Genomic DNA, 72089 nt, shown 5'->3' with positions numbered 1-72089 from the left:
TTTTATGGCGTTGTGGTTGGAGTGCTAGGCCTCAAGGAATTCTCTGGCATATCTTTGCTTAGCCTGTCCAAGGATAGTTGTGTTGTCCCAGTCGAAATGGTGTTTAAATTTCATCCGTGTGAAGGGCGATGAGGGAGAGAGGGTCATGTCTTTTTGTGGCTAGCTGGTGTTCTGTATCCTGGTGGCTAACTTTCTTCCTGTTTGTCAGACGTAGTGTTTGTGCCAGTCCTTGCATGGAAATTTGTATATGACGTTGGTTTTGTTCATAGGTTGTACTGGGTGTTTTAAATTAGTTAGTTTTGTTTAGACTGTTGGTGGGATTCCGAGGGGACTTAATAGTCTGGCTGCCACTTCTGAGACTTCATTGATGTATGGAAAGGTCGATAGGGTTTCTGGCTGTGTTAGGTCTACTTGTCGTGGTTTGTTCCTGAGGAATCTGTGGACTGTATCTTTGAAGTATCTGTTCTTCTTGAATACGTTTTATAGGTGGTTCTCCTCTGTTTTCCGAAGTTCGTCTGTGCTGAAATGTGTGGTGGTTCATTGGAAAAGTGTTCTGATACAGCTTCTTTTTTGTATGTTGGGATGGTTGCTGGTGTAGTTAAGTATTTGGTCAGTGCTTGTCGGTTTGCTGTATATGCAGAAAGACCAGAGAATTCCGAGAGGCATTGCACTCCAATCACAACGCCATAATCAAACACATAGATCGATTTACCATCTGTCAACCCCTCAGAAAAGGAATCGGAAATGATATCACCACAAACCCCAGGAACCCCATCCATAACAAACATATAAATAGAAAGCAGGAGACAACATCTTCACTTCACTTGCAGGTCACCACTGATGATATTACCTAGCCAGGTAATGAAACGTCTGGATAACGAACGTACAGCTCAGCGAGCAAACCTACACCCTAAACCTCAACCGGAGCTATAAACCTTCACAAACCTTGAGACTACTAAGCCTCTCATCGACGCTCCATCTCGGAATTATTTCAGTGAGTAGAGCTTTGGTTATGGCACTGGCATTCTGTTTTGCCGTGGGGAACGCTTGCCCCCATTTGGAAAACATATCAACTATTACCAGACAATACCTTTTTCCTTCGCAGGGTGTTAGTTCGGTAAAATCCAGTTGTAAATGTTCAAATTGTTTTTGTGGTTTTGGAAGTGCTACATTACTCATCTGTACTCCCCTCCCCACATTATTGTGGCATAGATAACACATCGTTCACAATATTTCTGGAAGTAATAAGTAAATCCCTCAGTGTACCACAGCTCGCAGGCATTTACGCAATCCTGCCGCTACGAGGTCTAGCTTAGCCGAAAAATAAGTTGCCAGCCTGAATTTTCCCCCATGATCCTGCAACAACACAGATGTCATGCAGCCATGTTTTTCATCTACCATTTGACAGAAGGCTTGTTTGGATTCGGAATCCCCAGTGTAGGTGTACTTTGAAACGTCTTTTTCAATTCAACTCGGCCGCTGTGATCCATTGCAACGGACCTTGGTTCTGCTACCCTTTTCCATGGGCCATGTCACTTCAGGGCACCTCAAGATTTGTGTAATGTGGGATAAACGTTCTTCAGTAGGAGCGTATGCCCAAAAAGGATAGCAATTGTTTCCTCATGTGAGGCCTTGGAATTTGCTGAATTACTTGCACTCTGACTTGACCTTCCCTTGGTCTTCCCTTGTTCAGATATTAAGTGACTGAATAACTTCACCTGTTGTTGCATAAATTGAAGATTTGCGAGTCTGGCTTTGTGCCCTTCCCTCGTGCAACGCAAGGGAATCCTTCTCAAAGTGTTCCTCTGTTGGTGCTACTATTAAGCAATCGTCTACAGATTGCAGAAGTCCAGACCCATGGGGTTAAAACAAAAGTCTCCAGATTCCTGCATAGAGCCTCATTATATATGGTGGGTGACTCACAGTAACATTGACAAAGTCGTGTGAACTCATAAGATTTCCCTTTGAATGAAAAAGTGAACCAGAATTGACTATCTGGATGCACCATTCCACTAAAGAATGTATTTTCTAAATCCACAGCAGGGAACCATTTACTGTCTGGTGGAAATTGAACTAATACAGCACAGGGTTTGGGAACATTTGATGCGCGCGGGACAACACTGTTATTGACTGCCTGCAGGTCTTGAACAAACCTCCATTCCTCCGGTTCACTTGGAATTTTTGCCTTTTTGATCAGAAAAATGGGAGTTCTCACCGGTGAGTTTATACAGGTGATTATCTCTCTAGCCTTTGGGAAGGATTGAAAGACTGGAGTAACTACGTCCATGGCCTCGGGTTTTAACGGCTATTGTGCTCTGGAAGGACGATACTCCGACTTCGTGGTTTCTCGTATTGGTTCACAACCTCGTATATGCCCCACATCATGTTTGCTTTTTACCCATAATTCAGTAGGGACCGTTATTAATCTTGGATCTGAGAGGTTTATCTGAGGGAAACGCCAGGCCAGCCTTCTCGGCTCTTCATGGCTAGAGGGGGTTACCTCGACTGTTCTATTGCCTGAGTTAGACAAATTAATTTCTTCCTATATGTCGACACATCTGCATTGAACCACATACCCACATCGTACCAGAACACCCAACATTTCGTTCTTTATGCCTTTAGTCCCCATGGCCCCAAATCCTGCCACCAGTCACTGGGCACCTTCGCCAGTTACACGCGAGGAGCATAGCCTTCCACATCAAAAATATAGAGCTTACTTGCCATCGCAGGTACTTTACATAAGTTCACACTGACTGCACATCTGACATCCCTTCAATAAAATTCGCACAATAACAACTGACTTGGTTTAACCAATCTCCTGAACCAATACTTCTCTTATGGTTCCTCAGGGGTATCGTGGTGTATGTGTGCTGTGCAGTGCAGCATATTCCCGCAAGAAAAATCGGTGTTAATAGGATTAACATGGTTACCTGCTTCCAGGGCGAGTGAATTGCTCACTGAACTCATTGCTCTCTGGCTTAATAGACACTCATAGACATACACCAGGGGTGGTGGGTTGTATTTTACAGTTTACACTTGTGAATCTTCCCTTTGAATTACCTGCAAGCCCGTCGGAGTACTGAGCAAATACAACCCCAGTCTCACTATGAGATTCTAAGCCATCAAATGTAAAGAACAGAATTCCGCTTACAAAATTGAGAATTAGAATGGATACACATTACTGATTTCACACAATATGGGTGCGGTAAAACTCTCTCATATCACGATGCCTGATGCCTCCATTGAGTTCAGGAACATTCCACTCATTCTTATTGGCGTCAACTCTCTGAACTGTCTTGATTTGAGGAGTGAATATGCTGGCCATGTATCTACCAAAAAGGCAACTGGTGTACCGTCCACATATAACATAGAGGGAGTTGTGGTTCTGTTCGCCGAGCTGGGAATTTGTCTTGCAAACGTTTCGTCCCCTGTCTAGGTGACATCCTCAGTGCTTGGGAGCCTCCTGTGAAGCGCTTCTGTGCTGTTTCCTCTGGTATTTATAGTGGCCTGTCTCTGCCGCTTGCGGTTGTCAGTTCGAGCTGTCCACTGTAGTGGCCGGTATATTGGGTCCAGGTCGATGTGTTTGTTGATAGAGTGTGTTGATGAGTGCCATGCCTCTGGGAATTCCCTGGCTGTTCTCTGTTTGGCTTGCCCTATAATGGTAGTGTTGTCCCAGGCGAATTCATGTTGCTTGTCGTCTGTGTGTGTTGCGACTAAGGATAGCTGGTCGTGTCGTTTCGTGGCTAGTTGGTGTTCGTGTATACGGATCGTTAACTGTCTTCCTGTTTGTCCGATGTAGTGTTTTCTGCAGTCCTTGCATCGGATTTTGTACACGACATTAGATTTGCTCAAGTTGGGTATCGGGTCCTTTGTTCTGGTGAGTTGTTGTCTGAGCGTGGCTGTTGGTTTGTGTGCTGTTATGAGTCCTAGTGGTCGCAGTAGTCTGGCTGTCAGTTCAGAAATGCTCCTGATGTATGGTAGTGTGGCTAGTCCTTTGGGTTGCGGCATGGAGAGAGATAGGTGCGCACAACAAGGAAGTTTTTACAATTGGGGGAAGGGAAATTACGATGCTGTAAGGCAGGATTTGAGGAGCATACGTTGGGAGCATAGGCTGTCAGGGAAGGATGTGGTGGAAATGTGGGACTTTTTCAAGGAGCAGATACGACGTGTCCTTGATATGTATGTACCGATCAGGCAGGAAAGAAATGGTCGTGTGAGGGAGCCTTGGTTGACGAGGGAGGTTGAATGTCTAGTAAAGAGGAAGAAGGAGGCTTACATAAGATTGAGGAAACAAGGTTCAGACAGAGCAGTGGAGGGATACAGGATAGCCAGAAGGGACCTGAAGAAAGGGATTAGGAGAGCTAAGAGAGGGCATGAAAAATCCCTGGCGGATAGGATCAAGGATAACCCCAAGGCATTCTATGCGTATGTGAGAAACCTGAGAATGACGAGAACGAGGGTAGGTCCGATCAAGGACAGTGGTGGGAGACTGTGTATTGAGTCGGAAGAGATAGGAGAGGTCTTGAACAAGTACTTCTCTTCAGTATTTACGAACGAGAGGGACCGTATTGTTGAAGAAGAGAGTGTGAAACGGACTGATAAGCTAGAAGAGATACCTGTTAGGAAGGAAGATGTGTTGGACATTTTGAACAATTTGAGGATAGACAAGTCCCCCGGGCCTGACGGGATATATCCGAGGATTATGTGGGAAGCAAGAGAGGAAATTGCAGTACCGTTGGCAATGATCTTCTCGTCTTCACTGGCAACTGGGGTGGTACCAGGGGACTGGAGAGAAGCGAATGTTGTGCCCCTGTTCAAAAAAGGGAATAGGGATAACCCCGGGAATTACAGGCCAGTTAGTCTTACTTCTGTGGTAGGCAAATAAATGGAAAGGGTACTGAGGGATAGGATTTACGAGTATCTGGAAAGACACTGCTTGATTAGGGACAGCCAGCACGGATTTGTGAAGGGTAGGTCTTGCCTTACAAGTCTTATTGAATTCTTCGAGGAAGTGACCAAGCATGTGGATGAGGGTAGAGCAGTGGATGTAGTGTACATGGATTTTAGTAAGGCATTTGATAAGGTTCCCCATGGTAGGCTTATGCGGAAAGTCAGGAGGCATGGGATAGAGGGAAATTTGGCCAATTGGATAGAAAACTGGCTAACCGGTCGAAGTCAGAGAGTGGTGGTAGATGGTAAATATTCAGCATGGAGTCCAGTTACAAGTGGAGTTCCGCAGGGATCAGTTCTGGGTCCTCTGCTGTTTGTAATTTTTATTAATGACGTAGAGGAGGGAGTCGAATGGTTGGTCAGTAAATTTGCAGATGATACAAAGATAGGTGGAGTTGTGGACAGTGAGGAGGGCTGTTGTCGGCTGCAGAGGGACTTAGATATGCTGCAGAGCTGGGCTGAGGAGTGGCAGATGGAGTTCAACCCTGCCAAGTGTGAGGTTGTCCATTTTGGAAGAACAAATAAGAATGCGGAATACAGGGTTAATGGTAGGGTTCTTAGTCAGGTGGAGGAACAGAGGGATCTTGGGGTCTATGTACATAGATCTTTGAAGGTTGCCACTCAGGTGAATAGAGTTTGTAAGAAGGCCCATGGAGTATTATCGTTCATTAGCAGAGGGATTGAATTCAAGAGTCGTGAGGTGATGTTGCAGCTGTACAGGACTTTGGTTAGGTCACATTTGGAGTACTGTGTGCAGTTCTGGTCGCCTCACTTGAGGAAAGATGTGGAAGCTTTGGAGAGGGTGCAGAGAAGATTTACCAGGATGTTGCCTGGAATGGAGAGCAGGTCGTACGAGGATAGGTTGAGAGTTCTCGGCCTTTTCTCGTTGGAACGGCGAAGGATGAGGGGTGACTTGAGAGAGGTTCATAAGATGATCAGAGGAATAGATAGAGTAGACAGTCAGAAACTTTTTCCCCGGGTACAACAGAGTGTTACAAGGGGACATAAATTTAAGGTGAAGGGTGGAAGGTATAGGGGAGATGTCAGGGGTGGGTTCTTTACCCAGAGAGTGGTGGGGGCATGGAATGCGCTGCCCGAGGGAGTGGTAGAGTCAGATTCATTGGCGACCTTTAAGCGGCATTTGGATAGGTACATGGATGGGTGCTTAATCTAGGATAGAGGTTCGGCACAACATCGTGGGCCGAAGGGCCTGTTCTGTGCTGTATTGTTCTATGTTCTATGTTCTATGTTCTATGTCCTCATTCCGTTGTCTCTCCCTTAGGCATCTGTTGATGAAATTGCGACGGTATCCGTTTTTGGCGAATACCTTGTATAGGTGTTCCACTTCCTCTTTTTGTAGCTCTGGTGTGCTGCAGTGTGTTGTGGCCCTTTTGAATAGTGTCCTGATGCAACTTCGTTTGTGTGTGTTGGGGTGGTTGCTTTCATAGTTTAGGACTTGGTCTGTGTGTGTGGCTTTCCTGTAAACCTTTGTGGTGAATTCTCCGTTCGGTGTTCTCTGTACCATCACGTCTAGGAATGGGAGTTGGTTGTCCTTTTCTTCCTCTCTCGTGAATCGGATTCCTGTGAGTGTGGCGTTGATGATCTGGTGTGTGTTCTCTATTTCTGTGTTTTTAATTATTACAAAGGAGTCATCCGCGTATCTGACCCAGAGTTTGGGTTGAAGTTGTGGTAAAATTGTTTGTTCTAACCTTTGCATTACTGCTTCTGCTGTGAGTCCAGAGATCGGTGAGCCCATGGGTGTTCCGTTGATTTGTTCGTATATTTGGGTATTGAATGTGAAGTGTGTTGTGAGGCACAAGTCCAGTAGTTTAAGTATGCCGTCTTTGTTGATATGTTCAACGTCCTGTTGTCTGTTATGTCTGTCCAGCAGGTTTGCTATTGTTTCTTTGGCTAGTGTTTTGTCGATGGAGGTGAACAGTGCCGTTACATCGAATGAGACCATAGTTTCTTCCTTGTCTATGTGTATATTTCTGAGGATGTCCAAGAATTCCTGTGTCGATTGTATAGATTGTCTGGATCCGCTGATCAGGTGTTTCAGTTTCTGCAGTAGTTCTTTGGCCAGTTTGTGAGATGGTGTCCCTGGTAGTGATACTATGGGTCTGAGTGGGATGTCTGGTTTGTGCACTTTGGGTAGTCCATAGAATGTGGGGGTGTTGTTGCTTTCAGGTTTCATTCTTTGTAGGTCAGACCTGGTTATCTGTTCGTTTTTTGTAGATTCCTCAGTGTGTTGTTTATCCTGTTGGTGAGCTGTCGGGTGGCGTCAAACTCCCACTTTTGGTAGGTGTTGGTATCTGCAAGTAGTTGTTGTGCTTTTTGCATGCACTCTGCTTTGTCCCGGTTGACCGTCATTCTGCCTTTGTCTGCTGGTAGTATAATTATGTTCTTATCGTTTCTTAGTGATTTTAGTGCTTCCCTCTCCCTGGTGTTGAGGTTATGTGTTTGTTTTTTTCTTGTTATCAGCGGTACGATACTTTGTGTCACAGTTTGTTGTGTCTCTTCTGTCAGTCCATTGTTCCTGAGTGTGCATTCTAGTGCTGCTAGGAGGTCTGCTGTCTTGGCATCCCTCTGGTTGTAGTTGAGTCCCTTGGCCAGTGTTGTTCTTTCTGTGTCTGTGAGCTGTCTGTGGGAGAGGTTTTTAACCCAGGTGTGTGTTGTGGTGGCCTCTTTTTGAGTGTTAGTTTGGCCATTTTTTCTTTTAGTACCTTTTTTTGCGATGTGTGGTCCTGTTCTGTCCTATGGTGACAGCCTGTTCTATGGTCCGGGTCCATTCCTGATTGGTGGTTTTTGAAATTAACGATGTTTGGCGCGCAATTTATTGTCTGTATATGTGTAGTCTGTTGTGAGCGTCTGTAATCATTACCTGGATCATCTTGATCATCTGTCTGGCTGTGTCCTGGACTTGTGGATTGTTGACTGGTGGTCTGTATCTGACGCATGGTGGAAGGATTCGATTCTTTTGGCATTCATGCAGGAACCGGAGTTGTTTGTCTGTGGAGATTAGGTGGTTGGCACAGGATTCCCATTTCCTGGCTTGTCTTAGCGTCCCTCGCCCGTAGGTGTTCAAAGTTTGGGAGAAGATTTGTAGCTCGGGTGCTCGTTGTTGTGGTTCTGTTTGCCGAGCTGGGAATTTGTCTTGCAAACGTTTCGTCCCCTGTCTAGGTGACATCCTCAGTGCTTGGGAGCCTCCTGCGCAGCGCTTAAGTGCTGTTTCCTCCGGCATTTATAGTGGCCTGTCTCTGCTGCTTCCGCTTCCTTCTCTCTCTCCTCCAATGGTGACCTCAGCATTTGCAACTGAATATTATTAAAACTTCCTTCCTCCGGAAAAACACATTCCTTGATTTACATTTTTAACTGCTATACAGAAACTGGGCCATAATTATTTAGCATATATTGTATTTTTTCTTGACCATTCCGAGTTGTCTGTCGACCCTCTTTTTGTTCGCTCTTGCTGGAGCCGATTTTCATGGATATTGGAAAAGTGTTCATTCTCTCTGTCTGTCTCTCTAACTGTCTATCTGTCTATCTCTCTCTCTCTCTCTCAGGATACCATAATCTTCTCTTTGCCAATATAACTTGCTTTTACCTCCCGGAGGTCCCTTCTCATTGGGCATGACCACCTCATTGCCTTGGTTTTCACAAACCAAGAACCCACATAACCGGTACAGCTTTGGCGACTCCAATGCTGCCCATGGTGACTCCAAGTCTCAAACCACCGTTCATCTTGCTTTCACTTAAACTGTCTAGAGACGGCAATCCTTTCCCTTGAGTTTTACTCGAATACCGTGCGAGAGTTCACTGGTCCCTCTTCCTGGTTCGTATATTCTCTTCGAACAAGTCTCTATGTCAGATTACTTCAGCCACAACTCTTACCCTCTGACCCGATTTGATTCAGAACGCGACTCTGGGGTGATCCACTTATCCCCAGTCCTCTCACTCAAAGAGGCCAATTCAGCGCTCGAGATGAAGTGGAAGACCTTCAAGGCAGTGGCGCGTACACCTCCTGGGCTTCTTCAAAATCTTACCCAGTCGCAGGGTCCCAGAAGAGCCCCCGAGTTTACTGCCGTGGAATTTCAATCGACTCGACGCAAATGCTACCAAGAGCAAAGAAAAAGTTTATTTTTGAAATTTGCAGAATGGACCCGACACATTTGCAAGACGCCTCATAAAATGGAGCCTGACGGTTTTCACATATTCCCTTTATACTATATATCGCCTTGCCTTGTCATACCTCAAGCCAGGAATCTGGATCAGTCGAGTTCCTTTCCACACATGGAGTTGTTTTTTTCTAATTCATTCACTGCTGATATAATAGATTATTGGCGTTGACAGTCAGCTGTAAATTAGGTTGAACTTTACATTTTTTCTGTCTTTTTGCAAAGTTAGGTCCATACTTCTTTGTTTCAACCATGCTTTCACAGATTTCACAAAAAATGATACTTTTCTATTACAGGGGATCAGGCTGACAGTGACTGATGGAGTGAGGATGATAGTAACACAATGAGGGTGAGGTGTCAGTGTGGTAGTGATGCAGACTGTGTGAGTGGATCAGGCCGATAGTTACGCAGTGAAGGGGGTCAGAGTGATAGTGATGCAGTAAGTCTGAGGGATCAGACCAATGGTGACGCAGTAAGGGTGAGTGGTCAGGTTGATAGTGTATGCAGTAATTGGAAGGAGATCAGGCTGATAGTGATGCAGTAAATGTTACTGTGTCAGGCTGATCCTGACACAAAAAGTGGGAGGGTGAAAGTGACGTAGTAAGTGTGATGGGGTCAGGCAGAGTCTGACGCTGTGAGTGTGAGACAGTCAGGGTGATAGTGAGGGAGTAAGTGTGTGCGTTCAGGCTGGTAGTGACACAGTAAGTTGAGACCGTCAGGCAGATAGTGGCCAATAAATGTGAGGTGTTAGGGGAATAGTGATGCAGTGAGTGTGAGGTGTCAGGCTGTTAGTGATGCAGTAAGTGTGAGGGGTCAGTCTGATAGTGAAGCAGTAAGTGTGAGGGGGTCAGGCTGATAGAGATGCAGCAAGTGTGGTGGGGTCAGGCTGATAGTGTCACAGTATGTGTGAGGGGTCAGGCTGATAGTGATGCAGTAAGTGTCAGTGAGTCAGAGTGATCCTAATGCAGGAAGTGAGAGGGGACAGGGTGATAGTGATGCAATGAGTGTGAGGGTGTCGGCGTGATTCTGAAAGAGTAAGTGTGAGTGTTCAGGATGATATTGATGCAGTATGTTGAGGACGTCAGGCTAATACTGGCCAGTAAGTGTTAAGTGACAAGGTGACAGAGATCCAGGAAATTTGAGGAGTCATACTGATAGACACGGTGAAATTGTGATGGGTCAGGCTGATAGTGACGCAGTAAGTGTGTTGGGAGCAGAGTGATAGGAACGCAATAAGTGTGAGCGGCTCTGGATGATAGTGACAGGTCACTATGAGGGGGAGGATGGTAGTGGTCCAGTGAGTGTGAGGTGTCAGGATGACAGTGAAGCAGACTATTATTGTGATGGTGACATGGCAATGTGATGGGGTCAGGGTGACAGTGACGCAGATGCTTTCAGGAGGTCAGGTTGTAGTGATGCAATAATTTTGAGGGGTCAGGGTGATACTGACGCAGTGAGTGTGAGATGTCAGTGTGATAGTGACGCAGAACATTTGAGGGGCCAGGCTTATAGTGACGCAGTATGGGCAAGGGGTCAGGGTGACAGTGATGTAGATGCACTCATAGGGCCAGGTTGCAGTAAATCTGTAAGTGTGAGTGTCTCAGGCTGATAGTGATGAAGTAAATGCGAGGGGGTAAGGCAGTTAGGGATGTAGTAAGTGTGCAAGGGTAGTGCTAGAAGTGACGCCATTAATGTGAGTGTGGAAGCTGATAGTAACGCATAAAGTTTGAGGGCATCAGGCTGATCTTGACGCAGTAAGTGTGACGTTGTCAGGATGATAGTTACGCTTAAGTGTATGGGGGCACAATGCTCTTGACGCAGTAAGAGTGGGGAGTCAGGGTGATAGTGACGCAGTGAGCATGAGTGGGTCAGCCTGATAGTGACGCAGTATATGTGAGGGAGTTAGCCTGGTACTGGCACAGTATGTGTGAAATGGTCAGGCTGATATTGATGCAGTTAGTGTGTTGGAGTCAAAGTGATAGTGACGCAATAGGTGTAAGTGGCTCAGGATGATAGTGACACAGTGGGTGTGAGATACCAGTGTGATAGTGACGCAGTAAGTGTAAGGGGTCAGGATGACAGTGACACTAAGTGTATGGCCCTCAGTGTGATAGTGCCACAGCAAGTGTGGGTTTGTCAGGGTGTAAATGAAGTCATAAGTGAGAGAGGGGCATTGCGATAGTGTTGCAGTAAGTGTGAGGTGGTCAGGCTGAAAGTGACACAGTCAATGTGACCGGGCAGTGTTTTAGTAACAAGATAAGTGTGAGGAGTCAGTCTGATACTGACACAATAAATATGATGGAGTCAGGCTGATAGTGACACAGTGTGAGGGGTCAGCCTGATAATGACATAATAAGTGTAAGGATTCAGGGTGATAGTAACATGTGAAGCGTGAGGGCGTGATTGAAAGTGACGCAATAAGTGTGTGGCGGTTAGGCTGATGGAGACGCAATAAAATGGTAAAGACTGTGTGAGTGGGTCAGGGTGATAGTGACGCAATAAATGTGAGGAGGTCAGAGTGAGAGTGACGAAGTAAATGAGAGAGGATCAGAATGAGTTTGACACATTAAGTCTGAGAGGTCAGACTGATATTGACACAGTAAGTATGAAGGGGTCAGGCTGAGAATGACACAGTCATTGTGAGGGGGGAGAGTTTTAGTTATATCGTAAGTGCGAGGCGTCAGACTGAAACTGATACAAAAAGTGTGAGTGGGTCAGGGTGATATTGATGCAATACGTCTGAGGGGTCAGGCTGATAGTGACGCAGTCAGTGTGATGGGGCAGAGTTTTCGTAACATGGTAAGCGTGAGGCGTCAGTCTGATACTGACACAAAAAGTCTGATGGAGTCAGGCTGATAGTGACGCAGTAGGTTTTAGAAGTGAGGGTGATATTAACATAGGAAGTGAGAGGGCGTCACTGATAGTGATGCAATATGTGTGTGGCTGTCAGGCTGATAGTGACGCAGTAAAAATGAGGATGTCAAGGTGAAACTGGTGAAGTAAGTGTGAGGATGGCAGATGGACAGTGATGCAGTAAGTGTGAGGGGTTCACGCTAATATTGAGGCATGCAAGTATGAGGGGTTAGGTTGATAGTGACGCTGTGTGCCGGCGGGCCCGGCTGATAATGACGCAGAAAATGTGAGTGTCTCAGTGTGACAGTGACGCATTACATGTGAGAGGGTCAGGGTGATAATGACAGAAAAAGTGTTAGGGGTTCAGGTTGATAGTGATGCTGTAATTGTGAGCTTGATCAGCATGATAGTGAGGGGCTTAGGCTAATAGCGACACAGCAATTGTGAGGCGGGCCAGGGTAGTGGTGACGCAAAACGTGTGAGCGGGTCAGGCTAATAGTGATGCAGTAATGGTAAAAGTGTTGGTGTGCTAGTGACGCAGTAAGTGTGAGCCGCTCAGGATGATAGTGATGCAATAAGCGTGAGGTTTCAGGTAGACACCCATGCAGTAAGTGTGACGTGTTCGGGGTGACAGTGACGCAGACACTTTGAGCGTGTCAGTTTGAGAGTGACACAGGAAATGTGAGGGGACAGGTTGAGAGTGACACAGTAAGTGTAAGAGGTCAGGCTGATAATGATATACTAATTGTGATGGAGTCAGGATAATAGTGGTGCAGTGAGCATGAGTTGTCAGGGTGATAGTGACACACACGGCGTGAGTGGGATAGAGTTATAGTGATGCAGCAAGAATGAGGAGGTCAGAGTGATAGTGTGCAAGGTCTGGCTGAATGTGACGCAAGGAGAGTGAAAGGTTTAGTGTGATCTGGACGCACTAAGTTTGCGGGGTCAAAGTGATTATGATGCTGTAAGTATGAGTGGGTCAGTCTGATAGTGACACAGTACATTTGAAGGGATCAGGCTGGTAGTGATGCAGTAAGCGTGAGGGGGTCAGGCTGATATTGATGCACTAAGTGAGAGAATGTCAAGGCGATGGTGATGCATTAAGTGTGAGCAGGTTAGAGAGAGAGTGACGCTGTTAGTGAGTGGGGTTTGGCTGATAGGGATGCAGCAGGTGCGCATGTGTCAGGGTGTGAGTGATGCACAAAGCATTAGGGTGCCAGAGGGATAGTGACACATTAAGTATGAGGGGATCAGAATGATTGTGATGCAGTAATTCTGAGGGGATCAGAGAGATACCAACGCAGTAAGCATGAGGGGGTCAGGCTGTTAGTGACGCTGTCAGTGTGAGTGTTGAAGCTCATAGTGAAGCAGTAGGTGTGAGGTGGTCAGTGTGATTGTGGCGCAGTAAATGTGAGAGGGTCAAGATGATAGTGACAAAGTAAGTTTGAGGAAGCAGTGTTGTAGTGACACGGTAAGTGTGAGACGTCAGTCTGGTACTTACATCATAATTGTGATGGAGTCAGGCTGATAGTGACACAGTAAGTGTCAGGAGTCAGGGTAATCGTAACATAGGAAGTTTAAGGGCGTGACTGATAGTGACAAAGTAAGTGTTTGGCAGTCAGGCTGACAGTGACGCAGTCAAAATGTGGGTCTCGAAGTGAAAGTGGCGCAGTAAATGTGAGGACGTCAGATGGACAGTGATGCAGTAAGTTTGAGGGGTTCACACTGATATTAAGGCGGTAAGTGTGAGGGGTCAGGTCTATAGTGATGCAGGAAGTGTCGGTGGGTCAGGCTGATAGTGATGCATTCAAAGACCAAATATCCAAGGCTCACTGTAGTGCTGAATAGCGAGACTTCTCAAGGCTAAGACAAAAATCAATAGTTCTCATCCTGGTCATAATTCACAATGCTTCATTTTAAAATTGTCCTCTCCTGCTTCTCGATTCACCAATGAGGGAACAACATTTAATTGCACCACCCGGTTTATCTCTTCAAATATTTTGCAACTCTAAATGAGATTACCTCTCTTGTTTTGAAACTGTTAAAAAAAGACCGGATTTGCCCAATTTCAATTCACAGGACTAATGTTCATCCATGATATCAAGGCTAATCACCATTCGTGGTATTCCTCATATGGCATTAGTATCTTTCCTAAATTGAGGATTATAATTCCTCATACTGTATTCCAAGTGCGGTCGAACTGAGCCACAATACATTGGAAATAATGCTTTGTTCTCGTGCTCTGAAATCCTTCTGCAGCTTTCACAACAGACTTCTACAACTGCTACTAGACTTCATTGACTTATTAAACACTTCTCCAAGATGCAATTCCAAAAATCTGTACATCAGACTTTCTACTTCAAACCTTCGATAATAATCTCCACACATTTCCCTCCTCACAAGTGTGATAAAGTCAAATCGTTGCTATTTATTAAATCATGGGGGACATGGAGAGGTTGACTCATCAAGGTGTTTTCCTGCTGGTGAGGAAGTCAAAATTTAGAAAACATTGTTTTAAAATTAGTTGGTAAGGATTTAAAAGGGACGTCAGGGGCAACTTTTTCAGTCGTGTCCAGAATGAGCTGCCAGAGAAATTGTTGGAGACTGGTACAACTGTAACATTTAATGGCATCTGGATGGATATATGAGTAACAAGGCTTAGAGGGTTGTGGGCCAAATGTTGGCAAATGGGACCTATTAATTTAGGATAACTCTGCACCATGGTCAAGTTGGAAAGAAGGGCCACTTTCCATGTTTTATTATTCAAGGACTTGATGACTCCAGAACAATCGCAAAAACTTTGCAAATAATTCCGTCAAGACGATTTCAAGTTCCAAATCTTCGGTCAATCTTCCTCTCTTGTGCTCACAAGTTCATTACCTGATGTCAGAACTAACGGATTCGTTGCTGGATCCATTTCTTTAAATTGGTTCTGCATTCTTTGTAATAACGATTTTTTTTTTACAAATGTAGCTAGTGTTTATGGACTTAGCATCAATATTTCTAATACCATATTTCGATGAATATTAAAACACAACAGCATATATACTTTGGCACCAGATGACGAGCAATTGAGTCAAAATCGATCGGACGCAGTGAGACAATGATCCTCACTTCGTGTGGTGTACATCCGTGACACTATAATTCAATGAAGAATCATTCCCACAACTTCAGCTGTGTCAGCATCTAGTTTGCGGTGAAAGCCTGTCAATCTGCTAAGGTAACGTTCGTCTAGGTCTCTGCAAAGGATTTGGCGAAATCTTTGGGTCTTGACAATTTGTTCTTCAAACAAATTACGCATTTCATGAATTCAGTTCTTTTACTATGAAAATGGGCAATGTGGATGCAGCTGTGATGGCCGAGAGGTTAAGGCGTTGGATTTGAAATCCAGTGGGGTCTCTCTGCGCAGGTTCGAATCCTGCTCACAGCGTTGACTCTTTTAAAAGTCATTAATTCCTTTGCAGAATTTGGATTTCGTGGAGCTTGAGCTTTGCATTCAATCGAAAGTAAATTTTCAACTGTGAAGAATCCGAAGTAACTTCAAGAAGTCAAATTGAATAAATTATATGTCGAGACACAAAAATCCATCAACTTCCAACACGAATCAGTTTCCAAACATTTGTCGAACTATCGTGAAATTTGGATATTCGGGAGGCGGGGGTGGGGGGCGGGGGGATGAAATTAAGCAAAACAAGAAGCAATGCAATACATTTACCTGCAGGTGATGAGTTTTTTTTTAGGATCAGTTGAAAGTCAAGCTGAGAAAGTTCAACCTAATTTACAGCTGACTCTCAAGGGCAATTATCTATTATATCAGCAGTCAATGAATTAGAAAAAACAACTCCATGTGTGGAAAGGAACTCGACTGGTCCAGGTTCCTGGCTTGAGGTGTGATAAGGCAAGGCGATATCAGCGGAATTTTCTGGAAATATGAGAAATGGAATGTTAACAGTCATCTGCTGTCAACATTCGTAAGAAACTGTGCATTAAGAACTGAAATTAGAAATTAACGATGAAAATCAGACTTAGCCCTCTGTTTGTGGTGTAACATTGTTCAGAACAATAGGTTGTTGCTGAGACTAAAATTGACCAAAATAATCGATGGGGATCTTATCCACGACCTCCGTTGGAGCAGTTGGTGTGGAGAGCTCAGCTTGAAGAACCAAGTGCCAATTATTCACCTTGGCTGTCTGAATTGCTCAGTTAAACAGACTCCCAATTTAATGAAAAAACCTTTGCTATCAGTGCTAGATGTTTTCATGTCAGCATGTTCCGATATGACAGGACACTCCATGGAGTAGATGTGACTTAAATTTTGACTCTAACGTCAGAGATGTTGACACATTTCTGCCCCAACACAGCACTACCATTGGTATCAAATCAAACTGAACAAAGGACTAGTTCCCTTAGACATTTCCTTTCTGCACACTCTGCCAATGGACCGTTCAGGCCCGATGTAGGAATCGGGCGTGGTGACATCTGTTCGCAAGTGGATCACTTCATTCTTGCTCACGATCCATAAACCGTAATTCATTTTGAACTTCTTAGCCATCAGCATGATAAATGTTACAGAATGCATAGGATTGCTTCTCGAAAGAAAGAGCGAAATCTTATTCAATGCAGACGCAAATTGAAGTTGTCTCTGGTCGACCAGAAGACAGATATCGCGAAACAAAGTGAATACAGAAAACAATCAATGTTTTCTGGGAGTCAAAAAGATGTACTGGAAGAACGGAAACATATATTTGGAATTAAAGTCACATATTACTTCCAGACTAAATGTTCTTGAACCGTTATCTTAATTTGACCTTCATGTCCACCATTGCTGCAAAAATTATCTTAACAAATCAGAACTTTGTGTTCTTTGATATTGTCTCCTTCATGTTTCTCTTGATTTTGAAACTAAAACCGAGCAATAGCAATGCACCCTATTTCACTTGCAAAGATCAGAAGAAGATCAATTTATAAGAGAACAGAAATAAAGCTACTTCTGTCTTTCAAGAGAAAACACAGTTAACATTTCGACTCCAAAAAGTCTTCTTCAGAAGTCTGCGCAATGAACTTGTAATAGTAGACCGAAAACGAAAAGAAAAGCCATAATGCCGCGAATACACCACCCGCAAGCGCATCAAGTCCTACTCGAATATGCTGAATGACTACTGCAAACATCAGTGGGGAACGGAACAAAGCTCATTCTGCAGTTGTCAACCTGTTATGACGTAGTTTGTAAAGTCAGAAACATGATTCGGTAAAAACCGGGATGAATGCGGAATATCAGAAGTCTGAAAAAAGCAAGTGCGTGCTCTGCTTTGAAGAAGGTTGGCCGTGATGAAAATGAAAATTAACTACAGAAAGGGGGGTTTAATTAATACTCAGAATCGTTGCAACACACAGGGACGCAATTCTTTTTGCTGGGTTTCTGTTCTGCCATTTTATAATCATGACTGCTGTCGGGTTTGGTTTCCATTCCAGGCTTAGGTGACTGCCTGATTGAAGTTTGCACATTCGCCCAATTTCTGTGTGGTAGCTCCGATTTGCTGCCACATTCTGAACATTTGCAGGTTATTTGGATTCGCCATTGAACACTCACGGTTACAGAGACAGTGATGTGGAGAGTGTCTGGATAGGACGTACTTCAGAGGATTTTTGTGAACTTAAATAGACAGAGTGGGGATAGTCTGCTGTTTCCTGGGTGAGCTACATGGACAGAGAGGGGTCAGGGTATTCTTCCCTGACGGAGAGACATTGACAGATTTGGATTAGTTGCTCTTACCTGTGTCAGTCACGCAGATACAGTAGGGTCAGTCTGCCCTTCTCTGGGCGAATGTCTTTCACAGAGTGGTGACAGTCTGCTCTTCTCTGCCTGAGTGAAACAGAAAGAGCGGGGTCAGTATTCTCTTCCCTCGATAATTTATGTTGACAGTCTGGCTTCCGTCTGCTCTTCTCTGGCGAGTTACATTGGTAGAGTGGGGTTCGTGTTCATTCATTGAGTGAGTGCCATAGACAGAATGGGATCAGTCTGCTCTTCCCTGAGTGAATTACATTTGTAGAGTGGGGTCAGACTGCTCTTCAGTGAATGACTTATATTGACCGTGTGGGATCAGTCTGCTGAGTTACACTGAGAGTGTGGGGTCAGTCTGCCCTTCCCTCGATGAGTAACACTGACTGAGTGGCATGCGTTTGCTCTTCCCTCAGTGAGTTACATTGACAGAGTGACATCAGTCTACTCTTTCCTGTTCGAGTTACATGGACAGAGTGGCGTCAGTCTGCTTTTCACGGAGTGAGTTATTTGGACAGTGTGGGATCAGTCTGCTCTTCCCTGGGTGAGTTGCATTGACAGAGTGGCGTCAGTCTGCAATTTCCTAGTTGTGTTAAAGTGATCGCGTGAGGTCAGATTGCTCTTCCCTGGTTGAGTCACATAGACAGATTGGCCTTCATCTGCTCTTCCCTGGGAGAGTCATATTAACAGAATGGGGTCAGCCTGCTCTTTCCTGGATGAGTGACAGAGACAGAATGGGTACAGCCTGTTCTTCTCTGAGTGGTGTCAGTCTGCCATTTGCTGGGTGAGTTACATATAAAGTGTTGGGTCCGTCTGCTCTTCCCTGGAAGACTAACATTGACAGAGTGGCGTCAGTCTACTCTTCCCTGGGTGAGTTACATTAACAGAGTGCGGTCAGGCCATAATTTCCTCATTGAGTCACATTGATCGTGTGATGTCAGACTTCTGTCCCCTGGTTGGGTTACATTGACAGAGTGGGGTCCATCTTCTCTTCCCTGGGTGAGTTACGTTAGCAGTTTGGGGTCTGCCTGCTCTCCGCAATCCAGGAACTCCATCTCTAGTGGTTTCTTGTCAGTACCTCCATACTAATTGCATGTTGTAATTCGACATTGCAAGCGGTCGGGAATAAATTGAGGAGAGGTGCAGGGTAGAATAATTAAAGTCAAATGCACTGATGCCTAGGAGACATGACACAAGATGTGAGTGTGGAGCTGACGGTGCAAGGCTCAGTGTCAGTGCTATTGGTTCAGCATTTATTGCTCACTGTTCGCAATGACTCACACACCACTGCTGTCAATTCACAACAATGAGCCTGTTCATCTTGGTTTGAAAATCCCTGCGTGTGTATTAACGTGGTTAATGAGACGCGAGAGGAGATGAGAACATCCTCTTTATTCTGTCAGTTTAAACAGACGAAAACATCTGTTGGATGCCAATGCAAGAGGATACTGTCTTTTTCTGTGCCTTTATAGTGGGGCATGCTCAGCATTGAAATGTCTGTTTTTGCACAAGCAGAGTTTGATTGCCATTCATACTGAGCAACATTAATACAGAAAACGCGTTTTCGAATTCCTGTGATCAAGTGGTTCAGGCATTGCACATATGGACGAGAAATCTGGCTCTTAACATGGCGCCATGGCTTAGCTGGTGAAAGCAGCTCCCATCACACTGGTGCCTGCTCATTCTATTGAAAGCTCGTTATTACTCGCAAGTATTGTGTTGCTGATCTAGAAACTCAGTGTCCTGTTTGAATTGCTGTACATTCTGATTTCGTGTTCCGGCTTCATTTTCCTGGTTTACATCCAGGAGTGTAGGTTGCTCTTTTTAACTAGTATTTTAACCTGGAGATTCTTCCCGCCGTTCCACAAGCACTTCTGCTTCTCATCCTCTTATTCTCATTCCTTCATTCCCAGTTTTGTGGAAATTAAGTGGTGGGGCAGGAGACACTTCAGCATTCCCGGGAAATGTTGTGGTAATGGCACTGACACCACGACATGATCACCCTCATTCTCTGCTGTCACCATTCATTCGTTGTGCACCAACAGTAAATGCATCGTTGTTCTTCTTCAGCTATCATGTAATTACTTTCTTTAACTGATGGATAAGGAATACAACTATAACTTCGAAAGGGTCTTGAGATTTTGAGGAAGAAATGTCTCCTGGCCTCAGGTCGAAGTGACAGACGCATTATCCAGAGAATGTGAGACCACTTCGACCGACTCCAGCCAGGCGTCAGAAAGCCTCTCAGCAATTCGAATCTCAAACTGTCTCTGAATGTCAGGCTTTTCAAGAGCAGAAATGGGAAATGAGGGATATGGACAGCCAGAGAGTCGGAGAATGTGAAAAAGGCCCAGGAGGATACAGAGACAAATATAGAAAAAGCAAAGACCCATATTGAGGCAGACACTGAAAGAAACAATTCTCCATTCGGCCTGACTGCTAAATAACGGAAACTAAAAGGAAATAAGACCATAAGACATAGGAGTGGAAGTAAGGCCATTCGGCCCATCGAGTCCACTCCGCCATTCAATCATGGCTGATGCGCATTTCAGCTCCACTTACCAGCGTTCTCCCCGTCGCCCTTAATTCCTCTAGACAACAAGAATCTATCAATCTCCGCCTTGAAGGCATTTAGCGTCCCGGCTTCTACTGCACTCCATGGCAATGAATTCCACAGGCCCACTACTCTCTGGCTGAAGAAATGTCTCCGCATTTCTGTTCTGAAATGACCCCCTCTAATTCTAAGGCTGTGTCCACGGGTCCTAGTCTCCTCGTCTAACGGAAACAATTTCCTAGCATCCACCTTTTCCAAGCCATGTATTATTTTGTACGTCTCTATTAAGTCTCCCCTAATCTTCTAAACTCCAACGAATACAATCCCAGTATCCTCAGCCGTTCCTCATATGCTAGACCTGTCATTCCAGGGATCATCCGTGTGAATCTCCGCTGGACACGTTCCAGTGCCGGTATGTCCTTCCTGAGGTGTGGGGACCAAAACTGGACACAGTACTCCAAATGGGGCCTAACCAGAGCTTTATAAAGTCTTTGTAGTACACCTCTGCTTTTATATTCCAACCCTCTTGAGATAAGAGACAACATTGCATTCGCTTTCTTAATCACGGACTCAACCTGCATGTTTACCTTTAGAGAATCCTCAACTAGCACTCCCAGATCCCTTTGTGCTTTGGCTTTATTAATTTTCTCACCATTTAGAAAGTAGTCCATGCTTTTATTCTTTTTGCCAAAGTGCAAGACCTCGCACTTGCTCACGTTAAATTCCATCAGCCATTTCCTGGACAACTCTCCCAACCTGTCTAGATCCTTCTGTAGCCTCCCCACTTCCTCAGTACTACCTGCCTGTCCACCTAACTTCGTATCATCGGCAAACATCGCTAGAATGCCCCCGGTTCCCTCATCCAAATCATTAATATATAATGCGAACAGCTGTGGCCCCAGCACCGGACCCTGCGGGACACCGCTCGTCACCGGCTGCCATTCTGAAAAAGAACCTTTTATCCCAACTCTCTGCCTTCTGTTAGACAGCCAATCCTCAATCCAAAAAGTGGCCATTGAAACATAGCCTTCCACCAGCTCAGGAAAATGAAAGTAGCATGACAGCTGATTAAGTCCTTTTAAGATTGTAAATTCGATGTTTGTAAGCTCAAGAGTGATTTTGATAAATATCCTGATTCGACAGGTAAGATTATCATTTTCCCAACAGTATAATCTAGAAATCTATAACAAACCTGTTTCCTGTCCATCTTAAGGAAAAAAAAAATATATTTCTCTCCACAGATGTTGCCAGTTGAAGAGTGTTTCTCTATCAATTCTCGTTTTTAGTTCATATTTCCAAAACCTGTATCTTTTTGATTTTTGATAACCTGGCACAAAACCAAGCATTACCAGGTTCGGACCAGTGGTAAGAAATACTGGTACCACGATATATTTGCACAATAAAACATGCATTCCCTGTCCGAGAATAGAACCAACACGACTGCGGTTAGAATTCCAAATCCTAACTACGAGATTACACGGAATGAAGACAGACGCTCTTGCACTTATTCTCAATGAAATGAATTTTCCATTCTATTTATGATCAGTTTCACTGCAGATGGGTTTCTATTCGTCTTCAAGTTTTGCAGAATGGAAAATCCCATTTGGCCCATGGTGCAGTCTGGTTTAAAGACATTCATCTATTCTATTCCCAGTTTCCAGCTTTGATCCATAACCTTATGTGTTCTGATGTTTCCAGTGCAAATGGCAGTGAGGTTCTCGCTTTGATCTTAGATGACACAACAATGGGATTGACGTTTGACATAGGCACACTGTGTTATTACCCACAGAAAGAGACACACAGACACATTCCCCGAGAGTCCATAGTTCTCTGGATTTGACCAGCTCCTTGGGCTTCACTTCAGATGTCCGCTCCAACATGCAAGTTCCACCGCCAATAGGCAGCTTTTGGTTAAACCAAAGCCAGTTCTACAGACAATGAGAGAGGTTGCTCTAAGCTAGAATTTGAAGTGGACGAAAGAAACTGTAAATTCGAAAACCCAAACCCTTCCGTTCCTGACAGACAACAGGAATGGACTAGCACGCTGCATCCTCGTGATTTTAAATGCGAACCGACAATCCCTAATTCGACGTCAGGCGTGTTACCAATTCCGTCACTGACCCAAAGATCAGGTCTGGCTGTGACAGTTTGTCTATAGGCAATATAAACGTCCACATCAGGGAAACAGCTTTCACAAGGTGAAAAATCAGCAAACATAATCACCGTCACTGTTTCACTTGGAATGCCCCACTCTGTGAGACATTTCCCTTCACTGTACTTTCATACTTGAAGTTTTTACATTCCAGAGCCTGAACTAATTCAGCGAGAAACCACTGGTCATTTCGAGCCCGTCATCCGGAATGAGGCGAGTTGAACGGTGCTTTTCTTGCTGCCAACACATCAGCGCAGCTCAAAACGAGCTCGTGTTAGCATCAGTCTTTACTTAACTTGCTGCAATATATCTGCTGAACAACAGCAGATTATCACAGCATTGCCTTCTTCACATTGAAACCAATGTTGATAATATGAACCGACTTGGAAACTTGGAGAGAGAAACACTACTGACGAGGACGATTATGACGTGAAGAGCAGGCACTAGAGTTTGTACAGGTCCCAAAGGCTACTGCAGTATCAATGGACATCCCTGCAACCGAGTCTGTGTTTGCATTACCCAGAACAGGCTTTCATTCCCAGTCAGGAAATGAAGATTTAATTCTCTACTTGTGAATTATCCGAAGGAAAACTAAATCTTGGTTGCACCCAGAACACACACACGGATCCTGCCAGAACAATTCAGTGATCGATCAGCATCTGTCTGGAAGGACAATGGCAAAAATACAAGCGAAAGCGATCACCGCAATTACCCCTCCAAGGTTCTCGCGTTTCCCAGTTGAAAATGTTTCGCTGCTTCTTCAAAGTCGCTTCATCCAAATCCTTGCCTCATGTCATCATGCCTGTACCCCGCTACTGAGGACATCCAGGGTTCTGTGGAGTAACTCAAAATCTCGATCTCTCGAGTAATTAGGGATTGACGGTGCATCCCATCACATTGAGAAATGACTTTGTCCCAGTAATACGTTTCCAAAAGCTGCAGTTTCGAAGGGAACACTTGCAAGCTGTCGGGAATAAGTTGTGATTCAGAGATGCCGGTGTTGGACTGGGGTGTACCAAGTCAAAAATCACACAACACCAGGTTTTGTCCCACAGGTTTAATTGGAAGCACACTAGCTTTCGGAGCGATGCTCCTTCATTAGGTGTTTGTGGAGGGCTCGATCGTAACACAGAATTTATAGCAACGATTTGCAGTGTGATGTAACTGAAATTATACATTGAAGAATTGATTGTCTGTTAAGCCTTTTTTTAAAAGTTGCATTCTCGGGTTAGCTGTTAACAATGGTAATAGCTAGACAATATGTTGAAGGCGTTAGCCCCTGCGTTCTCTGTCTATGACCTGATGTTTAGATTGATTCCAAACCAAAAAGTGAGATAACAGAGTTTTACGTAATTTCATGCAGTTTTTGAGCTCAGAGTTCTACATGAATGTATGTAGTTTCTGAGCAAAGTACAATGTAACTCTGAAAGTACCAAAAAAAATCATCACACAAAATATATGTGTGTGTGTGGGTCTTTGTCTGTGTGTGTGTCTCCAGCGAAACCAAAAACTGACAACTCATGAACAGAAACAGAACTGACAAAGAGAACATATTTTCAGACACACGGACTCATGAATGCTGTCTGTGAGGCAGAGCGAGTCGTCTGGGTCATGAGCTGCTCACACAAATTGCAGCGAGTCAATTCCAAATGGTGCTTTCAACGTACTGGCGCCTTAGAGCACCAATACTGCCAGGAAAGTGCTCAAGTAACATGAATCAGAACTGACTAACAATGAACCATTAAAAGTGAAGATTACCAATTACAGTCTCGATTAGACGAGGTGAACAATTGGGCTGATGTCTCCACCGGATCTAGAGTACCAATCACCAGCCTCTCTCATCAGGACAGAAATTAAGGAAATTATGGAAAAGTAACCAAGTTTCGTATCGCAATTTCCCTCCTTTTCGCAACAACAACAGAAAACTGTGAGCAGACTCAATGTAGAACCTAATTTCACATCAACAGGGAAATAAATATCTCCATTCACTTCCAGAGAAACTGTGAAAAATGCAAATTGTCTGGAATATGAAAGTTTGGCGCAGCCTGTTTTTAAGTCGCATATTATGCTGGTGGCCTTTCGAGCTGGAGGGGAACGTGACAACTACAGCAGAAGGGGAAACCAGCGTGGGAACTGACATGTTGGTTGTTTTCTGCTGTGCCACATCACAGCCGGGTTCGTAGAAATGACTACTTTTTCTGTTCAACTTTAACAAAACTCATCCCTGCAAAACGTTGCCAGATTAATCCATTAGCACACGTGGCCGCGCTGGGATACAAACACGAGCCTTGTTAAGCCTTGTTAAGAAGTGGAATCTGAAATCAGAGTCTTAGGTTGCTCAGCCACGCGAGCACATAGGCCAAAACTAGAATCCCAAGAGCATGTACCTGATGATACCATGCAGCATACTCACAGCAACTGTACCAGTTCTGCAGAATAAGCGGTGAGGAGGAATTGCTCTATCTGAGCGGTCGTACTTGTTGTTCTCATCAGAAACTATGGCTTTGAATTTGCTAGCCCATATCTGCTGCCATGCTGAAACGGAATGCAATTCCGATTACTCGTTGTATAAAACTTTACTCATTTTCTCCCCTCAGATAAAGTGATCACTGGAGATGATGAATTCTGCTCCTGCCAGAAACGCCGACTCTCCTGCTGCTCAGATGAACTGAAAAACTGGTTTAGCACTGGAATCCGAGAATGGCAGAACACGTAGCAAGATTATTCGAAACCCAGAGCCAATAAGAGTTCCAACTTTAATTTTATTTCTCCATAATAGTGCATTATCCAGCAGAGCCATGAACAACTGCCACCTGGCTGCAAGCTGAGTTGGAAACCTATGTGGGAATCAAGGACATGTGACTCACTTATGGTGGGTAAATCAAACAGTTCTCACTTTGAGGTGTGCAAAAATTAGTTCCTATACATATTCAGGGAAGGTCAAAAGCGATCTGAGATGTCAAAGAAGTGGTCACTGTTCGTGATTGCGCTTTCTTCGAGTTGTGAAAAGGCGTCCCGCTTTAGTCGCATTCACGTTTCTTGTTGATGACTGAATCAGACAGAAGGTATTTCACCAGAGCTGCACGTGACTTGCAATCCTCTCCCTCGCTGTCATACTTTCCTGGAACTCTGTGAGAACAAGAAAACAAAGTACATACTGTCATTTGGCAGCCTGTCTGTGATCTCCTCATTTTCAGTTACAACATGGCTTAGACTTCAGGCCACACGGTAATATTAGACACAGTATGAGAACAAGAGACGATAGTTCATCTGTGCCTGTAAATCTTTTCATTCTGAATGAACTGTATCCGTGTCTGCTGCTTCGAAACTCGAATATGTGAACTGCTCCAAACTATGAATGAGGATTTCTGGTTTTGGTTGACACACGTTGAGAAACGCCAGACAGCGTTCAAATGAAGCTTTCAGAGCACATTTTCGGATGCATTTGACAGAGACTAACATCATGAATCCAGTGTTCTCTGTGACTGGAGGAAATGAATGTTCTCCTTGTTACTGATCCAGGCCACCTTCGCATGTAAAGCAAATGCGGTCCTGTTGTTACAGAAAGGATCAGTGCCCGGTAACTGTGTCCTTAAAGTGGACATGATCGAAAAAATAAAGAATACCATGTTGAAATGTCCAGGAAATATTGACTGAAAAGGCGCAGACAATTTTGCCTGCAGCGCCAAGACAGAGGAACATACGTAACTGCACTCTTAAACAGGATGACCAGCAGTGATATAAACATCGCCACATATGAAGGATCACTGCAAATAGAAATTTGAAAATGAAATTCACGCAGCAGGTGTTCGGAATTATATTCTTTCCACCGCTACAGTAGTATTGGGCGAGTAAATTCAAAACAAGGCTTGCCGATGAGTATGCAATAAAGCCCCATCGATCATGATATGAAAGACTGTCGTCCATAAAGAGGGAACAACAATGTTTCTTCTAAGCTTTGTACTGGGCCACTTTCGCACAAACTGATACTGCTACTCTCCAGAAAATATCAGGGCTCGCGGCATGCACTCTTAGAAATGGTGACCATCAGTGCTGGAAACATCCCTGCATATTTAGAACAAGGAAGAAAACATATCAAATTAAAGCGAAGATGGAAATTAATTGGACTGATATTCCCTTTCGCCACAACAGCTAAAATGTGCGGGGATATACAGAGTAAGGTTTACTGACCGGGTCAGAAAGCAATTACCTCCACATATCTTGACACACAAGCCTATCTTTCTTTCTGTCCGTTTTTTTTTGAAGCGCCGATCCTTTCCGTAGGAGATGAAGATGATTACTGCTCCCCCGCAGGATCACAGTGGGGCCAGAGACCCGATCGAGCTGCTCAGAACAGTTCGTGTTTGCCGAGAATCACTGAAACTGAGATTGATAACACGTAGACACGGTGTAACAGCTGCCAACACATGTGGAGGGTTTTGGGACGGATGAGGACCCACTCTGGGAAAAAGACTGGATCCGAAGACTGGGGAGTAAGTGTTCAGGGAGAGGACTGGAGAATGGGGTTAAGAACGATATTAGCCAAGATCGAATGGTGAAGCAGACCAGATATTCTGAAAGCGCTAACCGTCCTCCTATGTCTTCCAATCTCTGGCCATTTGGTATCAAAGGAAATAGAAACAGAGTTATTTGTTCAGTTGGAAGTCCTGGGCAAAGTGAGAGATAGAACAAGCATGATACAATTTTAGAGATTGGGAAAATGTTTGGAGAGGAAGCAATAAATGTGAAGCTGGATATTAAGTTTGAATTCAGGGCATATTCAATAAAAAGGAAGTTTGTAGAAAGGCAGAGGTACATGGAGATGGAAAAAGAAGTGTCACCAGTCCCGAAATCTCATTCGGTTTTCATTTTCAAGATGCGACCGGACCTGCTGAGATTTTCCAGAAATTTCATTTTGTTGATTTTGAAACAGAAGATGGGAGTGATCCTGGACCAATCAGCTCTCCAATGTTCTAGGAATATTTGACTTCCCCGTTCGATCAGATCACATTTGTCCCACACTGAAACCTCAGAATCCTTCCCCACCCCCACCCTCGTTACTGTCAATAAACTGTTCATTACATCAACTTACATGAGCACACAACAAGAACGATTGCAAGACGTTCGGGGAGAGCTCCGTTACGTTCCATCAGCACATTCTAAATCAGTTAATTGTTGTTCAGGACCAATGATACATTAAGCCATCTCTGTCTGACCACTAACAAATGGCCATTCGCGTTCTGTGTTTTTGAACACTTTGGTTGGTGCACGGATGTAGTGGAATCTCACGTTTTGAAATGGCCATCATTCATAGTATTTTCAGCTGCACTGATAAAGTTGTCTCTGGCGCTTCCAGTAAAGTGCAGACAGTTTTCACTCAGAAACCGACATGTGATCAAAGTAGGACGACATATGTGTCAACTAAAGCAACAAGAATGCTCCACCAGCGTTGGTTTGCAGTTCTGCATGTGGAACGAAGAGCTGGAACTCTATTAAACAGTGAAAACGACTATTATGGAGCTTGGACGCACGACTCTCTGATTAAAAACCTCACATTTCACCGAACTGAGATATCCAGGCTTGACACACGACGAATTAGTTTGCTATGTTATTCTGAGCACAATTCACCTGGCACAGCAATTTGCAAAGATCCAGCTCATTCCTCCCAATCACAAATATCATAATTCACATCTTTCACTTTTGTTATTTCTTCAAAACATTACAATCTATTTAACACTTGTCCCGGCATTTAAGATTCAACCCGAATATTTTCATATGAAGTGATTTCTAGTCACTCTGGCAGACAGCAAATCAGTCGGAAAATTACCTTAGGAGATCCAATCATTTCCGTTTACAGTGTTGGGAATTTCCCATCTGCTGACGAGACAGAGTCCTCACAATCAACATTTTCTTTGTTCTTCCTGCCTAAAATGTTTACCACTTCTTATTTTAAAGACAGGAGTTTTGTTGATAACACGTTCCAAGAACAGGAACAACCTTCCCATCTCCTGAAGCCGTTTCCAATTTAAAATGGAAGTTTTGTTCCGTTCCCACGGGAAGAGCAGTTAATGAGAAAGGAGTTTCCACGAGCTGTGTCCAAGGGTTTGGCAGGAAGCCCTGATTGAAGCTGCAGTGGCCGCTTTCAGTTGGCATCGGGGGAATTGGAGAACATGGTGTCGTATTCTGCTGCGTGTAACTGTCTTGCTCCCTGTGGACGCGAGGTGAATCATGGATGATTTTTCGGAACCACACTGCCTTCCAGTCTCTGGCCATCTGCTATCTAAGGAAAGAGAAACAGAGTTATTTGTTCAGTTCAAAGTCCTGGGCAATGTGAAAGATGGAACAGTTCTGATACAAAATTGGAGACTGGGAAAATTGTTGGAGAGGAAGTAATAAAAGACAAGCTGAATGTAAAGTTGGAAGTCAGGAGACGTTCAATAAAAAGGAAGAGTGTGCAAAAGCAGGTGGAGATGGACATGGAAAAGAAGTGTCACTAGTCCTGAAGTCTTAAATCGATTTATATTTCCAAGATGCTCCCAGACCTGCTGAGAGTTTCCAGTAATTTCATTTGTTAGTTTAGAAACAGAAGATGGCAGTGATCCTGGACCAAACAACTCTCCCGTGCTCTGGGGATAATTGACTTACTGTGTCTATGTCCCACACTGAAACCTCACGATCCTGCCGCACCTCCACTCTCGTTACTGACAATATACTGCTCATTTCGTTAAACACAAGAAGAACAATTGCAAAACGTTGAGGGAGAGTACCCTTCGGTTTCCATCAGAACAATCTGAATCACTGAAAATTGGTTCAAGACCCATGTGACATTGATCCGTCTCTGTCAGACCCCTCGTAAGTGGCCATTCGCTTTCCGTGCCTTTGAACACTTTGGGTGGTGCACGGTTGGTTTGGAACCTCACGTTTTCAAACGGTCATCATTCATTGTATTTTCGGCTGCACTGATAAAGCTGTCTCTGGCGCCACCAGTAAAATGGAAACAGTGTTCACTCAGAAACCGACGTGTGATCAAAAGCAGGCGGACAGATGTGTCAATGAAAGCAGGAAGAACATTCCCCTACGAAGGGTTGCAATACTGCACGTGGAACGAAGAGCCGGAATTGTATTAAGCAGTGAAAGCGCCCATTGTGAGGCTTGCACCCACCAGCCTCAGATTAAGCATCTCACACTGCACCGACAGAGATAACCAAGCACGGTGCACTGTGGATTAGTTTGCTATTACATTGCGAGCATAATTCATCAGTAATTTGTTAGGATCAGGTTCATTCTTCCTAATCACAAAAATATCATTCACACCTTTCACTTCAGTTATTCCTTCAAAGCATTACAATCTATTCCGCACTTGTCCCGGGATTTAAGATTCAACCTTAATATCTTCACATTTTTACTCTCACCTTTATTTCCCATCTCTCTGGCAGACAGTAAATCAGTCGGGAAATTACCAAAGGAAACCCAATCATTTCCGTTTACAGTTTTGGGCATTTCCCATCTGCTGACGAGACAGAGTCTTCTCAATCAACACTTTATTTGTTCTTTCTACCTAAAACCTTTACCGCTTCCTATTTTCAAGTCAGGAGTTTTATTTATAACACGTTCCAAGAACTGGAGCAACATTCCAATGTCCTGAAGCCCTTTCCAATTTAAAGTGAAAGTTTTGCTCCTTTCACACGGAAAGAGCTGTTACTAAGGGAGCACTTTCCACGAGTTGTTTCCCATGGCTTGGCAGAAAGTCGCTGATTGAAGCTGCAGTGGCCGCTTTCTGTTGGCATCGGGAGCTTGGAGAAAGTGATGTCGTATTCTGCTGCGTGTCACCGTCTCGCTCCCTGCGGACTTGGGGTGAATCATGTATGAGTTTTCCCGGTTATAATGTCAATACATGGTCGGGGTAAATGCTTGTGCTGAAATATTTCAGCCTTATTCCCTGGCTGGGCTCGAACCACCAACATTTCAGCCAACTGCGCTGACCATTTGAGATACAGAAACTGGCAACGCAGATATCCAAAAGCAAAGTTATCGACGGGATATGAGGATCTGTTAGACAGCAGGAACTTGCGTTGTTTTCAGAGACGGTCGCTGATTTTATCACCGAGAGGGTAAGCACACTGAGGAGCTGCAAACACTCAAATTAAAAGGCATCCACACATGCGCAGTTTTCTCACATACATCACCACATTGTTGCTCACTTTCAATGCTCGTCTTCGAAGCCACGATTCGATAGAAACTGAGGCTTAAATACCAGTACATTAGACCGCTCGACCACGCTACTACACAAAAGCCAACTCTCAGCTTTGTTATGACTAGTGTTTCAGCATGGATTCACTTCAGGCACTTAGACCTCGGAAATTTTGTAATGAAATTGGCATAATTTAAGAAGAAAGACCAAAAAAAAAATGTACAGACTAAGAACAGGCCCTTCATCCATTCAAGCCTGAGCTGATCCAAATCTACTGTTTAAACCTGTCACCGAATTCCTAAGGATCTGTATCCCTCTGCTCCCCACCTACTCATGCATCTGTCCAGACGCCTCTTAAACGTATTTACCGTGATTACCTCTCCCGTCTCTGCTGGGAACGCGTTCCAGACACCCACCACCCGCTGTGTCAAGTAGATGCCGCGAGTATCCCTCTTAAACTTTTCACCTTTCACCTTGAAAGCGTGACATCTTGTTTTTAATCCTTCAACCTGGGAAATAAAACTTTTCTCTATCTACCCTGTCTGTACCCTTCATGATTTTGTAAACTTCAAAAAAGGTCTCCCTCAAACTCCTTTTTTCCAATGAAAACAAACCTAACCTACTCAACCTCTCTTCTTAGATTGCACCTTCCATATGAGGCAATATCTGCTTAAACATTTTACACGCCCTCTCCAAAGCATCCACATATTTTTGGTAATGTGGCGACCAGAAAATTACACAGTATTCTAAGCGTGGCCAGACCAATGTATTGTTCAATTTTAAGATGACTTGCCAGCCATTTTATTCAATACCCCATCCAATGAAGCCAAGCATACTATATGCCTGCTTGACTACTCTATCCACCTGTGCAGCAAACTTCAGTGTATAATGGACCTGCACTCACAGATCTCTCTGTCCATCAACTTCTTTCCCCCAAACCTCTTCTGTTCATTGTATAACCCCATCTAGAATTAGACTGACCGAAATGCGTCACCTCACATTTGTCTGTTTTGAACTCCAGCTGCCACTTCTCCGCCCAACTTTCCAGTATATCTATATCCTCCTGTATTCTTTAACTGTCACTTATGCTTTCTGCTAGTCCAGAAATCTTCGTGTCATATGAAAACTTTCTGATCATTGCAACAGTGCTCTCTTCCAGATCATTTAAGTATATCACAAACAACAGTGGCTACAACACTGACCCCTGTGGAGCACTACTGGTCAACTTTCTCCATTTCCAGAAACTCCATTCAACTGCTACTCTCTGTCCCCCACTGCTCAACTAGTTCTTTATCCACCAGTGTAGAACACCCTGCATACCATGTTACTTTAAGTTCTGCATTTGGTTACCATGGGGAGCCTTATCTAACTCCTTACTGAAGTGGATGTATATGACATCAACAGCCTTTCCTTCATCTATCAAGTTGGGCACTTCCCCGAAAAACTCTATGCCTCTCACTGATATGCACATTATTTTCTAAATATGAATAGATCCTATGCCTCAGTACCTTCTCCAGCAACTTTCCCAACACTGATGTTAGGCCCATTGTTCTGTAGTTATCCGGAATATCCCTACTATCCTTCCTGTACAGGGGACAATATGACCAACGTTCTAGTCGGCCAGAACCTCACCTGTGCTGAAGGATGCCACGAAGATATCTGTCAGCGCCCCAGCTATTTCCTCTCTCACATCACTCAGGAACCAGGAATACATCCCAACCGTTCCTGGGGATTTGTCCACATTAATTACCCCAGCCTGCCCAACACAGCTTCCCTACTTGTGTCAACATGATCCAGATTAATCAAATGTCTAACTCTAGACTCAACATTCATCATGTTCCTCTCCTCAGTGAACACTGATGCAAAATAATCATTCAGAATCATACTCACTCTCTCAGATTCGACATACAGCCTTCCTTAATTTTCCTTTAGTGGACCAATCCTTTCTCTGGCTACCCGCTTGCTTTTTATATATGAATAATAGGCTTTAGGATTCTCCTTAATTGTGCTAGCGTGAAGTTGCTTCATGACCTCTTTTAACCCCCTTGATTCCTCGTTTCATACTTTTCCTACTCTTCTCATGTTCCTCCGGGGACCATTATGTTGTTAGCTGCCGAGGCCTTATGTTTGCTTCCCTTTTCCTCTTGGCGAGTCGTACAATTGTCCTGTCATCAACAGTTCACGAATATTGCCTTTCAAATCCTTTGCCTTCAACGGCACATGCCTCTCCTGCACTATATTTAACCTAGCTTTGAAAGCCTGACACATATGAACTGTGGACATTCCTACAAATAGCTGTGTCCAATCCACATTTCCGACCTCCTGCATAATTTTGATATAATTAGCTTTGGCCCAGTTTCGTACTCTTTCCTCAGGACCACCCTCATCTTTGTCAATGAGTATTCTAAAACTTACAGAATATTGGACACTTCCTAAAGAAATCACCCACGGCAACTGCTATCACCAGCCCTGGCTTATTCCCCAAGATCAGTTCCAATATGGCCTATTCCCTCGTCGGACTATTGAGATACCGCTCCAGAAAATTCACCTGGAGGCTTCTTACAAATGGCATCCCATCCAGACCTCTGACGCTAAGAGTATCACGGTCAATGTTGGGAAAACGGAAATCTCCAATCAACACTAAATTATTGCCTCTACGTCTTTCCATGATCTGTTTAACTACTCTTTCTTACACCTCACGCTCACTGTAATACAGCCCCAAAAATCTAACCTCACCCTTCTTATTTCACTGCTCCATCTCACGACAAAAGCCCTACATGGTGTTCTCCTTTCGCACAGCCATGATATCATCCATGACCAGCAATGCAACTCATTCCCCTTTTACTTCCCTCCCTGTCCCGTCTGAAGCGTCTATATCCTAGAACATTTGGTTGCCAACCATGCCCTTCCGTCAACTAAATCTCTGTGATCGCAATAACGTCATATTCCCAGGCACCAATCTAAACCCTAAGTTCATCTGTCTATACTCGACGCGTTAAAGTAGATGCATTTCAGGCCACCAGTTCTTTTGCATTCATCTGCTCTCTGCCAACTCTTCCCATTATTAATGCTAGCTTCCAGATTCTTGGCGTTTCCAGTTTCCACCTCACCTACCGACCTGTTTAATCTTGTGCTTCCCAGCCCCCTGCCACATCAGTATAAAACCTCCCCAACAGCAGTAGCAAAAACTCCCGAAAGAACATACGATCCCGTCTGGTTCAGATGTAGATCGTCAATTTTCTTATTGTCCCACATTCCCCAGAATTGGTCACAAAATCCAACAAATCTGAAACCCGCTCTGCAGCACCATTCCTCAACTCACGTGTTCATCGTGCCATTTTTAAAAATTCATTTCTACGCTGGCAGTCACACGGCACCGGCAGTAATCCTGAGATTACTAGCTTTGTGGTCCTCCTCTTTAATTTCTATCCTAGCTCCCTGAATTCTCCCTGCAGGTCCTCATCTCGTTTTTGTTTTCGTCAGTGCCTGTATGCACCAAGACAACTGGCTGTTCACGATCCCCTTTTCGAATGCTCTTCAGCCGATGGGCGACATCCCTGGCCTGAGCACCTGGGAGGCAACATAACTCTCCAGAATTGCTGACACTCCACAGTGAGTCCAACCACAGCTCCAGAGTGGCCACGCGGTCAAACAAGTGCTGCAGCTGGACACAATTCTTGCAAGTGTAAGTTTAGAAAACCTTTACAAGGATTTGCAAGGTTTGCCGTGCTTCGACATGAGAACGAAACTGAATAGGCTTCGTCAGATTCCCAGGAGCTTCAGGGCTTAGATATGGCCTCACAGAAGCTTATAAAATCATGAGGAAGTCAGACAGAGTAAATAGTAAGGGAACACTTCTTCACAAGACACGCGAGTTCAAATCTACATAGTAAATGTTAAATGTGAGAGAGGAAAGATTTAAAAGGGATGTGAGGGACACATGTTTTTCACACAGAACCTTTGTGTGTGTGGAATGAATCGCCACATTTAGTGGCAGAGTCTGGTGCACTCACAACATTTCAAAGGCATCTGAATAGACAGGAAGACCTCGGAGAGAAAAGGCACAAATATTGGCAGAAATGTATGGATTAATTTCGGTTATCTATTCAGCAAGGGCAAGTTGGATCGCGGGATTTGTTTCCATGCTCGACAAGTCTGAGATGCTCTAGCCACCGGCACCGGTTTGAATACACCATTTGCAAAAAAACCGCATGATGTTTGTTACTCAGTCAGCGAGCTTGGCTATTTTGTTTGGAGGGTGGATGAGCCTAACCGATCCAGAGATGATGGTTTTCCGGATATTTCCTGCCAATGACCATTCTTCTTGACACTTTCCCAAGTTCACCATCAAAGATTTTGGCTGAAGAAAAATACCTCACATATCGCATTACCCACTTTGCTCTCCAGCGAATCCAAAAACTGACAGCTCTTATCGGGGAACACAATCAAAACTGAAAAGGCAGTACCATGATCAGACACACCGAAGCTGAAGTGCTGTCTGTGAGGCACTGTGAGTCGTCTCTGACATGAACTGCTCGCACAAATAACAGCGAGGCAATTCCAAACCTACTGGAGATTTAGTGTATTGCCAAGTCCCAGAAAGTGCTCAAGTATCATAAAACAAAACACAACAACGAACCATTAAAAGTGAACATTTCCAAGTATATCCGTGATTAAATTCGGCCATTAATGCGCCGGTGCCCCCATCTGATCTAGAGAGCCAATCACCTTTCTCCCTCACCTGGACAGTAATGAAGGAAATGAAAGCATAGCAACGTTTCACATCGCGATTGCCCACCTTTTCGCCACAACATCAAAAAACGGCGAACAGATTCAATGCAGGATCTTCTTTCGAAATAACGGTGAAATAACTATGTCTATTCACTTTCAGAGTAAACGGGGAACAACGCAAGTTGTCTGGAATATGAATAACCAACATAGACTACTTTGGTCCCAGATTCTACTGATGCAGAGACTTTCATATGAAAAGGTACCTTGGGTGATTGCCCTACACCCAGAAATCTTCTGGCTGCCTTCTGTTTGCCCTGTCAGATTAACCTTGTGCTGCTCTAATCGAATTTATAGTTCTTGCCATTTGTCCGTATTGCTACTAGGGATAGATGGTCGTGGAAACTCGTGAATGCCACACAAATTCTTTGCCAAAATTGGATAGTCCCACAACGTGATTCGCAGTGCACAAACTTTGCAATGAGTATATGCCACACGGCAAGTTAAAACGCACGCTTCCATTTATTAAAGTAAGTTTCTAGGAACTGACAGCCAGATTCCTCCTTACACTCGGAATTATGACAACACATAAACCAACAGCCTCTCTCAGAGACAAGTGACCAATGCCCATCTTGTGCCGGACAAACGTAGTTGACAAGATTGCACGCAGGGACTGCACAGAAAACTATAGAGGAGAAGCAGACAGACGACTATCGAGCCGCATTCATGCAGTTCAGTTACACTGTAAACCCCATGCACAGCTGTTCCTTGCAGGGACACACAGGGGACTGAGTGTCTCTGACTCCGGGACTTGGAGCTCGGATTATATGACCGTCTGCAGCACTGGTTACTTCCTTGTGTGAGGTAACTCCCGATGGAACATATGTAACACACGATAGTTTATTGAGAAATACATCCAAAATAGTACCCAAAAGACGTATTTCTGTTGTGTTTCTCGTCCTGTTCCGGAAATGACATCCAGCATTGCACTTATTGTGTGCTTCCTGACGGTTCGCTGCATGCTTCCGTGATCGCATTGTGTGCAGTAACCTTCGTTTTAGCTGCAATTACGTGTGTTTGAAACCCAGGATCACCGGCCTCTATTTTGTTTTCCTCTTCTCGTGCGCAATTGCAACAAAGTAAACGATCAATTAATATTGGAAAATGACATACACAGGCGTGTGAAAAGCCCAGTTTCCGTGGCAATTATGCAATGGTTAGAGATTACTTTGATTCAGGAGATAAGGATGGAAAGTGTGTTTGGGTAGAGATGAGGAACATTGAGGAAAGAGGAAACCAGCCGGTGTGGCTGACAAGAACACTAACAGTAAACACAGTGTTAAAAAAATAGTAGAGGAAAAAAAACCGCCCGTGAATGATAAAAGCAGGCAAGAATTATGGGAGACATTCATTTCCCTTCTTCCTCTCCTGTTTGAATTGGAAGAAACTTTGAAGAAAAACAATCAAAAAGTCATATTTGCCCATCGAACAACGTGCGCTGTACCTTGGTCATTGATTACTGTAGATTAGAATACTTACAATGTGCAAACAGGCCCTTCGGCCCAGCAACTCCACACAGACCCGCCCGAGACCAAATGCATTCCTCTCCTTTAACCCCGTCAATTTAGCACGGCGATTTCAACTAACCGGTACATTTTTGGACCGTGGGACAAAACCAGAGCAAGCGCACGCAGCCACGGGGACAACGTGCAAACTCCACACATTAAGTTCCTCGAGGCGGGAATTGACCCTGACTCTGTGGCATTGTGAAACAGCAACGCTTACGATGGTGTCAGCGTGAGATGGGACTTATTTTCCTCTTTAATCGGGAAAAATCTCTGTCATTGTGAGCATCTGGAAAGATCGGTTCCTTCACCAGAAAAAGAAATGAATATGTAATTAAACTTTGTTTGTTTCATGTCCAAGAATACTCAGATCAATAGCTCCCTTGATTACCTCTGCTGGTCATGTTCGCAAAGAGATCTAGCAAATTCCAAGTGTGATTTTCCTTTCAATGAATCATTTTGACTCAATTTGGCTGCAAATGTCTTTTCCTAACTTTGTGCTTTTCTTCTTTTACATTGGTGTCTCGCACCTTACAAATGACAGCAAAGGTATGAATGGAGATGGAAACATGGAACTCAAGTCAGCGGCAGCTTTCAATGAGATCACGGCTGATTTGGTCAAGGCTCAGAGCGCCATGCTGTCTGTAGTCATGGCCGAGTGGTTAAGGCGATGGATTTGAAATCCCTTGGGGTTTCCCCACGTAGGTTCGAATCCTGCTAACTACGTTATGAATGCTTTCCTGCTGGAACAATTCAAAGTTCAGAAAGCCTGTTTTGTAAGCCAGGCCTGTAATTTGATTAGACTTGAGAAACTCGAGTTCTTCATCAGAAATGCTCCACATTTAAAACATGATCTCTGTTTCTCTTTCCAGATACACTGCTCGACACATCGGGTTTCTGCAGTTGTTATTGAACGCCCTGAGCAGAAGTGCTGCTTTTCATTAGATTCCTTTCATCCCTTGTCCTCTGTTCTCTGACTCTGGTCATTGGCAAGACTTCCTCCTGCTCGTCAGAGTGCTCATTCCCCACCGCTCCCTCTCCCATCATTACAAACGACCGCAGGAAATTGCCACTTAACCATCTTTGTTCCAAAGTGAAACTCACCAGCCTAGGAACTCTCTCCACCAAACGGGACTTCTCATCCCTGGACATGGTGCAAGCCAGAGGATTGTGAAGAGATACTGTGAAAATATTGTAAGTTGGCAGTTGGAAAAATGTTTAGGAAGCAAACCATATAATTTAGGCTCCAGCTTTGCAAATCTTGAGAAACCCTTTGGGAAATGGAATCATAGGAGATTGAAGAAGTGTAAATTGTCAGTCCGAGTAGAGGAAGGGACATTGACTCTGATGTTCTCGGCACAGGAACTGATCTGAGACATTGAAAGAATTCTCGCTCCCGTACGCGAGGAATACAAACTTCATCTGGACTGTGGGACAATGAAAAACTCTGGAACACTCAAGACAATATCCAAATATTGACTGAGATCACTACAGTACGAGTACTATAGATGGGTCAGTTTTTGTCCAGTGTGTGCAGGAGGGCTTCCTGACACAGTATGTAGACATGCCTTCAAGGGAAGAAGCCACTTTGGATTTAGTACTGGGTAACGAGCCTGGCCAGGTTTTAGATTTGGAAGTAGGTGAGCACTGTGGAGACAGCGATCACAATTCTCTCAGGTTTACTTTCGTGATGGAAAGGGATAGGTGTACTCCACGGAGCAAGAGTTTCAGCTGGTGGAAGTGAAATCACGATGCAATCAGGTAAGATTTTGGAAGCGTAGAGTGGGGTAGGAAACTGTAGGGGGTGAGCACATTAAAAATGTGGAGCTTATTCAAGGAAAAGCTCCTGTGTGTCCTAGATAAGTATGTACCTGTCAGGCAGGGAGGAAGATATAGAACGCGTGAGCCGTGCTTTACTAAGGAAGTGGAAACCCTGGTCAAGAAGAACAAGAAGTCTTATGTAAGGACAAAACGTGAAAACTCAGTTCGAGCGCTCGAGGGTTCCAACGATATCAGGAAAGACCTAAAAAGAGAGCTGAGAAGAGCCAGGAGGAGACATGAGAAGTTGTTGGCAGATAGGATCAGGGTTAACCCTAAGGCTTTCCATAGGTATGTCAGCACTAAAAGAATGACGAGAGTTAAATTTGGGACAATCAAGGATAATAGTGGGAAGTCGTGTGTGGAGTCAGTGGAGATAGAGGAAGCACTAAATAAATATTTTTCGTCAGAGTTCGCTATAGATAATGAAAATGTTGGCGAGGAAGATACAGAGATAATTGCATCTAGACTAGAAGAGATTGAGGTTCACATGGAAGAGATATTAGAAATACTGCACAGTGTGAAAATAGATAAGTCAGCTGGGCCGGATGGGATCTATCTGATGGTGTTCAGCAAATGCACGACAGGAAGGTACAAATCAAGCTGATGCTAACAACGGCTCGTTTTGAGCCGCTAATTTGCAGTGAAGTGGCGGCGCCAATAAAAGGTGTCACGCAGCTCGTCTAATTCCACATCCTGAGCTCGAAATGACCAGATGTCTCTCGCTGAGTTTCGGCACGGTCTTGCTTCGACGACACCATGACACGTTTTCACTGGAGTGGATCATGAAATCGCGTCGGGACTGCGAATAAAACGATGGAAACTTCCAGCAGAGAAGGAGGCGACCCGGAAGCAGGCAGCTGAGGACAAATGTTTCTCCTTTGCCAGTGAAAGGCACTGCTTCACAAATGGGAAACTTCGAAGTGAAGCAGTGTTGGTGATTATCTTCGCTGCTTGTTCACCTTTTTAATTCTGATTCCGTGAAAGTCCATGGCATTACATATCGACATTCTGCCAGCGCTAAGCGTGTCTCTTGGGCCTGTGGCGTAATGGATAACGCGTCTGAGCGTGTCTCTTGGGCCTGTGGCGTAATGGATAAAGCGTATGACTTCGAATCCGAAGATTATAGTTTCGTGTCCTACCTGGCTCGAAGGGGAATGTCTGACTTTAATCGTGCCCCACGTTGACGGTCCCCTGTGAAGTCCTGCCGGGACTTTGCATTTGTGCTTCCACATTTGGAACTTGCATTTGTCCTATTGTCCATTTCAAATTCCAGCTCACCACAACGGAGACCTCTGTCGCTTTGGCGGTATCTTTCTGTGTGTCTCCCTTTGTGGGTGAAAATGGGCATGAGTTCCTCAATAAGAGTTCCAAGTCGTTGTGCAAGTGTCATACATTTGCCCCATTATTGTGCCATTTAAGAACACAGGATAAAGTCATTGACATTTGCCCTGGGAACATTAGAACACACGAGACTTTGGGCCAAAGTTGGAAACTGAGACTGGAATGGATGGCTCTCTGATTAGCCGCGATGCACACAGGCGGAATGGCCTTTTCCCACTTTGTAAATCTACGAAGACAAGTTGAAAATAATCTGCAACGAAAATGTTCATAAAGGGTGTTTTATTTTCACCAAATACGATAGTATCTATCGCCTAGTCTTGTTATTTACTTGTGAGGATTCGATAGTCTCAGCACCGTGGCCCGGATCGTATTCCCGCCCATGGAATGGTTGTATTGTTCAGCACCCTTTCTACTCATTGATAAAGGAACCTACCTCGGTAACTATCACCCTCAATTTACATCGATGTGCCCTTGTGCCAAAATTACCATTTGAAGAAAAATGCCTTCACTGTCCACCTTATGGCAACCTCTGATCATCTTCTATGTCTCTCTAAATTCACCCCTCAAACTTCTTGTCGCAATCAAAAACCGCCTCAAGTCCCTCAACCTTTCCTCGTAAGACCATCTCTCCCTAGAAGGCAACATCCTAGAAAATGTCCTTTGCACCCTTTCCAATGCTTTCACATCCATCGTATAATGTGGTGACCAGAAATGCACGCAACTCTATGAGTGTGGCCACCCCAGTTAATTTCTGGAGCTGCAAAGTGATAATTTCACTCTGAAACTGAATCACTCTCCCAAGAAAAACTAACACACCGTACTCCTTGCAAACAAACCTGTCAACGTGGGTGGTAACTTTCCGAATTTTAAATACATGGGCACCAAGATCGCTCTGCACATCTACACTTCCAAGAATATAACAATTAGCCAGGAACTCTTTATTCTTGTTGCTCCTTCCGAAGTAAATTATCTCACACTTTTCAACATTAAAATCCATTTGCCACATCTGAGGTCAGCTAGACAGATTATCCATGCCCCTCTGTAACCGTCAGCAGATATTGCCACTATTGACTATATCGTCGATCTTAATGTCATCTGCAAACTTATGAATCCATCATTTCATGCCCTAATCCAGGTCATTTATACCGAAAAATATATCCACCACATCAACCAATTTACTCTCATCCACCTGTTTGCTCACCTTCTCAAAGACCTCAATAAGGTTTGTGAGGCACAACCTACTATTCATAAAATCGTACACACTATCCCGAATCAACTTCTTCCTTTTCGATGATCATAAATTCTATCTCTCATAATCTGTTCCAAAACGTTAGCTGCAAGAAAGCTATGGATCACTGTTCTATAATTACCAGCATTGTCTCTACTCCACTTCGTGAAGAAGAGGACAATATTTGCTAAACTCGGGTCTTCTAGCACTAATGACATAAACACTGATGAAATAAAGCTTATAGTCAAAAGTTCTGCAATCTCCTCCCACGATTCGCAGAGAATCCTCGGATACATCCCATCAAGTCCAGGGGACAAACCTATTTTTAGACTTTCATGAATTGCTAACGACGCCTCTTTATGAATGTCAAGTTCGTTTGTTCTAATAGGCTGCATCGCAATACTCTCTTCGACAACATTGTCTTTTTCATTTCTGCTATAAAAAAAAATACATTCAGCGTCTCTGCTATCCTTGAACTCTGCTGACAACTTCGTACTTCTGTTCTTGACAGGCCATAATCATATGTTAGACATTCTTTTCTTCTTGAACTATCAATTGAAAGCTTCAGGATTGTTCCTGCCAGACAAAGACTTCTCCTGCCTCCTGTTCGCTCGAAGTAGCTCTCTATTTAGGCCCTTCCTGGTTTACTTTTAATTCCCAAGCGTGCTACCTCAGCCTTCATATCTCATGTTTACATACGCCTCCTTCTCCTTCTTCTCAAGAGATTCAACTTCTTCAGTAAACCCTGCTCCCTGTGTCGACCTCATATTTCCCGCATGACGCATACATACTTACCAAGGACATGCAGTAGCTTTTCCCTGAACAACTCCATATTTCAGGGGTGCACAACCCTTGAAGTTGCTTTCCACAGGCGGTGCATCTTAACTCTTGTCTAATCGCATCATAATGGCCTTTCTCCCCGCGATACCACATGCTCTGCAATAAATACCTATGCCTATCCATCACTAAATAAACAGAACCGAATTGTGGTCACTATCAATAAAGTGCTCACTTACCTCCAAAGAGAACAGCTGGCTGAGTTCATTACCAATAAGCAAATCCAATGTATCGTTGCACCTTGTTGGCCTGTCTACATGCTGCATCAGGAAACCCTCCTGCACACATTGGACAAAAACTGACCGATCCGAGGTGCTGAACCGATAACATTTCCAATCAATATTTGGAAAGTTAAAGCTCCCCATAACAACTACCCTGTCACTTTTGTTCCTATCCAGAATCATCTTTGCAATCTTTTCTTCCATAAATCTAGAACATTTTTGTGGTGATCTCTCCATTCCTGATTCTAATCTCAGTACATTCCACCTCAGCAGATTCAGTCGCATCCTCACCAATATCCTTTTTGCTACCATATTACTGTCCTTGACGAATAATGCCACATCTTCCCCTCTGAAACGACCCTCCTGTTCTGACTGAAAAATCGAAACTGTGGTACCAGGAACAACCATTCTCTTCAGTCCTCCGTTCATGTCTCTGAAATGGCCACAACATCGAAGTCCCAGGTAACAACCCATGACACCTACCTTATCCCACATGCTTCTGGCGTTGAAGCAAACACATTTCAACCCACCTTCATCCTTGCCAGTACACTCTTGTAAACCTGAAACGCTATTTATGACAAAACCACTCACAACCACCTGCAAACTCGAGGTACAATTCAGTTTCCCACTCCGCGGCTGAATTCGTTCAAACTCTCATGAAAAGCTTTGGCAAATTATCCCCTCAGGGTATTGGTACTCTTCTAGTTCCGGTGAAGACCATCCTGTTTGTAAAGGTTCATCGACTCCAGTATAAGCCCCAACTATCCAGGTATTGGAATCTCTCCCTCCCGCACCATCCTTCCAAAAACATTTTCAAATGCTCTCTCACTACACTTCACCTCACTACGACGTAGAATGGGCAACAAATCAGAGAGAACAAATCTGTTTGTTCTAGATTTAAGATGTCACCCTCGATCCCTGAAATTCTGCCATACATTCACATCACTTTTATTACTGATGTTGGTGCATATGTGGACAATGACTTGGGGTTGCCCACCCTCTCCCTTAAGGATCCTGAAAACACGATGTGAGATATCACAAACCCTGGTAGCTGGGAGACAACACACCAATCACGAGTCTGCCCGATATCCACAGAATCTCAATCTGTTCCCATCGATATGGAGTCCCATTAACAAATGCTCTCCTCCTCTCTTCCCCACCCTTCTGAGCAAAAGGGCAAACTCTGTGCCAAACACTTACACCCAACGGCTTTCCCCTCGGAAGTCATCCCACCTAAAAATAACAAATATGGTATACATGTTACTGAGGGCACGACCACAGCAGATGCCGGCACTGTCTGCCTGTTAGCGTTTCGGTTCCCGACTGTATCCCATCTATCTATTTCTTGTACGTGAAGTATTACTGCCTCCCTATAACTTCGCTCAATTCCACTCAGACTCCAAATGATCTGACATCAAGCTACAGTTCCCAAACGCAGTTGCCGAGGAGAAGGAGTTGGGTGCACTTCCCGCAGATGTGGATATCTGGGAGATTATTGAAGACCCTTACCTCTCACATTCTACAGAAAGAAATTTCAAAGGTCCGGCAATCCATTCCTAATATTGGCCACATACACACAAATTTGTGTGCACTTGCATGTATGCGTGTGCACATATATATTTAAAAGTTGCAAAAGGAAGTTGATTGAAATGACATTTGTTTTTTAAAAAAATGATTTTGTGGAGTGTTCTGTCCTTTGGAAATACCTCAGTTACTTACAACCAGCAGAAATACTCCCTGAGTGAATATCCATCTCTCAATAGAGATATAGAGGTGATGTTTGATTAGATTAGATGTTGACGTTTGATTAGATTAGATGTTGACCTTTCTAATATCGCTGATCCTGTGCTGTGTTAAATTCTGGAAAGGACGTTTATTTGGTTCATGTTACTTATTTTGTTGCAACCTCGCACAGGCCATTAAATCAATCCAAAAATTATTAGATTTATCTCCTTGGACAATGTTGTCGGCAAAACTGGAACCGAAATGATAAAGATGTTTGAAGTACTGCTTTAAAGATAATAGGATTCAAACATTTTTCGAGTCTTGTCACTGGACACTTTGGGGGAGATGGGTGAGCAGCAAATGGTCTCACTCCCTTCTCTGTGATTGCAGCCAAATGTCCAAGGCAATAGATGAAAAAAAAGGTGCATTCCATCGACAGGTCAGTTCCCAGTCACTATAGGATAATTTCACTTTGATTGTCGCCATCGTATAAAGGGTTAGGTGAGTGGGGAGATCGGGATTCTGATGGTAAGCTGAGACATTGCGATAATTAATCCCACACTGTTGGCATAACTTTATATCATAAACCAATTATGCAGCGGACTGAGCTTACCGACTTCCCTTTAATGCTGAGCTAACAGAAACAGCTCAGTTCTTTTACAATTTATGGAAGTTCACGTAGAACAAGCTGCTAAACCTTTCTTCAAAACCAGCACTTTCTACACTTAGTCGTACTCAGTTGGAGGTGATATGTGGTATATTTCCAATTAACGTTAACCAATTAGAAATTGTGCACGTAACGCTGACCCGACCCGGCCGACCAGACTCCATGTCTTGGTGAAATTCACTCATTATGTTTCTGCACGCATTTTTACAAATACTTTAGAATCAGCTTCTGACACATTTTTTCCTGAAAAATAATCATTTTCGATTTCAATTAGTGCAGAATGAAAGAAAAGTGCTCCGAACTTTTCCTTATCATTCATCACTGGTTTTGAAGTTCGAAAGTCTAGTTATAGATCCATCTGAATGAAGGATTTTCCCTCCTGTTTACTCTCAGCAAATTCACATCATCAGGGAAACTTCCATATGGACGCAACTCAGTTTTACCTGGTTCCACGCCACATGATCTATTCATCTGTTCCACCATCCCACGAAACACCGCCTTGTCTTTTCTAATGGCATATGCCCCAGTACTTCGTTGGCTTCCTTTCCATTCTTTATGGTTCCTCAGTAGACGCTGTCCATTCTTCCTAACTTCTTTTGATTCCAGTCTTCGGCATCCATGTCTTTTATCATCTCTTTTATATCCCAGGGAATTCCATCTTGAGAAAGAATACTGTTCTGATGCAACACATGAAAACCCGCTCGAATGGTGTATACTGTCATTACCAGTATAGGGAAGATGGGAGCTAGTTCAGTCACAGGTCAATCGGTTGGTTGTCACACAATGGATCAACCACTGACTGGGAAATGACTGTTTTTCTTCACTTTTCTCCCCTCTCTGAACATGTGCTAAAACAACACAGTAAGGTATCATAGAATGCCGTCAGATAAGAAACTGGCCATTTGATGCAACACATTCACACCAATCCTCCAGGTATTAACCTCCACAGAACAATTCCTTACCCTATTACTCTTCATTTGTTCCTGAATAAGGCACCTTACTGACAGTCGACCCATTTGGATTCATGCCATGTCTCAGGCTCTGTGAGGCAGCAGTGCGAACCAGTGAGACACCTTGCGGCCCTGCAGCAATATTTCAATGCACATGCGGAAGTGTGTAAAATGCGTTTCCTGTCAAAGGTGGTACGCTTTTGTTGTTATCCTTATCAGGAACAATAATCCTGATTCCCTGACCAGGCAATGAAACCAAACCACAGCGGTGATCGTGCTGAATTGTAACCACTAGCTGACATTTCGGACGGCAGGTGCAATTGCATCTTCTCTTAACAGCATAGTTTTTTTTCCTGCGATGAGACGTTTCTTCCAAAATACTATTCGTGACACCGAGCTTTTACAGCACAGAATAATGCATAATGTCAACGCCAGTCCATCAAACATCCATCCATTCTCATTTCCAGCTTCCAGTAGCCTGACTTCTGAAGTGTTCATCTTAAAGAGACGTTCCCTGCAAAGGTTTAATCTCAAATGAAGAAGCGAATGAGACTGAAGTCAGATACCATTAAATTTGATCATGAGCTGCGGGAGAACTGAACTGCATTTTTAACCATAGAGGGAAACATACAGACACATCTTGTGAGAATGACAAAGGCCTTCGGAGAGGCCAACATTCAGAAAATGAGGAATTGAACTGTTTGCCTCTTCTTTCTTCACTTCGGGCTTTAAAATCCGATTCTGTTTGCATAAGCAAAGGGGGTAAACAGGCAGGCGACTGTCCTTCGAGGACTGGCAGAGTCATGAATAATTGGGACATGCTAATCGTTGAATTCTCCACCTGTTGAGGTAGCCTGGCTAGCCGTGCTCTTCCAGCCTCCTACCTGTTTCATTTGGATTCCAGCAGATTCCTGCCTCTACATAAGGAATGGAAGCATTCAGCCGCTTCGCTGTATGTTTTCCTCCCTCACTATTTCACCGTTCCTTTATTGTTTCGACTGTATCACGTTGTTCTTCCGGCTAAACGAGAGCATTCTTGGCATCAGACGCTTGTCGTCCTTATGTTCCTCGAAGTAGAAACACAGAGGGGGATTTCGAAAGTCAAGCAGATGAGGCCTGGTCCGTGGGGAAAATCACTTCACGATGTTCCCTCAGAAATAATTCCAAGCAGCACGGAAAATGCTTCTGTGAATGTTTGTTGCAACAGTTGTAAACAAATTCAGCAAGGCCCAAGCGAGATTCGAATACACGACCAATGGTTGATAAGACCTCTGAGCAATGGAGCCACCGGCAAGGAAAGCGTTTTTTTTTCTGACTGACAGAAAATGATGAACTCTTGCACAGCAAATTCCATCGTCCGAGGTTCGTGATGCAAGCTCCGTTTTCTGTTTTAAAACACAACTTGAAACCCATTTCTTTGATTACTTGTTTGATATAACACTTTGTCAGCTTCCCAATATCTCATAATGGGATCAACATTTGTTTAAACTCCCTCCAGAGGAACAGCTTTGAAGTTTCCATTATGTGAAAGGCACGATGTAGTTTTGATAGCAATTAATTGCCCTTCATTTCAACAAAGATTACAATTCTTCTTCTTCCGTTGTTGACTAATTCGTTTCCGATAGCATTGTGCGATTTACGTCGTGAAGAGATTTCACAATTTATGACCTTGGTTGATGAAGTTGAGTTACCAAACGTGGAACTGTTCAAATCGAACATACTCCGGAGATTGGAATTCCAGGCTATGCAGGTATCTGAGAATGCGTTTTAAAACAAAATCTTGAGTGTCGTGTTCATTGGCTGGGTTGGCATTTATTGAACAATACTAATTGCTCTTGAGTGGGCTGGAAGACATGACAGTGATAGACAGAGCGAAGACAGTCAAGAGATTTGCAGATATGATAAAAACGTTGGTATTTAGCTGCCCGGTAATGGGTGAACAGCCCTTGTTATTAATACTCCCACGCGCAGCAGAGTTGTTGAACGATCTCAGGACTACGTCTTTGGATGAATAACCCGCAATCCTTGCCCTTCCAGCATGTGGGAGCCCATATGGAAAGATAAAGCGGCGAAGGTCGCAGTTCACGTTTGGGAAAATGTGCAGTAGAACAATATGATTCAGGTAAGGGACAATGAAACACTGAACTGAACACAAGTACACCCTTGAATAGAGGCAGAGGGAGTTAGGCCAGAGCAGAGGGGGAATTTGAGAGGATGGATGGAACTGTGTTACCACCGTTTAATCCAAACGAATGGATGAGAGTTTGAGCTGCAGAAGAGCGGAGACGTAGAAGAGTTAATGATGTTAATGAGGTGTCAGTCGGCTGACATGGTGACGATGGAGATATGTGGTTGAAAGCACAAAACACGGTGAAGGATGTCACTATGGTTATGACATGACTCGTTCAGACTCAGACAGTTACGAGGGAGAAGATGGAGTCAGTGGCGAGGCATTTTCTCCTCGTACATGGTCAATGATGCTTTCCAGCTCGTCTCATCCATTTGCCGCAACTCCACTCTCAAAACCCATCCCTCCAACAAGGATAGAGCTCCCTTATTCATCACTTTAAATTCCAGCAAACTCCGCAGACATCATGTCATTCTACCACCTGAAAATGAAACCCGTGGCCGAAAACTTCAACTCTCCCTCCCAATCAGCTAAGTTCATGCAGGTTTCATAGGCTTCTATCGCTCTCCTATGTATCAATCTTCCTTCCCACCTATCCGCTCCGCACTGCTCTGCGACCAATCACCACGACACCCACCTCCATCCACCTATCACACTCTCGGCTACTTTGTCCGAGCCCCATTCACTCCAATTTGAATCTCTACCCCCTCGGTTTACGATCTTATTTCCTGATGATGGCTCTTGCCCGAAACGTCGATTCTCCTACTCCTTGAATGCTGCCTGCCCTGCTGTGCTTTTCCAGCAGCACACTTTTGACTCAGGAGCGAGTCAGTGGATTTTGATTTCGGGACTGAAGACAGAGGCCTCAGCTTTGCTATGATGCAATTCTAAGAATTGTCTGCTCCAACAGAACTGCATGTCAGACAAGGCAGGACAGCGTTTGACCTGGAAGGAACAGGGAGGTGATCGTGTTTATATCCACCTGCAGATCTATTTGTTCTCTGTGGTGGATGCTGTGTGCATGAAAGATTCTGACGAAATTCTGGTCACATTCTAAGTGTCGAAAATCCCTCACACTCCGACCATATCTTAGAAAGTATCCAGAGTATTGTGAAAGTTGCTTTCCCACTCTCATTTTTGGATAACATCAATTTTGCAGGATATTCGAAGGTGAAGATTTACAAACCAATCTCTCCGCCGTGATCTGATAAAGTCGCACATTTTATCACAAGTAGAACTTGATCAGAGAGAGAACATGAAAGGAAAAAAACCCTCTAGTTTCAGAGAGAGAGAAATTGTTCTCTTATTGTGTGTGTGGACAATGGTTCTACCCATCATCAGAGCTCACAAACCACAAATGCAGTCATACTAAGGAAAGTCTATGGAAATGTGCGTATTCATTTCCTTGTCTGAGCTGAATTCCCATGGAGGCAAAGATTCCAGGAAGAAGCAATTCACCTTCTAAGAGTGAGGAAAGGGATTCACTCTGTCTCTGACCTGCTGCAGCACCTGCTCGTTCAAAATGAGGAGAAACCATTTCAAAGTCTGGACTTCCGAAAATGCTTTAAAACGTCTAGCACAACGCTCATACTAATTAGAAACCTTTCATCTCACCAGACTTTGGAAAATGTTATCAAACCTCTGTGTGCTTCATCTCTGAGAAAAATATTCACATGAATGAGAGACATTTTAAGAATTCTGGAGACGTGCCATCTGATCTACGTGCTCACCCGGGAGGAGAGACATCTTCGTTTCCAAATCGATGGGACCTGCTGTAAAAGTCCGAGTAACCGGATGGCTCATCACCTTTCTCACAATGTTAACGTGTTTTTCTAAATGCCCTGACTGCAGGAAGTGCTGCATAAGTTCCTGGAGACGAACATGTCATCAACGTGTTCACACTGTGGAAAGACATTATTCACTCTCAAAGTTCCAGGGGGCAGTTTATCATTAACGTCTTCATTTGAAGAGAGACCTATCAAATGTATATTCCGTGGGATGTGCTTAACAGTCTCTGTCGAACTGATGTCCCTTCGACATTTTCACAATATGAGAGACGTTTCAGGTGTAGTTATTCTAGGAATAGGCTCAAGAGTTCATCTCAACTCTCAGTACACCAGCAAGTTTGCAGTGGGCAGAAATCATTTAATTGCTCCATGTGAGAAACACAGTTCGCTCACTCATCGACCCTGCTGAGACAAAAGAGGGATCCCACTAAGGGAAAGAATTCACTCACTCATCGACCCCGCTCAACAGCGATTTAACCTTGTTGTTCATCATATTCAGATCTGTAAGCAAAGTTTTGATATTCTGGATAAAAATCAAATAACTCAGATTTGTATTAAATTCATTGTCAAATGTCATTGGAAGGATGGGTTTACCGAGTACTTGAAGCACCAGCACAGGTTCTCTAGGGGAAGTAATTTCTGAAAAATATATTAGACATCTGTGAGGAGATAATGAGCAAGTAAGACTAAGTCGACCCTGTAGAGGTGACCAGCTGGAATTTCCAAAAGGCTTTTGGCGAGGTGCAGTATGACAAACTGCTCAATCATGGGCAACTTCTATTTTAGATGATGGTATGTTTGGAGTTTCCACATCCTCTCCAGTTCTGCCTGGATTTCCTCCCCAGACGAAAGATGTGTTGGTGACCTTCTTTGGCCATGGGGAATGCAGAGTTACAGGAATTGGGGAGAGGTGTGAGTTTGGGTGTGATGTCCGTTGCAGGATTAAAGGAATCTTCCTGGGCTGAATGGACTGTTTCCAATTGCAGGTATTATATTAGGACAAGGTTGATCGCAGGGATTAAGGCTTTTGTCATATGAATGTCTTTTTCAAAAAAACGGTCACAATTTCCATATAAACATATGATTCCAATTGAATCTGTTGAATGATATAAGGAGGGGATCGGCTTTATTAAAGAGGAATCATAAAGGTCAAGCGAGAATGTCAGATCACCTTCGCACGTAAATTTAAGGATATAATCTAAAGAGATTCCACAAGTGCATTAAGAACTAGAGACGAAATAGGGCCACTTTAAGTTGAAAGAGCTCACTTTTGTTTTTAACCACAGCAGATGGAGAGATATATAATGTTCACTTCGTGGAGAACGAAATGAACCCTACAACTAAATATTGATGTTTATAAAGTCGTTTCCATTGTAAAGGGCAAGTGCTTGAGGACTTGGAAAATGTGAAGAAGGATATTTCTCTGGGATTTGATCTCATGTATCCCAGAACTTTGTGGCAAGTTAGGGAATGAAACTGTTGGGCCTTTCGTAGAAATAATTGTGTAAGCTATTTCTATAAGTGAGGCGCCGAAAAAATGGGGAGTTGCTAATTTTGTGCTTTTGTTAAGAAAGGGTGACATGGAGAATCCTGGGAACGATAGACCTGTGTTTCTGAAGGTGGGCTTATGTAAGTTGTTGGATGCAATTATAAACGATTGAATTTAAATGTTTTTGGAGATACAAGGAATAAATGGGAACAACCAGAATGTTTTTGCGCGAGGGAAGTTGTATCTCACAAACATGACTGAGTTTTCGAGGGCATAACTAATATGATTGATCTGGACAAGGTGGTAGATATTGATCACTTGAACTTTAATAAAACCTTTTTCAAGGTTCCACATGTTTGCCTGATTCAAAAAGTGAGATCACAGAGAGTTCGGTGAGACTTCCAATTCAATATAAAATTAGATTAACAGCAGGAAGCTGGGAATAGCCGTGGAAAGTAGCTTTCAGACTGGAGGACTATTATCGATGGTGTCCCACAAGGATCGATCCTTAGCCAACATTCATTTTTTTAAATTTAAATAAATTATTTAGGTGAGAAGATAAAAAGTATGGTAAGTACTTGGCAAAATTTGTCGGAAAAGGAACAATAAAAAGGTGATGGAAGATTGTGAAGAGATCTTTTCGTCAGGCCAAATCCTCTCTCTCTCCTCGAGTTTTTAAAGCGTGGGGGAGTGGGGTTGGGGCGGGACAGTGAAGGGCCATCAGTCCATCGTGCAGACGAGGTTATCAGACGTCCATCTATTCTCGTCTCAGTTTGCAGCATTTGCCCCATAACTTTGAGTGTTCTGACTTTCCAGGGAAAATGTCAATGAGATTCGCTCTGTGAGCTTAAATGACACAACAATGGTACTGACGGTTGACTGGGTTGCGACACCTTTGAGGAACGTATTCTCATGTTCAAACACAGAGGCAGACACGCCGGCACATTCCCCGACAGTGACAAAGTCCTCATCATTATACGCAATCCATGCGCTTTACGTCCGCAAGTTTCTCTGGTGAAAGGCGGTTTTAAGTGGAATACAAGCCATTTCTCGAAAAAATGTGAACCGTTGCTGTGAGCTGCGATATGAAGAGGATACTGAGCTGAAATTGTCCCACACGCTGCGCATGTGCAACTTTCAGTAACACAAATCCCACCAAATCAAGGCACCTTGATCCTGGGATCTGACAGCATAGCGCCCAGCAAACATTCCTCACTAAAACTACTGACACACGGCAAACTGTAGACACTTTCACGTCTCGTCTCGTCTCGTTCTGTTTCTGTCCCTGTCACACCTCCAGATTCCTCTTCATGTCTAGTCCCGAGATCAATGAGCTCTTTGATACAAATACAGGCACATTGAGAAAGTGATCTTTATTTCAAATGCAAAATCAGGGAATGTAAGCTGCGAGGGCTTGCTCACGGCAGGGCAATAAGGCACCACGGGTTCATGTCCTGATTATCGTATAGACTGATTCCACCAATGGGCACCGTACCAGTTATTACCAATTAAAATCTTCCAATGAATACCGTGACTGTCAGAAAGTAGCTTTGACCCCTTCCTCGCCGAGGGGCATTTTGCAAACAATGTCCTGTTCCTTCACAAACTGAATTTTTCTCAGCTGGCCATGGATGCGTCGAGCACAGAAAATGTCCTTTGGCCCACTAATTCTGCACATTCCAATACAATCCCCTGAACTGTACTTATCTCATTTGGCAGCACTTTGCTCAAAAGCTCAAACGAATTCAGCAATGTAAGTGTTAGATTATATGGGTCTTTCATGCTTTGGAGGTTTCTGCCTTTTCCATCATGACAGGCGGTTGGTTGCAGTTTCCCAAGCTTCCTTATCTGGGTTATATGCATTTTACTTCATCCTGCGATTTGAATTTCAAACAAAAAAGCAGAGAACAAACACACTTCTAGTTCACTCTCGCCTCTCAATTACAGTCAGCAAAATGTTTAACTGCATGAGGAACTCACAGTGGATTTAACGCCCTTCGCCTCAATCACTTGGCCACACCTGCAGAAGTACGCTACTAAACTGGTTTCAAGTTCTCCCTCCCTGTGGAGCTGAGGGACAGGCAATCATTGTTAGGTTTGTTTGAATTGAATCACCACAGCTTCTACAGGGTAAAATGTCAAGATATGTTTGGTCTGTGTAATCAATCTCGATATTTCAAATTATCATTCATTTAGAAGCAAAGACAGAGATTGCAAGATAAACTAAGCATGTCTGGCAGCATCTGGAGATAGAGAAACTGAGACAACGATCTCTGTCTTTGCTACTAAATGAATGATAATTTGAAAAATCGGGATTGATTACACAGACCAAACATATGTTGACATTTTACCCTGTCGAAGCTGTGGTGATTCAATTCAAACAAACCTAACAATGATTGCCTGTCCCTCAGATCCACAGGGAGGGAGAACTTGAAACCAGTTGAGTAGCGTACTTCTTCAGGAGTTTCTCAGAACTCTGTTTTTCTCACAGGGTCTTCCATTCCTGCCGAGTTCCTTGAGCAGTTTTTGTTTTTGTCAGAGATTCCCAGCATCCACAGCACTTTACTAGCCAATTAAACAATAAAGAAACACAGTTGTCGTTCCTCACTGGATAGGTTTCCCGATTGGGAGCATATTCCCGAACCTACTAAAGGATTCGGATGGATAAGAACAGCGACCGCTCCATGTGTGGCAACACCCTATTGGTTAACAGCCGAACGAGAGAATTAATTGCTCCACAGAGACTGGGGAGTTTCTTGTCGCAAGCCTCTTGAAGAATCTCATAAAGAAGACTGTTAACGAATTCAAGAATTCGCCTGACCTTCGTAGAATGACAATTGCCCTCGATTGTTTGACGTTTCCAAAATGAATCCTGGGGCATTCGTTGTGGAAAATGGGAACAGTCTGATCCCACGCCTTGGCGACACAGTCATGTCACCGGGAACCAGCTCCCCTAAAACGGGACCGACTCCCTTCGTACCTCATGACGAACATATTCCTGACCACGGTAAAACCCCGGAACTGTGCAGCTGATGAAAAAAGAAAGGTGTGATTGTCGCTCTCTTCCTGGGTCGTGGGAGAACAGCACCTGTGAGTGAAGAGCCGAAAGCACTGACTAACATCGCCACATCGACTGATGAGCCAACGGCGTCAATGATCTCCGAATGCAAGCTTTAGTCTGTTCCTCCCCCATAGAAAATACTTCTTAATTGGCTTTACCTTTGGAAAATAAATCTTTGGAAATTCATTCTGAGGACATGGGAATAGTCTGCTCCCACCCTCTAAAGACATAACCATGACACGAGGAACCAGTTCTCCTCCAGCCGGGACCGTGACTCTTCCAGCCTTTCAGTGTCTTGTCTGTGACCGTGTTTTCTCATTGTCCCGGAGCTGAAATGAGATTTGACGTCCTGAAGTGCAGGAAGGAGAATATTTTCAATGTCACAGATCAGTTCATGTCTGGAGAGCATCAGAGTCAATAACTGGCCTCCACAAGCACGGAAAGATTTCTAACCTGTCTCTGCACAGTCGAACAGTTCATCGTTCATTCGCCTCTGGATCCGCTTCCCAAGGAATATATAAAGATTCAAGAAAACTCGAGACTAGGATTTCTGCTTTGCTTCTTGACAGTTTCGCCACCTGCCAATTGGCAAAACTTTCCAAGAATCTCTTCACAACCCTCTGCTTTGCACTATGTCCAGAGATAAATGAATTTCACTTACTGGAGAGGTTCCCGACTCTGGGAATGCTTTGTTTGGAGCAAAGAAGTTTAATGGGAGATTTCTTGGGAATGTTTACAATGATGTTGGCGGAAGTGGTGTGGATGGGCCGTTGATTGTCAGGAAGAACCTCTGCCCCTGACCAGGGCAACTGACCAAAGGACGAGGAGTGAAGACGTTTAAGGGAAAACATAACTTGTATCAAATAAACTCAGTGAAACCTACATATACACCTTGTGTTTGTTATTATCTGTGGATACAGGAACAGAGATAACGTTTTGAGTCAGATCCGTTTCTCGTTCAGAACACAAGTTTCCTGCATGTCAACAATTGAGCAGACCTGAGAAAATGTCGAGTTGTTGAGACGGGTTTTCTGGAGTTGCGGGGATAACTCATCCAACAGGAAATCATTTAAAATCAACAGTGAGAGAAACATGTTCTGTATTGATGAGAGATAGAGTGGATGTGAAATATCCATTTTCATGAGCAGAGAGATTAACAATACGGCAATGGTCGAGTAACAAAGATGTTCTTGTATTTTTACAGCGCCTTTCAGCACCACTTCAGTCACAGACACTGAAGTAACTTTGAAGTAGATGTGTCATTGTCAAAACTAAAGTGCTAATCAGGGCAGTTTCTTCAACCAGAGGTCAAAAAAGACCACTCAGAAGTGGCACTGGAGACGCCAGTGAGATTATGCTTTTCTTTTAGCGTTTATATCCAGAATAGTGCAGGACTGGAGATTCTAATCTCAGGGGAAGGTGCTACCAACCAAGACACAGATGAGGAGGATGTTCTCACGTTCAGAGGGTAGCAAGTATGTCGAAGTATTTACAGCAGATGTCTGGCAAGACTCAGTATATTTCAGCCTTCAATTATCTCTCTATTAATAGCATGGAGCAAGTGGTAGAGTGAAATGTGCACAAATGTGCTGACAATTCACACTCGTGGGAGTACATATTATGTTGAGAACGTGGCATTTCGCACAGGCATATAGATCGGTTGAATGAATGGGGAATAACTTGTCAGATGCAGTTTCATGTCGGCATTATGAGGTCATGCACTTTGGTCGGAGGAGTCAAAAGAAAGAACACTATTAAAATCGAGAGAAAGTAGAAGAAACGTGTGAGACAGAGGAATCTCATGCCTGACACAAACATGTTTAGTATCATCTTCTTTCCCTGACAAAAAGGATGGCTTCCTTTCCAAATGCTCACAATGAAAGCGATGGTTTACAAGGAAAGTAAAAAACCCTGAAACAAATAGCCTAATCGAAAACAAAGGAATGAATTGAGTCGTTCCAATGGACAACTTTGATGCTTATGGCTCTCTAACATTTGTTTATAATGGAGCTGGAAGTGGGAATTGGGGGATCTGGTGAGTGAAAGTCAGGTCACCCATGTTTACTGTCATCCTTCGTCTGTTTTCCTCATTTTTTTGTATGTTTTATTTCGCATTGTGGTTACTGTGAGTGCGCTTGTAAACCACACCGCTGGTAACTTGTTTCCCAGACAGTTCTTCAACACGACTCGTAGGAATTCAACATTCTTTTCTCCTGAATCTAGGTAATCTCTAAACACTGTGCAAATATCACCAGAACCTCGACATTTTCCACGCCTGTCTGCCTTCTTGCAATATTAATTGATTCATCACTGTGCTACTGTTGCACAAATCAAGAACGAACCAAACCGCATCAATTGCATCTGGGCTGCTAACGCAGCTAACTGCAGCCGCTCCCCAGAGTACTGGCAACTGTGTGATCACAGAGGCACACATTGAACAGAAAGGAAACTCAAAATAATTACAGTGCCAGAGGCCGTGCCAGGAACGGCACCTGAGAAACAACAGAAACATTCCTTTGAGCTACGGACTTGGTTATATTTCTCAATCAGCAATCGAAGTTTACATTGGTTATATCAACTGATCCCTCACTCAAGGAACCAACAACTGCTGCAAACGGAGGAGAAAATGAGGACTTCAGATACTGGACATCAGAGTCCAGAGTGCGGTGCTGGAAAACACAGCAGGTCAGACAGTATCTGAGGAGCAGGAGAATCGATGTTTTGGGCATGTGTCTGATGACTTGCTCATGCCAGAAACGTCCATTCTCCTGCTTCTTGGATGCTGCCTAACCTGCTGTACTTTTCCAGCAACACCGTCTCCATTGCTGCAGACTGTCATATAATCCAAGCTTCTCGCCGCAGAATCAGCAACACTCAGTGTAATGAGTCAACTTATTGAGGACACCTGGCAGTGGCGTTTATTGTCAAGTTGATCTTCATGAAGGCGTATCGTGAATTGTCTGTCCTGTATAATGTTCCCTGCTCTCACAACGTGGAACATTGTTTGACCATATTTGTATTGTACATGATGGGTATTGGGTCCATTGTTCTGGTGAGCTGTTGTCTAAATGTGGCTTTCGGTTTATATTCTCTCATAGATCCGAGTAGTCAAAGGCTGTCCGTTCCGAGACATTTTTGCTTGATGTGTTGGGTGCCCTCCGAACTTTGTTTGTCTGCAAGGAATTTGCGGGAATATCTATTGTTGCAAAGGATTTCTGGAGGATCCAGGAAACACCACAATCAGATGTTCAGAGTGGCAATGCACAGACATGACGAGGTCAACAAATTCGACCAGAACAACACAACAATAATTGGACAGTAGTGGGCAGCCAGAGATTTTATAGAATGACGAGACTCATCCATTGACTCCATCAAAGAACATGTTGACCTGGACGTAACATACCGGGACCTGCAATGAATGACAAGAAGCAGCAACTGAAAGTAGTGGGAAGGAAATCACACCACTTCGAAACGCTACAGGACAGCAGAGCTTCATAAGAGTCTCATCAGCCTTGAGGATGTCACCGAGAAAGGGCAGGAAACTGCTGCAAACCAACTTCCCAACACTAACGAACATCCCCACACCATCTGCAAACACTTCACTGGAACTACAAATCTTTACACAAACCTTGAAATCCTGAAACAGTCAGGGCCGCCCCAGCGGGAAAATGAACCCTTGCATCCCACATGACAGCTGAACATACGAAACGCCCTATTCCAGTGGACGTCAGAGCGAACTGCTCTTGCAAGCCACTTGTGCGTGCTCTTGACAAAATAACTGCTTGATTATCCTCATTTAATTTCTCATCGTTTGACGTTGTGTGCTTTTAATATTACAAATTTACATCTGAATATCTCTGATTTTCTGAGCATTTCTGTCGTTCCAACACTTAAAGACAGTGAGTTCCAGATTCCAACCACTCGTTGACTGATAGCGTTTTTTATGTGCAGCTACACAAACCTTTTTACCCTTATCTTAAATCTATGGCTCCTTGGTGATTGATCCCTCCATCAAATGTTTCGTTAACTGTACATAATCCATACTGCTCTTTATTTCGTACATCTCAATCCTGTCTCATCTCAATTTTCCCTGCTTTCAGAAAAACAACGCATGTATGTCTAATCTCTATAATAGTTGAAGTTCTTCAATCCAGATACTTTTTGGAAAATCACTTCTGCATCGTTTCCACAGTTGTCATATCACTGCTATAATGTGAATTGTAAAATTTTACACAAATATCGAGCGAGAGACAAATGATGACTTGAAATAAATGTGGGGAGACCTGAGACATTGGTCTTTTCCAATAAAGTCATTCCCTCGATACTGTTCTGCGCCATTTTCATGAACCCAATGCTCCAATGATCTCTGATCCATGCAAATAAAACACTATACCTGAGGATTCAAAACCCAACCACATTGTCTGATAGCATTAAGTGGCTTAATGGTCCTGATGGTGATATTGGATCACGTTCACCTAACAAGAGTGAGAGCTGTAGCACAGCCTTAACGGTGTCAATGTGAAAGTGAATGTTAATTTTTCCGATGCCCCAGTCACATGGGAGGAGGGATGGAAAGGGGGAACAGTGATTGTTAAAGGGAGAAAAATCTCCGAGATTGGGTGCTAGAGAGTGGCAGCTTGAAGCATTAAAACCAACACCTGAGTGAGTATTTTCATCTTAAAATTGATTGTGCCCTTTCTGCGTTTGTTTTGCACAGGTTATGTGGAGTAACATGGAACAAATGCTCATTACAGATACTCGGATTTGAATGGAGGTTGCGTGACCACAATGCAGAGGACGAACCACTATTCGATTACATGAAAAAGCACAAAACAAAAAGCCTTTAGTGCAATGGCAGAGATAGTCGAGTAACCACATCACATGCACAACAGGAAAGCCCACTGAGACTGATTTGAATCGTCACCTTGGATATCCCAAGTGACTGTGGAGATTCCATCATTGAGAATGTTGAAGACTGAATTCGATAGATTTCAATAAAAGATTACATGTACAGGCGAGAGTTCACAAATATTGTTGAAATATCGGTTTCAATAAAAATGATGTTTCACATCGTAACAAGGAAGAAACTATTATTGCACACTCACATCACACCGGGTCCCAGGTCTAGACTCAGTGAAACTGTGTATGCAGTGGCGAAGATCCGATTGGAAATTGAGAGTGGAATGAACGAGTGGATATCTACTTTGCCTGCCAGTGACAAACTCCATGAGCATGCAGTCCTACTGTGAAGGTAGAGAGGCGCATGAAACACCGAGGCTGGGAGCCCCAAACTCGCTCGGTGAAACTTATGTTGACATGGCGCAGAGGGCATTGGGTCGTGGGAAAAGATCCTGAGCTATTTTAATCTGAATTGATTTTGTTAGATTAGATTCCCTGCAGGATGAAAACAGGCCCTTCGGACAAACATGTTCACTAAAACCCTCCGAAGATCAACCCATCCCAACCCTATCTTTACCCCTGCCTAATGCACCTTACATTATGGACAGTTTAGCATGGCCAGTTCACGTGATGTGCATATCTTTTAGATTGTCGCGTGTACCGGAGTACACGGAGGAAACACATACAGACACAGGGAGAACGTGTAAACTCCACAAAGACAGTCGCCCGAGGCTGGAATCGGACCTGGGACCTGGGTGCTATGAGGCAGCCGTGTGAACCAATGAGCCAACATGCCACACATTTGCTCATTGAATTGGGGACCGCATCCCTCTACAGCAACTATCTCCAAAGAATCACCACTCTCTGACTGAAGATATTCCTCCACGTCTCATTTCCAAATTGTTATCTCTTCACTTTGTCTCTGTGCCCTCGGGTTCTAGTGTGTCATAGTGGGTGAAACATCTTTGCCAGATTGGCTCTGCACAGGCCTCTCAGCACTCTGTAAATTTCAAATAAATTGAGTAATTGACTCAGTCATTGAAACAGATCACTGTTCCAAACAGTCTATGCTACCATTTATCGAAACTAACCAAGTACCAACTAGGTGTACTGGGCCCATATCTCTGTTAACATGTCCTATTCATGCACTTAGCTAAGTGTCTTTTAAATGTTGTAACTTTATCCACATTCCTACTTCCTCTAGAACTTTGCACAGGAAACATACCGTGTAAAATAAAACAAAGTGAACCTCATGTCTTTTTTTCACTTTTGTCCTCACAACTTAAAAATACACCCACTAGTCCTGAAATACCCCAAAGAAGGAAAGCACCGTTGCAGTTGAGCTAATCTGTACCCCTCAGGATTTTAAAAAACATTTATACGGTAAACGTCAACCTCCTATGCAACTTTGAAAGAAGTCCCACCCTATCCAGCCTCCCCTTACAGCACAATCCCTTCATTCCTAGCAACATACTGGTAAATCTCTTCTTAGCTCTGTCCAGCTTAATATTCTTCTTTGTCTGACTTGGAAACCAGAACATATACACAATACTACAGAAGATGCCTCGCCAACATCCTGTACAACCTCAGGATAACGTCCCAACTTCAACACGGAGCAACGCATTAAAACGTTCTAACAGCATTTTAACGAAGCTGACGATATGTGACACGACTTCCAAAGTCCATTCCATGACCTATTCACGTGTCAATTGCGCAGGACGATTCAAAGCAGTAATTGTAATTGTACAAGTACTACATGCCTTTATAACTCAAACTGCAGTACGTTACATTTGTTCAAGATAATTTCTCTTTATAATTCATTTAATCATATACCCGAATGATCAATGTCTCTTTTAATCTTCTCTGACCTCAGATAACCTTCTTCTTTGTCGACTGTACCACCATGGAGAGTGTAGCGTCCCTCAGCACAGAAACAGGTCGTTTGGTGCACACTGGTACATACCGGTCATAATGCCGATCCACATTAATCGTATTTCTCTGCACTTGGACCATAGCATTCTAATTTTTTGCTATCCATGTATTTGTTCAAAAGCCTTTTTAAATGTTCTTCGTGTACACACAAAGACTTCTGCTGTCATCTCATGAAATGCACGTCGCTCACGTTGGTGTCAACCACAAATTGATGATCCCTGCTTTCATATTGTCATCTAAAACATTTACATCAGTCACAAACAAAGGAGGCATCACTGATCCCGGTGGAACACTGCCGGTCACAAGCCTCCAGTCTGATAAACACACCAAGACCTCACCCTTTCTCTTGTTAATTGAATTTTGTATCCAATTTTCAAAAATTAGATACAATGTGAACCACATCTGATCTCACTCTACTCGTTAGTCTTCCATGTTGAATCTAGTTAAACGCTTTCCTAAAGCCTAAGTAAGCATTACTATATGTTCTTGCCTCATCAATCCTCTTTCCTACTTGATCAAAACCTCAGAAATGTTTATGACCCAGTTTCCACCTCACTAAACCATGATGATGACCCCATATATTTCCTGGACTCTGAAAATGCTATTTTCCAAAACCACCTCAAAAAACTTGCGAACCACCAATTTCAAAGTCACAAGCCTGGAGATTCCAGTCTTTTCCCTGTATCCATTCTTCAACAAGGTTCGTCAATATCCAGTCATTTTAAATCACACCCATATTTAGAGATGACACAATTATTTCAGCAAGGAGTCTTGCAATTTCTGCGCTTACCTCCCATAATGCTTTGAGATTCAGTTCAAACACAGGGTAAACCTCGAAGCTAATTGAAACCAGCAACACAGAAAAATATTTACCCCGTCCTGTAATCTGTGAAAATTCGATAGTCAAAACGTTTCGCAAAGGTCACGATTTAAAGGGAAAATATCAACTTTTTTCTTTATGTCGAACAGAGTATGAAAACCAACAACTATTTACAGCTAGTTTCTCGTAAACCCATCTTTTAACTTCCACTCCGCAATAATATTCCGATTCTAAAAGATTCCCAATAATGATTTAAAAAGTAATCATGGTTCAAAACCACTCAGCTTTTTCAAGTCTCATTTTGTGGATTTTTCTGGGAAGATTCTCTCCAGGTTTTCCTCGATGTTCTGCCATGCAAACACATTTCCAGGAAGGTACATTTGTAGGATCTCTTGAGCTGGACGTCTCTGACACAGTCCTAGCTGTTGAAGATGTCCTGATTTATACCCCAAAACATCGGATTATTTCATTGGCTTTAATATTATCAAAACCTGAAGTTCACACCTGATTTTGATTTTGGATCTTGATTCATAATTTAAGCTGATGGCAATCCAGCTCTGCCGGTTGGTTCAAACAAATATCACATTGTTCCCTTGGTCAGAACAGGTTGTTCTGTGTCCTTGCAAGCGTTTCAACTCTTTTTTTAACACCACGTTCATAACGTTCATAACTCCAGGGTCTGGAGTTTTATACACCTTTTACATTTTCTGAGATGTCCAGCAATTATTTTCCTGTAATATGAAATGTTTATCAGTATGTATTTTCACGATTTCTGTAGCCTCCTTAAGTCTAACACATCCTCGGCGAACAGACTTCCCAAACTGAGCTGTTCCACCTTGCTTGAATCCCTCTAAATACTTTCTCTTCGTCTAACCGTCCAAATGTCTCATAAAATAATGTAACAGCACCTCTACGTACCAGTTGCTCTAGTAGTTGATTCCATGTGCAAGCCATCCTCTGTGTGAAAAGGATGTCTTGTCATTCGGTGTAAATCTTCGAGGTCTGGACTCCCGGATCCAAGGCAAAACGAACTTTGCTGTTCGCCTTATCGAGAGCACTCTTGATTTTATGAATCTCTATAAAGTCATCTTCGACCTCTGATGCTGCAGTACGACAAGGCAAAGCCTACACAGTCTCTGCTCGTTATATTAAAAATCCAGTCCTGAGAACATGTAGACTCTTTGTTGCATGAGGCCAGACAGAGTCGAATGTAATCCAGCCGCTAGAAACATCACCGAATCTGAAATTCTTGATGCTTGGTCAAGTAGTTTCGGAAAAAGGTATCGTCCTCTTCACATATGGAGAGTGAACATTTGGTCTCGCTGTCTCCACAATAAAAAATGACGTGAAAAATTCGTTTAATGCCTCTTCTATCTGCTGAGCCCAAAACCAATGTCAACCTCCTTGATCTTTCAGGTAATATTTCTCGCGTTGTTCTCTTGCCAGATATGTACTTGTAGACCCACTTTGGATTATCTTCAGCCCTGGCAGATTAAATTATTTAATATCCCCTCTTTCCTTCCTGGTCTGCACTTTATTGACGTAGCTACAAGAAATTCACTTGAACCCTGTTGTCTGTCTGATATAGAATATTCTTTCGTTTTGATTCGTTCCTCAACACCTTTTTTCAACAATGGTCACGTCTTGTGAATGTCCAGTCTGACAAATTCAGCTCAGGTTGACAGCATATCTGCCACTGGGAAAATGTTAGTCTGTGATTAAAGTTGGAATAATAGAGCATTAGAAATGCATTACAGAATAAAATGGATTCCGCATGGCTTTGTGCAGACGAAATCAGACCTAACACGTTTACAAGTATTTTCAGATCGTCACAAACACAATACATAAAGGAGAATGCAGTAAATGGAATATATCTGAATTTCTAAAGTTATTCAGAACGGTGTTTTTATACGATAGCACTTCACAAGCATAGAAGCATGTACCAACACAGTTGGTGCTATGTGTTAGTCGAGGATTGGGGAATGAATGGAGAGGCGAGGTAATGAGGGCATTTTCATGATAGTAAATTGTAACTTGCAGATTCCCGGAGCCAACAATATTGGTGCCACGGCTGTTGACAACATGTACTAATCACCTGTACAACATAAGTTAATGTACTATTGCTCAGTTTGGAGATGACACAAAATAGATGTGGATGCAAGTAATGAGGGCGGCACAGCAACATTGTGGGCGGATAGAATTAGGATAAACAAGTGGACAAAAACGTAGCAGCATATAATATGCAGAAAAAAGAGGTTAATGCGTTTTGGCAGATATAAATATTAAGTGGGGAAGTACACAGCACAAAGCATCAGCATGCAGAGCACTTCGCTTCCTTGTACATGAAATATGAAAAGTTAGCATCCAGTTTCAGTAGGTCATCGGGAAGTTAAATAATTTTGTTTCACTTTATTTAAACGGAATGGGGACATATGTATTTGCTTCGAAAATACACATGGCATTAGTCAGATCAGAGCTGGATTAATGTGAACAAATTTAGTCCGCCTATTTTAGGAATAGCAGTTCAGGGAAATTTAACACAAATCATCCTGGATATGGGAGGATATTCTCGGGAGATGAAACTGAGAATATTGCCCCTGTACTCATTGGAGTGTAGAATAATGTAACAAGACTTTACTGAGATGCCCTAGATTAGCAGGTAGCATGGTGGCTCAGTGGTTAGCACTGCTGCCTCACAGCGCCAGTGTCCTAGGTTCAATTCCAGCTTCAGTCTGTGTGGATTTTGCACGTTCTCCTTGTATCTGTGTGGGTTTGTTCTGGTTTCCTCCCACAGTCCAAAGATGTACTGGCTATGCTAAATTGCCCATTGCGTTGGGTGCATTCGTCAGAGGGAGGTGGAGATGGGTTGCTCTTCAAGGGAGTCAATTGGGGCGAAGGACCTGTTTCTGTTCTGGATCACTATAAGTGAAACTATAGACCAAGAGTACATGTAAGTTAAACAGCTGAAGGAGCATCCAAAAACAAAAGCAATATTGTAAGTAATAACTTTTGGGCGGCACGGTGGCAGAGTGGTTAGCACTGCTGCCTCACAGCGCCAGAGACCCGGTTCATTTCCCTCCTCAAGCGACTAACTGTGTGGAGTTTGCACGTCCTCCCCGTGTCTGCGTGGGTTTCCTCCGGGTCCTCCGGTTTCCTCCCACAGTCCAAAGATGTGCAAGTCAGGTGAATTCGCCATGCTAAATTGCCCTTAGTGTTAGGTAAGGGGTAAATGTAGGGGTATGGGTGGGTTGCGCTTCGGCGGGGCAGTGTGGACTTGTTGGGCCGAAGGGCCTGTTTCCACACTGTAAGTAATCTAATCAAATCTAATCTAAAAATCTAATTATGAGCGACATGATAGGATAATTTAGGAGAGAATGATTCGCCTTGTCTGAGAATCGAAGAGCAGAGAACATAATCTCAGAGTAAGTAGTAACCTATTTAAGAAAGATATGGAGGAATTCCTTTCTCTTCGAGACGACTGAATATGTGCAAGTATTTACTGCCGGCCGCTCTAGAAATTGGCAGCTCAGTGTATCCAAGATTACACTGAGATTAGGGAGGGTGGTAAAAAAGGAGGGGGGGTGGCATTGCTAATTAGAAATGGTATTATGGCTGCAGAAAGGCAGTTCGAGGGGGATCTGCCTTTGGAGGTAGTATGGGCTGAAGTCAGAAATAGGAAAGGAACAGTCACCTTGTTGGGTGTTTACTGTAGGCCCCGCCAATAGCAGCAGAGATGTCGAGAAACTGATTGGGAAACAGATTTTGGAAAAGTACAGAAGCCACAGGGTAGTAGGCATGGGCGATTTCAACTTCCCAAATATTGATTGGAAGCTCTTTAGATCAAGTAGATTGGATGGGGCGGTGTTTGTGTAGCGTGTCCAGGAAGCTTTTCTAAATCAGTATGTACATTGTCCGACCAGAGGGGAGGCCATATTGGATTTGGTACTCGGTAACGAACCGGGACAAGTGATGGGCTTATTAGTGGGTAAGCATTTTGGTCTTTCTTCACGAGTCTTATTGAATTCTTTGAGGAGGTGACCAAGCATGTGGATGGGTGTAGAGCAGTGGATGTAGTGTACATGGATTTTAGCAAGGCATTTGATAAGCTTACCCATTGTAGGCTTACGCAGAAAGTCAGGAGGCATGGGATAGTGGGAAATTTGGCCAGTTGGAAAGAGAACTGGCTAACTACTCGAAGTCAAAGAGTGGCGGTAGATGGTAAATATTCTGCCTGGAGCCCAGTTACAAGTGCAGTTCCACAGGGATCAGTTCTGGGTCCTCTGCTGCTTGTAATTTTTATTAATGACTTGGAAGAGGGAGTCGAAGGGTGTGTCACTAAATTTGCAAATGATACAAAGTTTGGTGGAGTTGTGGATAGTGAGGAGAGCTGTTGTCGGCTGCAAAGGGACTTAGATATGATGCAGAGCTGGGTTGAGGAGTTCAACCCTGTCAAGTATGAGGTTGTCTATGCTGGAAGGACAAATAATAATGTGGAATACAGGGTTAACGATAGGGTTCTGAGTAAGGTGGAGGAGCAGAGGGATCTTGGTGTCTATGTTCACAGCTCTTTGAAAGTTGCCACTCAGGTGAATAGAGTTTGTAAGAAGGCCTATGGTGTATTAGCGTTCATTAGCAGAGAGATTGTCTTCAAGAGTCGTGAGGTGGTGTTGCAGCTGTACAGGACATTGGAAAGGCCACATTTGGAGTACTGTGTGCAGTTCTGGTCGCCTTACTTTAGGAAAGATGTGGAAGCATTGGAGAGGGTGCAGAGGACATTTACCAGGATGTTGCCTGGAATAGAGAATAGGTCGTACGAGGATAGGTTGAGAGTGCTCGACCTTTTCTCATTGGAAAGGCGATGGATGATGGGTGACTTGATAGAGGTTTATAAGATGATCAGGGGAATAGATAGACGAGACAGTCAGAGACTTTTTCCCCGGGTACAACAGTGTGTTACAAGGGGACATAAATTTAAGGTTAAGAGTGGAAGGTGTAGGGGGGATGTCAGGGGTAGGTTGTTTACCCAGAGAGTGGTGGGGACTTGGAATGCGCTGCCTGTGGGAGTGGCAGAGTCAGAATCATTGGTGACCTTTAAGCGGCAATTGGATAAATACATGGATAGTTGCTTAAACTAGGACAAATGTTCAGCACAACATTGTGGGTCGAAGGGCCTGTTCTGTGTTGTATTGTTCTATGTTCCATGTTCTAAGACTGTGAGAAACAGATTTTAATCAGCAAGGTATTCAAAGGTTAGGTGCTATTGCAGGAACTTGAATCTGAGGATTATCAGATCAGCTGCAATCGCACTGAATGGTGAGAGCAGACTGCACAGGTTTAATTGACGACTTCTGCTCTTGCATCTTATTATCTTTCCTTTTTAGACTTTCAATTGCTTCTGTTTTTCCTTTATCAATGAATTTACCGTGCATTACAAGAAGAAGATTTACAGTGCGAAGGCTAAAAACCAAATATCACTTCAGTATCTGATGGTGTTGTCCAGTTGATTGTTGCCTGAATATGATTCGCTTTTGTACATGAAAGGGAAAAGCATCATTCACAGTGTGGAGAAACTGTACACGTGTTGTACGTATGGGCAGGGCTTCACCAGATCATCTGCCTAGTCAGAACATAAATACAGTCAGACGAGTGAAAGGCCATTCGTCTGTTTCGAGTGTGGGACAGAATTCACTTGAGTCACTACGTTGTTATTGCGGAAATGTCTTTTAAATGCCCTGAACGTAGGAAGCGGCTTAAAATATCTGAGAATCTGTTGACACATCAATATGTTGACACTGATGAGAAACTTCATTTGCTCCCAAACTGGGCCTGGATTAAAGTGGTTAATTGGACTCTCTGTGCACGCGCCATCTCACTGTGGGGAGAGGCTGTTCACCTGCACTGGTGTGGGAGGAGATTTTATGTGAAATACAACCAACTGAAACAGCAAGTTCACAAGTGAACAAAGTGCCTGGTTTTTACTGTGCTTCATCGTGTGTCAAAGTCTCAACCAAAAGTTTTGGTTTGAATTCCAGCTTACTGTGGAGCTATTCCATAGAGTTTAATGTATAGGAAATGATTAGAAGGTTACGGGGCAATGGCAGGGAGATGGGGTTAGTGTGAATGCACATTTTGGTAGGAATGGACCAGTTTGGACCAAAGGGTCTGCCTCTGTGCTTTAGGACTCAATGACTCTCACAACCATTGTTTGTCTCCCACTGAATGTCATATTGTACTTTCCTAATTCACTGGAGCGAACTTGACCCTCCACCCTGCAGGCTTCCCTGATGTTTGACAGTCATGTTCAACATTCGATATTATATGCAGATGCCGTGTAAGATGCAACATATTAGTGTCACATTTCCTGAGAACAAGATTATTAATTAGTCCTTCTGAGCACACATCACCTAATCCAAAGTAACCTTGTCTCTAGTTTGGATTACAACATACTCCTCCAGCTGCCTGATACACACTTCTGGAATTTATTTTTCATAGCATTAGCAGTCACTTAGTTTATGCAGTTTAGATGTAACGTGAGATAATTCAGTATTACTGCAGCACCAACAATACCAATTTTCCACAGCATAAGATATACAAAATTTGCACGACAATTTTGCACAGCAGAACACACCAATGTTTGTTTCTCATTGCTAAGATCCTCCCAAACTCATTCTGTGGGATCTGAGGGACAGGGTCGGTGGCATTATTAGTGACAGACTTAGAGAAGACGTTCATTGAGGCTCACCTCGACGCTGAGATGACCTGAAGAAATGTCCAGCAATACAGGACATTCTGTATCCTCGTTCTGCCAGGATAAGTATGACCGCATTCTCTCTGCTCCCTCACACTCACAGTATATCTGTTATAGCTCCTACCCCCGAACAAGGCTTACGCTCTATCTCCAAATAAAGTTCATGTACTTCCAATCTCACTGTTAAATTCAGCACCTTCCTTCCATCATTTTGTCTGTCGCCCATGCAATACACCCACACCAATAACACCTTATGGATTCTGCACTGTGGACTGATTCCCTCCAGACACCTCACCATTCAGCAACCCTCCCCGCCCCCACCCACCACCACCTACAACAGTACGAACAGCTCATTCCCCACTTCCCTTTCTCCCATTCCAGGATAAACAACCTGGAACAAGACAGAAAGGGTCAAGCCGGATGGTGGAGTGTCCGATATCCGTTCCCTTTCCCTCCTCCCCTCTCCCCGCCATGTTGGTAGGACCCTTGCACGAGCTGGAGAGGACCGAGGGAATTGTATGGAGATTCTGTAATAGCCACCTCCTACCAACTGAGTAAGAAGCAATGTTTTATGGAGGGCAATTCTCACTTTAACTGCTCTGTCTTTTCCGCTACTTCTTTCCCTCCAAAAGTAACAAATATCTCATTGCAGAAAGATGCAGACACAGAAATACTGAGAGACATATGTAAACACCACAATATACTAACAGATGTTCAGAAACCTCTAAGCCAATATTAAATGACATTCGGCTGCGATGGGCCGAATTGCCTAATTCTGCTCCCTTTTTTTTAATGCTCATGTGGTCTTATACGATCTGGTATTCTCTTCCTGGTACAGGAGCAGAGAATGAGTTTAATACATATTTGATTGGAAAGAGTCAGTAGTAATGTTGTACAGGTTTAGGGGGCTGTAAAAGTCTATTCCTAATTATTCTGTCCTTATGTTTCAAAAAAGGTGACAATTTGATGTTAGTTTAACCCAGTTTTAAAATAATGGGTCCTGCAATGAAATAAGGACGTTCCTTTCCCTTTCGTGTTATGCGATCTGTGCTGCGCTTTTCCTCAGGGAGCAGTAAAGACGCGGTTTTTTAAGCTATTCAAGGCTGACCTCGAATGATCGTTCCTGGACTGGAGGGTCAATGTTTATTGGGAACAGACCAGAAGATGGTCAGAACATTCAGATCAGCCCTGAGCATTCTGAATGGTGCAGCCGAACGGCCAACTTCTGCTCCGATCCATGAAGTTAGTCTGCAGATGTAGCAAGTGGGATGAAATGATGTTGTTTCTGGGAAAGGGTATCGGGTTTAATCGTAGCAATGTTTTACTGCATCTGGACAGCGGGACTGCAGATGCTGGAGGTCAGAGTCGAAAAGTGTTGCCCTGGAAAAGCACAGCAGGTCAGGCAGCATCAGAGAAGCAGGAACGTCAATGTTTCGGGCATCAGCCCTTCATCAGGAATGTGCCCGAAACATGCCTCTCCTTCTCCCTGTACACACGTTCCTGGGAGTCATTTTGATAAGAAGCATTACCAGTTTAGGTATTGGATGCGAAATCTTTTTGAACCATACACGATTTTGTGAAAAAATTAGCTGGATACATATTTTATCTTGTTAGGTTGTTTGAAACTACAGAATAAGTGTTAAGAATAAAATGTGTTGATTGATAAAAATGCTTAGGCGTGTATTGCACCTTTTAAAGAGAGTAAAAGTTGGCAAGGACTTAACAAACACAGAGCGTGCTGAATTTTTTAAAAAAAGTAACATTTGACTGAAAGAAACAGTTGAGCTGAGTGCTATGCTATACAACAAATTCGATTTAGGCCGATCAGTTTAACTTACGCCCCAAGAAACCAAAATCCAAACGAATTTGAATTTTAATGCTATAAAACCAATGAGGCAATCTGGTGTTTTGTGGTATAAAATCGGGCACTTTGAACAGTTAGCCAGAGCGGCAAAAAGCACTAATAAATACAGACTGCCTGCAGAATCGCTCTTTGAAAGGTACCTGTTTCTATGAAATCTGTGCAGTTGAAGACCGAAGAAAAAACCGGGAAAACCTACAGATGAAGATTCACAGGAAAATCGACATAATTCGCTTGGGGTTTCGAAATTCATTTTTTTTGTAGATCTTAATCGGGTGGTTTTATTGGATCAGTACATTGCTGTAGAGTGGGAAGTAGATAAACTGATCAGACCAGGATGAGTACAGTGTAGAAAGTTGTTGTTTAATGTTCTCTTTTTTTTCTTGGAGTTAAAGAATAAACTATTATCGCTTTCGACAGATAGAGGGATTTGGTCGTTCTTTGTCACTCACACTTTTGCAGACTATGAGGCGAGGTGATTGTTTTCTGTGTGTCTGGTTTAAATTAGCAGAAGGGCTTCACACTCTGTCTTAACACTGATTGTAACGCAGATATAATGAAGACATCAACCGATTCCTTAAAATTATGCAGACACATGTAAACATGCCATGAAATTATACAGCTGGGATTTTGTTTTTTTTTGCTCAGAAAAGGCACTGTGTATAACAGCAGTAATGATGCATTTGTAAATAGGATCTTATCTTCCATTGCAGAGAATTTTCAAGGAAATCACACGTGGTCCTTTTTGGTGTTCAGTTGGCATTATTGCATAGTTTAACACAGGGAGGGATAAAAATGTTACCTGCCACAGAAGCAGCAGCCTCGTGCCCCCCTTTCTCATTTTCTTCCACCTGACAAGAGAAAAAAATCCTGCGTCATCTTTACCAATCGCGTAGGTTTCCTGATGAATTATTCTTTGACATCTTTCCACTATCTGACGTAAAGTGAATTGAACCAAATCCAACTGTTCCGGGGAGATAGCCCATTACAAGCAGCTTGTGTGAGCGGAAAAACTTCAGAGGACCGAATAACATTTGGGACATTCTGTCAACTTTCCATTTGTTAAGAGTTCAGCTATTAAAGAACTCTGGAAAGCTTTCTTTTTTTGTTTTGTCTTAAAATGTGTGTGTTCATGTGTGCGTGCAGTGGCACGTTTGTGTGTTTGTCACATTTCTCTAGAAGGTGAGCCAGGCTGACACTTATATCATTGGCCTTATCACTAAACTTTGAAATTTCTTGTAACCAGTGGAGGAGTGTGACTGCAAAAGGAATCAGTGACCCTGTAACATTGGTTGGAACGCGAATGAGAAATTCTGAAAGAGCTATAAAAGTGGGAATTCCCTTTCCCAGAAGTATGTGATGTCTAGGTATTTGTATTGAACAGAGAAATGAATGAATGGAAATGGTGCATCCAGAAAAGTGCTTTTAAGACCACAACCAGATCAGCTACGAACTTAGTATCTGGTACAGCAGTGGCAAAGTGGTTAATGACCCATTCCTGCTCCTCACTCAAATGTTCCAATGTTCTATTCAGCCCCGCACAGGAGCAGATGGAGGCCACTTGCACCAAATACCTGGTTCATAGTAACATAGGATATCATTCAGTTCCTCCAGACTGACACACACA

At 43.5% G+C, this 72089-nt stretch overlaps 2 non-coding genes across 2 annotated transcripts; both read left to right on the top strand.

Moving 5' to 3' along the window:
• The first annotated feature begins 15326 nt into the window (after window positions 1-15326).
• trnas-uga (transfer RNA serine (anticodon UGA)) lies at window positions 15327-15408 on the top strand. The gene has a single exon. It is a non-coding gene; the product is annotated as a tRNA-Ser (tRNA).
• A 22183-nt stretch (window positions 15409-37591) lies between these two features.
• trnas-uga (transfer RNA serine (anticodon UGA)) lies at window positions 37592-37673 on the top strand. Its single transcript has one exon. It is a non-coding gene; the product is annotated as a tRNA-Ser (tRNA).
• Window positions 37674-72089: the final 34416 nt, after the last annotated feature.

This window comes from Chiloscyllium punctatum, chromosome 29 (assembly GCF_047496795.1).
Source record: "Chiloscyllium punctatum isolate Juve2018m chromosome 29, sChiPun1.3, whole genome shotgun sequence".
NCBI classification, from domain to species: Eukaryota; Metazoa; Chordata; class Chondrichthyes; order Orectolobiformes; family Hemiscylliidae; genus Chiloscyllium; species Chiloscyllium punctatum.
This window is presented reverse-complemented; position numbering and strand designations above follow the sequence as displayed.